The sequence below is a fragment of the Henckelia pumila genome, chromosome 2, assembly GCF_033568475.1.
Source record: "Henckelia pumila isolate YLH828 chromosome 2, ASM3356847v2, whole genome shotgun sequence".
Lineage (NCBI taxonomy): Eukaryota > Viridiplantae > Streptophyta > Magnoliopsida > Lamiales > Gesneriaceae > Henckelia > Henckelia pumila.
In genome coordinates, this window is record NC_133121.1 from 10,860,086 (window position 1) to 10,930,662 (window position 70,577).

General features: G+C 34.1%; 8 protein-coding genes and 1 pseudogene across 12 annotated transcripts; 5 read left to right on the top strand and 4 right to left on the bottom strand.

The window, feature by feature from the left end:
- The first annotated feature begins 3,529 nt into the window (after positions 1-3,529).
- LOC140877203 (xyloglucan O-acetyltransferase 3-like) lies at positions 3,530-5,029 on the top strand (annotated as a pseudogene).
- A 2,517-nt stretch (positions 5,030-7,546) lies between these two features.
- Positions 7,547-12,085, top strand: LOC140881451 (uncharacterized membrane protein At3g27390). The gene is made up of 10 exons (XM_073286778.1): positions 7,547-8,121; positions 8,614-8,722; positions 8,807-8,999; positions 9,088-9,224; positions 9,871-10,159; positions 10,241-10,347; positions 10,454-10,589; positions 10,725-10,923; positions 11,338-11,581; positions 11,705-12,085. The coding sequence occupies exons 1-10, from the start codon at positions 8,028-8,030 to the stop codon at positions 11,946-11,948; spliced, it is 1,752 nt and encodes a 583-aa protein (XP_073142879.1). The 5' UTR covers positions 7,547-8,027; the 3' UTR covers positions 11,949-12,085.
- Positions 12,086-15,056: 2,971 nt separating this feature from the next.
- Positions 15,057-17,330, bottom strand: LOC140883097 (protein NOI4-like). The gene is made up of 3 exons (XM_073289412.1): positions 16,384-17,330; positions 15,715-15,918; positions 15,057-15,313 (listed from the first exon to the last, which is right to left on the bottom strand). The coding sequence occupies exons 1-3, from the start codon at positions 16,390-16,392 to the stop codon at positions 15,281-15,283; spliced, it is 246 nt and encodes an 81-aa protein (XP_073145513.1). The 5' UTR covers positions 16,393-17,330; the 3' UTR covers positions 15,057-15,280.
- A 3,635-nt stretch (positions 17,331-20,965) lies between these two features.
- LOC140884301 (uncharacterized) lies at positions 20,966-23,063 on the bottom strand. Of its 2 annotated transcripts, none has more exons than XM_073291017.1 (5): positions 22,818-23,063; positions 21,976-22,653; positions 21,765-21,820; positions 21,599-21,673; positions 20,966-21,441 (listed from the first exon to the last, which is right to left on the bottom strand). In XM_073291017.1, the coding sequence occupies exons 1-5, from the start codon at positions 22,884-22,886 to the stop codon at positions 21,396-21,398; spliced, it is 924 nt and encodes a 307-aa protein (XP_073147118.1). In that variant the 5' UTR covers positions 22,887-23,063; the 3' UTR covers positions 20,966-21,395. The 2 variants fall into 2 exon arrangements, with proteins under 2 accessions (XP_073147118.1, XP_073147119.1); XM_073291018.1 differs by having other exon boundaries at positions 21,982-22,653; positions 22,818-23,062.
- A 1,356-nt stretch (positions 23,064-24,419) lies between these two features.
- LOC140881161 (probable carboxylesterase 11) lies at positions 24,420-28,082 on the bottom strand. Its single transcript, XM_073286239.1, has 2 exons — positions 26,814-28,082; positions 24,420-25,296 (listed from the first exon to the last, which is right to left on the bottom strand). Exons 1-2 carry the CDS (start codon positions 27,671-27,673, stop codon positions 24,759-24,761), a joined length of 1,398 nt encoding a protein of 465 aa, XP_073142340.1. The 5' UTR covers positions 27,674-28,082; the 3' UTR covers positions 24,420-24,758.
- Positions 28,083-30,329: 2,247 nt separating this feature from the next.
- Positions 30,330-35,360, top strand: LOC140885261 (glucose-6-phosphate 1-dehydrogenase, cytoplasmic isoform-like). Of its 3 annotated transcripts, none has more exons than XM_073292205.1 (16): positions 30,330-30,548; positions 31,041-31,219; positions 31,446-31,531; positions 31,746-31,800; positions 31,902-32,088; positions 32,591-32,748; positions 32,864-32,932; positions 33,015-33,073; positions 33,256-33,292; positions 33,417-33,488; positions 33,721-33,868; positions 33,999-34,094; positions 34,404-34,474; positions 34,601-34,716; positions 34,822-34,867; positions 34,953-35,360. In XM_073292205.1, exons 2-16 carry the CDS (start codon positions 31,046-31,048, stop codon positions 35,103-35,105), a joined length of 1,527 nt encoding a protein of 508 aa, XP_073148306.1. In that variant the 5' UTR covers positions 30,330-30,548; positions 31,041-31,045; the 3' UTR covers positions 35,106-35,360. The 3 variants fall into 3 exon arrangements, with proteins under 3 accessions (XP_073148306.1, XP_073148307.1, XP_073148308.1); XM_073292206.1 differs by having other exon boundaries at positions 31,045-31,219; XM_073292207.1 differs by having other exon boundaries at positions 30,330-30,543.
- Positions 35,361-43,512: 8,152 nt separating this feature from the next.
- On the top strand, positions 43,513-46,405 carry LOC140880375 (glyceraldehyde-3-phosphate dehydrogenase, cytosolic-like). Its single transcript, XM_073284745.1, has 11 exons — positions 43,513-43,644; positions 43,722-43,822; positions 44,374-44,493; positions 44,570-44,662; positions 44,814-44,960; positions 45,064-45,124; positions 45,207-45,304; positions 45,481-45,623; positions 45,702-45,785; positions 45,924-46,013; positions 46,110-46,405. Exons 1-11 carry the CDS (start codon positions 43,617-43,619, stop codon positions 46,153-46,155), a joined length of 1,011 nt encoding a protein of 336 aa, XP_073140846.1. The 5' UTR covers positions 43,513-43,616; the 3' UTR covers positions 46,156-46,405.
- A 5,501-nt stretch (positions 46,406-51,906) lies between these two features.
- Positions 51,907-54,575, top strand: LOC140882148 (uncharacterized). The gene is made up of 3 exons (XM_073287943.1): positions 51,907-52,045; positions 52,256-53,038; positions 53,119-54,575. The coding sequence occupies exons 2-3, from the start codon at positions 52,340-52,342 to the stop codon at positions 54,421-54,423; spliced, it is 2,004 nt and encodes a 667-aa protein (XP_073144044.1). The 5' UTR covers positions 51,907-52,045; positions 52,256-52,339; the 3' UTR covers positions 54,424-54,575.
- Positions 54,576-55,114: 539 nt separating this feature from the next.
- LOC140884723 (SNF2 domain-containing protein CLASSY 3-like) lies at positions 55,115-58,867 on the bottom strand. Of its 2 annotated transcripts, none has more exons than XM_073291569.1 (4): positions 58,514-58,867; positions 57,719-58,381; positions 57,169-57,327; positions 55,115-57,029 (listed from the first exon to the last, which is right to left on the bottom strand). In XM_073291569.1, exons 2-4 carry the CDS (start codon positions 58,379-58,381, stop codon positions 55,152-55,154), a joined length of 2,700 nt encoding a protein of 899 aa, XP_073147670.1. In that variant the 5' UTR covers positions 58,514-58,867; the 3' UTR covers positions 55,115-55,151. The 2 variants fall into 2 exon arrangements, with proteins under 2 accessions (XP_073147670.1, XP_073147669.1); XM_073291568.1 differs by having other exon boundaries at positions 57,719-58,384.
- Positions 58,868-70,577: the final 11,710 nt, after the last annotated feature.

Sequence of the window (70,577 nt, forward strand, 5' to 3'; positions counted from 1 at the left end):
TGAGTCAAATACCATTCACTTCCCAATGTGACGATCGAAGATCTCTCTCCCTTTAGTTTTTTTTTTTATTTTTTATTTTTAATTCTCCATTAAGTTAATTTGCTTACATAAATGCACAAAGTCCCATAATTAATGGTAAATTAATATATGGCAAGATTATTTAAACGCGTAATAATCCCATGTCTACCGGTACATCTTTGCACTGTTAACTTTCTTTGCTTTGTTTTGTTTAATCCCATGTTTTCTTAGCGTAGAATCCAGCCATCTTTATTGTTAGTATGCGTTTCAGTAAATACTTTTGCTTGTTCATACTGTATTGCTGGTTTGGTTGACTTGTCACGCTTCACGGGTTTTGAAATCAAATTGTGGTTGTCTTAGTGATCCTGGTTTTACAATTTCTGGTATGATCAAAATCTGGTTTTCTGTTTCCTGGGTAGTTGGGTGTTTTAGTTCTTTATTCCTAAATTTTCTGTTCTAGGAGTTGTGGAGCAGTTGTTTGATGAAAAGACTGCTGAAGTTCTATGTTAATTTTACAGTGGGGATCTTGCATGATTTTTTATTGGCTAGGTAATTCTTGAGGCTCCCATTTTTTATTGTTGATAATTTCAGGTCTTAATTTCGTTGATCAGGGCATCTCCAGCCCTTCTCCAAAATGGAGAATATCTCTATTTTGGAGAATATAATTTGCTCCAACCCATATGGCGAGTGTATTTGGAGCATCGTCTTAATTACGAAAATGCTATTTCAATTCTTTTTTTAATTTTATTTTTTTGTTTGTTTAAATTTTATTCTTATTAAAACATTTTTTAAAATGTATTCAATATTTTTTAATTTATTATAATTAAATTATATTGAAGACAAATAATAATAATAATAATAATAACAACAACAACAACTAAATAAGATCGTGACTAAAAAAATACCAAAAAAACTAAATAAAATAAAAAGTTCGAGATGCTTTTATTGATCATTTATGGGAGAAATATTTTAATTCAAAATATTAGTGTTTAATTATATTTATATTTTATAATTATATCGATTTATGCATGTAATTTTCTGTTTTGTGAATGTTTGCAATTTGATGTAAAATAAATGTATTGTTTTTTAAATAATCGAGTCGTATTTAATTTACTTTATTTATATAATTATTATTATTTTTATATTAATTAATTTGGAGTTAAAAAATAAAATAGAGCATTTTATTAAAAATATAGAATATGAGTTGAAAATTTTTTTTGAAATAGAGAATTAAATAGTAGTATTTTGGAAAATAGAGTACTCCAAAATGGAGAATAGAGCTGGATACTCTAAATTGGTTTAGTGTGTACTTAAAAATAAATTGTTTTACCTAGCTACCTTTCTTCTGTATATCTCTTTAAATTTAGAACTAAAGTTTTTTCAAAAAAAGATTTCAATTGCTAGCTACAAAGATATTTTGTCTGATTCTTTGGATCCAGATAGTGCGAAGTGATGAGCTGGTTTTTTTAATCCTAACCCTACCAACGAGTCACACACTAAGCATATAGCAATTATATCAAAATGTGAATCGATTTTTATTCAACCCTATAGAATTAAAAATTAGAATTGCGTGTTTTGAATATTGATCAAAACAAGGGGTCTGTCTATGCTAGCACATGGGCAGTGTCCAAGTGCTACATCTAACGGCCCAATTTTTTTTGCATTGAAGATGTTCTACTGTTGGATTTCCATTCGGGCAATGCCCGAATGAGATAGCATAGACAAAACCCAAAAACAGAACGGAGAAGTTTCTCTTTTGTGTTCTATCTCAATTGGAAAAACAAGTAAATCTTATATTAAAAAAAGAAAAACTATTTTATATTTTAATTTAGAGAAAAAATATGTTATTATTTGGAAGTTTTTTAATGAGAATATTTAATATTAATGGATGGAGGATATGATATGAAAATATATATGTAGAGATAACATTTTAAAATAAGATATTTTTCTAAAACAACTTATAAACTGTCAAACAACTTATAAGCTGTTTGGAAAAAAATTTACCAAATTTTTTTTAACAGTTTATAAATTTTTTTTTATAGAGCTTACAAGCTCAGCCAATTGATTTTGATACATACAATAACTTTTGATTTTCGACTATTTTGGTTCATTTGCTAATGTGATATAAAAAAAATTCAGCAAATTTTCGACGTCAAGTCAGCATTTTTCAATGTCATGCTGTTATTATTTTCCTGTACCACATCAGCATTAATTTGACTAAAATATCCCAAAAAATATAATACAATATTATTATTATTATTATTATTATTATTATTATTATTATTTTATTAATCTATGCGCCCAACATGACGAAAATAATCCCCTAAATTCATAGATCCCAACTTAAATTATTTACATGATAACAAGATTGTTTTTATGCTAGTTCTTGTGTTTTTTATGATGTACTTTCGTTTATTCGTGATCTTATAACTAAAGTTTGTAATGACTTTAATCGGTTATAATATTAGTTTTTTTGTTTTGGTTTCAAAAAAAAAAAAAAAAAGACAAACATGTGTGCTTCCTTACTATCCTTGCTATCGTTACTATATTATAATAGCTAAACCCATTAGAGAAACTATTTTTGGTCGATTTAATAGATTTTCAAATTTACCCTTATTATTTTTTTTAAGGAAAAATTGCAAATTTAGTTCTGTATATTTATCACTTGGCGATTTTGGTCCTCTATGTTTTCACATTTCAGTTTTAGTCTGATATCTTTATTTTTTTGACAATTTTAGTCTTTTTTTCCGACGTGGCGCTGACGTGGCACTGATTCAGTGCTGATGTAGAGCTTACGTGTACAGTGTCACGTAAGCATTTTTGAATAAAAAGAGGACCAAAATTGCCAAAAATCAGAACATGCAGGACTAAAACTGAAATGCGAAAACATAGAGGACCAAAATCGCAAAGTGACAAACATACATGACTAAATTTACAATTTTCCTTTTTTTTAACATATTCAATAATTAATAGGCAAAAAAGTAATTTATGATTCAAAAACTTCCCACCACCTCTCCCCACTATCTCATTATCCTAATTTATAATTACCACTATCCTTTTACTCATTATCCTAATTTATAAATTTATAAAATATATTTTGCACACATGCAACACATTTGCTTCGGTGTACTAGTATAAAATATAAAATATTCATGAGCAAAAGACTAGCTAATTAATATTAATGCCTATGGAGAGGCTGAGCACTAATTCTATCTATTAATTATTAATCCAATTCAAAGGGAATCATCATCTCCCTTTAATTTAATTCGCCCATTCACAAAACAAAAGAATACAATGAAACCAACTTCATGTTTTGTAACTTGTAAAGACCACAAACATGAAGACAGACAAATTTTTGAGCTTAACAAATACAGCTTCTTGCTTGATTTATTCCGCATTTTTCACCACCCTCTTCACTCTTTACCTCTTTTTACACCCCATCACATACGCTGGCAATATGATTCAAGAACACAACCAAACTCGCACTAATCCTTTGGCGAAAACACCGACGATGGATTCGTTTCATGATCAAAATTGCGACTTATTCCAAGGGGAATGGGTTCGGGACCGGAGAGCTTCTTTGTACACAAATCACAGCTGCAAAACCATCCCATTTCAAAGAAACTGTTTCATGCATGGAACAAAGTCAAAGGACACAGATTTTCTGCACTGGAAATGGAAACCGTATCAGTGTGAGTTACCTCGTTTAGACCCCGGAATTTTTCTTACTCTTCTGCAAGGGAAGACAATAGCTTTTATTGGAGATTCAGTTGCTCGGAATCAAATGGAATCGCTACTGTGTCTCTTGTCTATGGTAATTAGTACTTGAAATTCAACATTTTCTCTTCATAATTTGCTTTCAGAACATGGGATTTGTTCGACGCGGGGTAATAATAAGTATTTTTGGCTCCTGTAAGCCATTGAGGCAGTGTTTGAAGAGCTTCTGGGAAGCAATTCTCAGCTTTTTATTCACAAAATTTTGAAATTTTGTAAAAGCTGACAAATGTTTTCTAGAAGAAAACACTGCCCGAATCTGCGACCGCGGGTTGCTTTCCACATGATGGTTGGTTGGTTGGTTTATTTATTAATACATTTAAAATCAGGATTCAGATCCAATATTGGACAATTATATATATATATATATATGTTTAAAGAAAAAAACATATTTGTTATTCATCTATAGTGTTGCTCCAATTTCAACTTCAAATATTTCCAAAATATATATATAAAAAATCAATATACAAAGACACAGAAGACAGATTCACAACATGGGAATTCAAGAAACATAATTTCACTCTAATGGTGCTCTGGTCTCAGTTCCTGGTGGCCGCCACCGATAGATTGATCAATGGCTCCGCCACAGGCAGCTACGATTTGCATCTGGATATATAGAGCAGACAGCAACTGGTCCCAAAAGCTACCGGGGATCGATTACGCCGTTTTCTCCGCCGCCCACTGGTTTTCCAGGCAGAACTATTTGTACGAGAATGGCAATCTCCTTGGCTGTGTCTACTGCCAGGCACCCAACGTCACGGTCCTCGGGCCGGCCTTCGCCATCAGAAGGGCTTTCCGGGCCGCATTCAAAGAGATCAACAGCTGCAAGCACAACGTTTTAAGTATATTGAGGACGTATTCTCCTTCTCAATTCGAGAACGGGGACTGGAACAGCGGCGGGGGTTGCAACAGAACCGGGCCTGTGGGGAAGGGGGAGATGGGAAAAATTGGGCCTGATTTGGATTACAGGAAAATCCAAGTGGAGGAAGCTGAAAGTGCGAGAATGTTTGGTGCAGGGAATAATCATGTTAATTTCCAAGTACTGGACGTTACGGAGATTATGGTGATGAGGCCCGACGGGCACCCGGGCCAGCACTGGGGGAATGTGTGGACGAAGGGTTACAGTGATTGTGTCCATTGGTGTTTACCAGGCCCGATCGATACCTGGAACCAGCTTATGCTGGAAATGATTAAGAGACACAATTATTCTAACTCCACTTATACAAGGATAATGTAGCATGAGCGTCAAGAACAAAAGTAAATTTTGATTGGGTAAAAAATATCTATATGCATATATTTACTGTCGAAATAATCGTCGACCCGAAACAATTAATTAACAGTTTCGACACGTGAATCTGATCGACGCATGTTATTATGTCCTAAAATTAAAACGTCTAGGAGCTCTTATTTTCTTTTTTCATTCGATTTTGTGCTAACATTGATTCATTCAATTTGTGGAGGAATTAGGTAAAATCGGAGGATGACATGAAACTAAGGCACCGTTCTCTTCACGGTATTACTAATATATGTATAACTCATCTCATCACATCCCACGTTTTTTTCATCATATTATTTTTTTTTTTGAAAGAGAGATCTTGAATTTATTAATAACGAAGAATATCTTGAATTACAAGATCAATCAACCAAAACGGAAAGCTCTCACGTTCCCAAACAAAAGAAAATGGGGAGGAAATTGCAAAAGCTGCTAGAGAATGAGCCACACCATTCGCTTTCCTACGAATGTGGCTAATAAAAGTGGTGTTGTCTATTAACTATTTATTTTATATCAATCAAATCATTAATTACTTATCTCACATCAATCAAATCATTGAATTCAAATTAATATATGTATAACTCATCTCATCACATCCTACGTTCTTCTCATCATATTATTTATCCATATATTAACTATTTATTTTGCATCAATCAAATCATTAATTACTTATCTCACATCAAATAAATTACTATATTATTTCTTATAAATAATATAATTTTTATTTTATTTATTGTTAAAATGACAAAATAGTCATTTAACATTTTTATATAAAATTTAATCAATCAAATCAAATAAACCATAATCTATCAATCAAATTCAATACAATTTTAACTATCATTTCTTATTTATTTTTTATTACATTATACTACTTATCTATATATTACTTATACCATACCTCAAATCAAACGGTCCCTTAAAAGTTTTAGTCTGAGGCAAATTTAAGTACGTGACGACTTTTTCTCCTCTTTTTTAAGATGAAAATAGATTTTATTAATCATAAATATCAGACATTATAACTTCTTGTTACAAAGAAAGAAATCGAAGGTTAATCTAAGAAACACAACTCGAAGAAGATAAAAAGAAAATTTCTCTTTCTTAAAATTCTAGCTAGGTGTCCTTTAATTATCAGATTTCTTGAATCCTAACATAAATCTAGTTTCCTAATTAATATTTGTTGAAGTCTTCCTTGTCGTCACACTTTGCTTCAATCATCATGTCTCTTTAATTAGTCTTACATCAATTATTGCAATCATGTTTTGGCAAGATGCTCTTTTTCTTTTTTTTGATTGATGATGCCCTTTTTCATTAGAGTTTGTATTTTAATTATAGATAATCACATTAATTACAATATTGCATTTCTAATATTGTTGATTGAAATTTGTAATTTAGCAAGAATATATTTACTGTGGTGAAATTGAAATAACTAAAACGCAGATGAAGTGCACAAAGATGGCGTGTTTTGCGATGTTTTAATTTTCTATATATATTCATTATCGCTAGCCACTTGACGTTACATAAATAATGACGAAAAAAACTATAGAACTTAAAAAATCAATTTTGGTTTATCAAGTAAAACATTTCTAATTACGTCTCTGTTTACGAGATTATGTTGGGTTTAGATGCTTTTTTATGCTTTTCTCAAGTAAATACATATCAAAATGTCATGACTCATAGTGACATAATTTCTTGATTTGGACCAAGACCTAAATTAGGCATGATGAAAGCTTTGGGATAGATGGAGCTTAGCTTTCTTAAATATCTGCTATATAACCTAAACTTGTAAATTCAATTTCCAAACACTACTTTAATCTACTGTATAACTTAAATTATTAAGTAAAAAAAACTAAAAAAAAAAATAAAAATGACTATTAATTACACAAAAATTCATGGAAAATATATAACGTAGATATATATATATATATAGAGTTTTGCTATGCTGCCCATCTTTCGTGCCCACCTCCACCTCATAGGTGGGCAACATAACAAAACTCTATATATATATATATATATATATAACAAATGTTTTCATCGTAAAAATAGATTTTAAAAAAATTTAAACACTGAAAAAGGTGAGAAACTAAGTTGTAATCAATAATAATAATATCGAAGCTCAAGTAAAAACTTGAGAATAATATCTATCCATAAAATTTTGGCAAAGAGTGAGCAATTTTTTTTAAAATTTTTTTACCTGATTATAATTGTTTTTAAAAAATTTCAGTCATAACCAAATAACTTTAATTTCAATAAATATGATACGAATTATTTATTTATGTTTAACTTTTTTTTTTTAGAATTTATGTATAACTTTAAGTATATAAATAAAAGATGCTTTTGAATATTATTATAAACAACATAAATTTATACTTAAAAATGATAGATATCTATTTTATTCCAATATTATATATTTTTCTAACGAATGCATGGTAATCGTTGGGAATCCGATTGCAATGTTTGGGCCCGGTTGATTTTTCAATTACATCTGGCTGTCCTGTCTCTTTTACGACAAATCCAAAATTCAAAATTGTAGTGTGAATTTCACGATTTCGGAAACCAATCTGGTTGAAAATTATTAGATTTGGAAAATGGGAAAAAGAAAAGCGTGCACGTGTATGTTATGTGTGTTTTCTGCAAAAACTACTTTTTTTAAAAAAAAAAATCTTCAAATCGGAGAATTGCCAGCGTAATTTTCAACCGATGTGCATCAGAGTTGAGGAGAACCGCTTATAATATTGCTCCACTAACCATTTCAAACAGCAAGGTCTTAGCGTAAAGAAAAGATAAGGAATCGTGAGACTGCAAACCTTTAGTGGAGTCCTTGTTTAGGTTGGCATCTGGTGCTCGACGTGTGGTTGAGTAAGTAAAAAGCGGGATCTTTTTCTTTCTTTTGGAGCTATTTGCAGAAATCGGATGGATTGCGAGATGGGTTCGTGTTGATTGTGCGAAAGATTCAGGGGGAGAAATGGAACCCCCGAGGGGGTTGTGGGCTTCTTTGGGGAACTTCATTTGTTTTTTGCCTTACTTCATCGGACTTCTCATTCTTGGAGTCATTAAAGGTCTGAACAATTGGCCTTTAGTTTATCGTCCGTTACTTCTTTCTTGTGTTTGATTGAAGCAGATTAACTGTCCTTGTTGAATAATTTGTAGTTAATAAATGGCTTTTGTATCTCCGTTTTAGTATGATCAATAGTTATAGTTGAGAAAGCTAGCCTCTTTCTAACTTTATGATGAGACTTGTAGAATCTGAGATTTGATAACTTGCATCCGGATTGGCCACATAGGATGTTTAATTACTGAATTGAAATCCTTTGAAATGTTGGATTTTGGCGTTTCAGTGATTGTCTATAGTTAAGAAAAGTGGGTTCTTTTTTAGAATGTTTTTCTCTTTTTGGGAATTAATGTCGTCAAGTCGTAGTACTGAAATGAAGGGACTTGAAACTGTAGTTTTTTCGATATCCATCGTGCTAATATCATTCATCCTTGTTATGGTCAAGGAAGTTTTCATAAACTGTAATTGGCTTTCTGATATGTTGCATTTTGCATTTCAGGTATCCTTATGCTTCCGGCAATACTTCTCCTAATGACTGTGGGAATATCTGGGATAGTTCTGGGTCTTTGGCCAATACACTGTTTCTATACGTATTACTGCATTTTTAGGTGCAATTTTGAGTCTTTCTTCTGTTATGCTTACTGCATACATTGTCATGGGGCTGATGTCTTTTTTGTTTTCTTTAATTGCAGAACGAAACAATTTGGGCCATCTTTGAAGCTTGTTCTTTTCATATTTATTCCCGCCATCTTAATAGCATGGCTCCCTGTTGGCATTGCTTGTGGAGTTCTAGGAGGGGCCGCATATGGCCTGCTTGCACCAATGTTTGCCACTTTTCAGGCAGTTGAGGAGGGGAAGAGTGACCAATTATATCACTGTTTTATCGTACGAAAACTGTATCAGAATTAACGTACAATGGTTTCCCCATTTTTTGCTAGTTCATAGTACGGATCATGCTTCACTATGTTTACAGGATGGAACTTGGGATGCTGTCAAAGGAAGCTTCACTATTATTAGGGATGTTAGGGATGTTTGTTACCATTCTTACTTGTCCATTATGTATGATCTAAGGCATCTAGGGCCTCAGGAAGGAAAATATTACGAAATTAGGTTTGTTTATTCCCTCTCATTAATCTGTCTCTTGCTGCTTCGAGGTTTATTCAAGTAAAAGTCGCATGACTGAGTAATGGGATTTTTAGTTGCCACATTGTAAAATTATTATGACATATAAGACATTCTGAATTGCTTGTGCTGAATCATTATTTTATTGTCTTTTTAATATTTGAGTTAATGTTTTTTAAATTTTTATAAGGAGCAAATCCAAGTATAAAAAATGTTATCCTTACGAATTTAGATATTGGTCAATATGAATAATCTGCCTTTTGCTCTTTTGAAAATTTTATTAGATGACAAAAGTTTGGGCGAATGGATTTTTTAAATTCTCTTTTTATAGATTTATTTGTTGCTTTCGAAATCCCCAAATGCTTTTGTGTGCTCCCGGTTTGTTTGAATTTAGCATGGTTAAAGTTTTTATGTCATGGTTTGGCTGGCATTCAGTTTTTATCATGTGATTTGGCTGGTGTTCTTGATTTAACGAAACAAGTTACTCTGGAATGAGCAAATCTGTTTCGCAAGAGGTTTAAGAAGAACAAGATGACTTGATGTCAAAAGTGAAATGTTTGATTAGCTTTCCTTGACAATGGTTTAGTTCTGGTAATGTTCTAATTTAGTTCTGCCAATGATCGCTTTGTCACAGATTGATCTATCTTCCCCAAGCTCTTGTAGCTGGAATTTTGGGTTCAGTGGTTGACTTTCCAGTGATTTCACTCGTTGCCATGTTCAAAAGCGTTTACATGCTTTTCAAGGGTTGGCATCGCTTATTTCATGACTGTATTGGTCGTGAAGGGCCATTCTTGGAGACAATTTGTGTGCCATTTGCTGGTCTCGCAATTTTACTCTGGCCATTAGCTGTTGCAGGGGCGGTATTGGGCTCCATGGTTTCGAGTATCTTCTTGGGTGCCTATGCAGCGGTGATAGTGTATCAGGTTGGATTTTTTCTTGATTCTTTGAACACCTTAATCATCTTTTTCTATTATGAGTGTCTAATTGTTGGATATTTATTGTAGGAGTCCTCAATGTGGTATGGACTTTGTTACATTGTGGCTTCATTGTCTATGTATGATGAATATAGCAATGATGTTCTTGACATGCCCGAGGGATCCTGCTTTCCTAGGTGTTTATTATCTCTGTGAATAATTCTTATATAGTGCACTTTTTCCCCCAAAAAAATTTACAATATGCTGTAATTAATGACTTTTTTGTCTACAATTTTTCTGTAGGCCACAGTATAGAAAGAATCCTCCATCACGAACTACCTCTCGTAACGACTCTATCTCAGGGACTAATTCTTTCAAAAGGCCACCCTCTCGTGCAAGTTCTATCAATTCACCTATGCTAGACCTGAAGCCCATTGAGGTATGCTTTTGGTCCCGAGCATTAGATTGATGGAACATATCAACTTTCAACGGATAGATACTTTATGATGCTTCTAATGATTAATGTGTTATATTCTGCATACATATGCCTTCCTCTGATGTAATTATTATTTAGATAATTGATGGCTGGTTCGAGGAGTGTCAACGCTTTGGGGAAATTATGGTTTCCGAAGGAATCCTAACTCTGCAAGATATTGAGTATGCCAAGAATAACAAAGATAGTGGCAGAGTGATTACCATTGGTTTACCTGCTTATTGCCTCTTTCAATTCCTTATACGCTCGGTGAATGCCAATTCTACTGGTTTATTGCTGAGTACGTAAAATTATACTCTTTTATATTTAGAATCCATTGTATACAGTATGTTCATCTGTTACAATCCCACATCAATTTTTTTTAGAACTTACCTCATGTAATAGGCTAATCTTTTGAGTTTGGCTTTACGGCTTTACCGTTGAGCTTATTGCGTCACATTATCTTTCAGAGGCCTGCTGCCAATGTTGTTGGGGATAATAATCTCACAAAGTCCAGAGCACATCATGTCTTTATATCGTGACTGCTTAGCATGACTTCATATTTTTTTTCTTGCATATGATTTATACAATGTTTTTTACGCCTAAGAAACAGTTGAATCCTCGTCCCTTGATAATATATATCTCTTATTATAAAAAAAAAATCTGTAGAATTTTTTATGTTGAGATGGTGTCAAGAAAATGGTTATGCATACAGGAGATGATGTTACTGAAATAATGCCCTCCAACAGACCAAAAGATGCTTACTTCGATTGGTTTCTTAATCCACTTTTGATCATGAAAGACCAGATTAAAGCTTGTAACCTGACTGAAACTGAGGAGGAATACCTTGGTAAGTTAGTTTTGTTTAAAGGTGATGATTCAAGATTAAAGAACTCAATGACTAGCCCACCACCTGAATCCGAACTTCGACGAGCTGAACTGGATGCACTTGCCCGCAGGTATTATCTGCTGTCTCTTTACTCGATTTCTTCATGGAAAATGAACTGTGCTGACTGCTGCTGATTCTTTTTATGGTTGTCCTGATTTTCACCGTGCTGCTTTTTGCTTGTTTTGGAATCAAGACTTCAAGGGATCACTAAATCAATATCAAGATATCCAACTTGTAGGCGTCGATATGACAGTAGTTTGAAAAAGATCCTAGAAGAGCTTGGTAAGAAGAATGGAGATAGCGGAAAATCAATGTCGAGATCAAAGAGCAAGTTGGTCAAGTTTCCTAGCCTGAAGTCTTTCAAAAGTCGGACGAAGAACCCCGGTATCGATCTAGAGGCTCAAACAACCTCTGAAAGAGACCTTGAAATCAGATGAATAGGTGCTATATATCAGCTGTCATGTGTTGTTGTATTTGTTTCTATTTATTTAACCATACTTTCTGATCTGATCTAGGTAGAGTACTCCTTTCTGTATTTTTTTGCTAAAATAAAGAAAAAATCATTTTTTTTGTATAGCTACCTAATATTTTTTTGCGACAACAATGGCTGATGCTTTTTTGGGACCCATAAATTCGCATCTATTTCTATCTTTCAAGTATTTTTTTATTTTGGAATCATTGGCTGAGATTCAGGGTTTACTGATAAAAGGGAAAATAACATATACCACTCCTGTAAAATACTGAGTTTACTGGTAATTTCTTATGAAAGTTTTTTGAGTTAATTACTCATTCCATATTTATAGCACACACACCCTAACTCAAAATTTAGTTAAATAAAAAATAAAAATGACAAAATTACCCTTACTTAAATAAATAATTATATTAATTTTTTTTATAATTTTATATTTAATTGAATAAAATAAAGAATAATCAACTTTTAATTAAATAACCATGAAAGTCATACATAATTATTATATCTTAATATTAGTTATAAAAGAAATATATTTTAATTGTAACTGTATTATTACATTAGATTATTTAATAGTATTAAGTTTAATTATTTTTTAAATAAAATTTAATATTTAAATTAATCAAAATAATTGTATGAATACATTTAATTGAAAATATAAGTTAATGCATTGATTTTTTAATTAAAATCTTCAATAAGAGTGATAGAAGAGTTCATAATTGTTATTTAAAGGTAGTTTAGACATTTTTATTCAAAAAAACTTGGATATTCGCGATTAATAGCACGTGTAGTACCAAACTTATTCGAAGGGGTGTGTGCTAAAGATCTGGAATCATAGAGGTTATTAGCTCAAAAAACTTTCATAGGGGTTATCAGCAAACCCGAAAATTCACATGTGTGATATATGCAATGTTCTAAAAAACGTTGGGCGGTAGGCAGACAGTCACCCACCGTCTAGCGCCTAGACGCTTAAGCGGTCGCCTAGGCGGAGTCTTGACGATTTTTTATTTTTAGGCTAAATATCTAATTATTCTAGTCCGATCCATCTTAAAATTTCTCCAATAATTCGTCTTTATCGAATTCATCTGCCTAAGTGGTGTTTTTTTAGTCTAAATATCTAATTATTCTTGTTCATCTTAATTAATATTTCTCTAATAAATTCATCTTTATCGCATTCAAACTTGAAATACATGACATTTCACGTTTTCATCCTCTACAAATTGATGGACAAATATGTCAAATAATCTTTTTTAAAAAAAGTTAAATAAAAAAGTTAAATATATGTTAATCTAGGCGAATTTTGAGATATCTAGGTGGTGATTAGGCGGTTTATAGTAGACGCTCAATTAATGTAATAACTCCCAGAAGATTCAACTGTCTAAAAATCGGGACGGTGGACAAACCGTCTAGCGCCTAGGCTAGGCTCCGCCTTTTAGAACACTGAATATATGCAATTTCTCCTTGATAATATTTGCTTAAATATTCATTTATTCAATTTTGTGTATTGAGATTAAATTATGAAAATGTTTTCGTTTATCAAAATCTCAAATATATTTTAGTTGTTGCATTTTTTTGTACCATTTCGGTAATTTGATAGTTCTTAGCATTAATTTGATAGTTCTTAGCATTTTTTTGTACAATTTCACTTTATTTTTTGTGGATAAAGTATTTGTAATTTTGCGTTGAGTTATTGTCATTTAAGTTGGTTATTATTTTAGAATTTTAGTTTTTATATAGTTTTATAATCTTTAATATAATGTCAAGTGAACGTTCATATCATAAATGGATTAAAGTTAACTCTTCATATCATAAATTCCTGCTCTCCTGCAATGAGACGTCCGACAAGGACCAAGTTGAGCCCTTCCCGTGCCAGTTCAAAAGCCACATAGGTCGGGACGGAAACCCATTTGAAACTTGCATGCATACAAAATTATATGGTAATCATAAAATACATTTTGCGATGATCAAGGATTTAAATTTATCAGTGGTCGATGAGCTATAAAAAAAAATATGGCGTCGACAAATCTGCACAAATCAATACATGTTCAAATAGAAAACAATGTCAAACTCCTATAAGACTTGACTCATATACTGTGTTTGGTTTTTCGAGTTCTTTTTTTTTAATTATTATTATCAAATGGTGTAATCACGTAAAAGCATTTATAATATATGCTAATTAGAAGTCATAAATTGAAATAACCTAATTGCAAAATATTTTGTGAAAGATTCTAGCCCAAAACTTTTGTTCTTGCTACCTTTCACATAGGAAAACATGCCACTCCACCTAACTCTTTTGAGTAGCGATTTCTTAATTTTTGAGCTACCTATACGAATTGATCTTTGAGAGTTGAGAGCACAAGAAATTTTGTTTGTTTTAACCATATTTTGTTTAGTGCCAAAATATTGGAGATGAATTAATCATGTAACTCGTGGATATGATAGACTGGAAAAATTTTCTACCAGAATCAACGGCCTTAAATGATGTGCAAATCAATTGATTTGATTTGCAGATCAATCTGGGTCATTGATCTGCCATTGGGTAGCCTACCCTAAGGGTAGCATAAACAGACCCGAAAGACTGGCGATCAAACATTGTTGTAAAATTATGCAATTGTGGCCCGAAAAGGGCGAAGGAAGCATTTCAAAAAAATTATATATTAAAAAAAACACAAAAGAAGTGGACAGGAGAGAAGAGAAAGTGCACTGTAAAAGATGGAGGAAAAAAAATTGGTATTATAGGTAAAATTGTCCACTCAGAAAAAAATTAAAAGAATCGTCGTATCAATACACTCAATCAAACACGTTCATAACGATCACATATCATTTTTTATCTATCAAAACTTTGTGATTTATCATCATTCTATAAATAATCACTATGTGGACCGTGATCCTACCACTCCTGCCAAACGGTGACGGTGTAGTTTATCGTCCAAAATTTTCTGGCATGTTTGGATTACCAAAACAACAAACAGCATAAAAAATGTTGCCAAATTTTGTGGTGCGTCACTTTAACCATCCCATCTTTATGAACTACCTCACTCTTATCATCTTCAATCAAAGGACAAAAACACAGGAAAAATATAAATTGCGGAAACCATTATTAAGAGCAAATTAACTCGCTCGTCAAGATTGTACTAATACAATTTGGAAGAAATATGGTATCAGAAGAACTCAATATAGATCATATGATTCACATATTGATAAAATGAAATTACAATCGATTTCGATTCCCCTAATAAGAAGCAATATTAACCTCTTAGTGTACCCTTCACATTCTTCATTCAATTCCTCCCAAATCCATCAAGGTTTAGAAAAACAGCAAAGCCACTTCCTCTGCATCCATGCAACCATTTTCATTAGCAACACTTCGAACATGTATGTGCCGTCTAAGAGAGATTACCAAAATTATCCCATAAATTTGCCTATTTTTAGATTTTGGTTATTTAAGTAGTCAAAATCGGTCTAGTGCAATAAGTTTTCTTGCTTTCTTTGCACTTTGTTCTTGGTTATTTAAATAGTCAAAATCTTTAGCCGTTTTTTCATCTGAGTATTGATGTAGTGTTGGTCGTGTTGGCATGCCATTAGATATTTCTGATATGATATCATGTACTGTTGACATGACCGATGTCGCGTTAACATCCCAGCAAAAGGAAAAGCAAAAAGGAAAAAACAAGAGGATGGCATTGAGAGGAAACTAAGAAAAATATTCGAGGGTTGGGTAATAAAACAAAAACCTTTTGTTGATACTGGTAATCTTCGTGTTGTTGAGGCATGGTATTTGTTGGCTGCTGCTGAGGAATGGAGGCAGCATGCGCGGCCGTTCCTGTGGCCTTCTTTTCATCCCTGGCCTTGGCAAATATCACTGTAAATCCATCAGCCGAAGCAGGATTATTCACATCCCATTCACCAAATTTTGGCAGTGCCCCTCCTTTTCCATGCTGCAAACATTGATATGTATAATTTATATGCCATAGTTATCATTGTCATCATTCGATTCCATATGAAGGGAGATTCTATGTTAGGATATATATACATGTATGTTTGATCATCAAGGACGACAAATTTCACCACAACAAATGATGGCATATATGCAACCGATAGCAATAGATACAAACATTCAAACAAATTAAATCCGATAAGAAAAATTGAATTTTGATGATGCATTTTCTCAACACACGCGGAGCTTGGATCTATCGGTTGTTCTAGAAAAATGTATGATTTCATAATGATGTTATGTAGGACGACAACATTGATTTACAATAATTTCATTCGCATTAAAATCAAATGGCAAATAGAACATGAGCTAATTCATTCATGCATTTCCATAAAACCCTCATGGAAACATTTGATCATTCTACAAATTAATAAAAATCTTGAAAACCACAGAAAGGACGAAAACTTACGGACGTCATCAGATATTACAGTTTGGCCAAAGCAAATGAATGTTTTAAAGGGAGAAAGAGAAGAGAGAGAGATGGATGGGAATCAGGAACAAGTCTTCAGGAAGGAGAGGGGAAGGAAGAGCTGACCATAAATAGAATACAATTGGTTATGAAAGAGAGAGAAGGTTTTGTATTAGTAGTTGCACCCCATGAATGATCACATTTTCTCCCTTTATTATTTGAGATTAATATTCACGGTTCTAAAATAATATCCTTTTCCTATTTCCCGAACCATATCCCTGTTGTACCTTAGAACAGGTCTGAGGTTTTTAAAATTGTCAACAATAATTTACAAACACAAAATTTTGGTTATGATATAAGTTAGCAAACTTTAAGAAGAAAACCTTGCATTTTTTCTCCTGGAGATGTGCATGACAATGTAAGAATTTATCATATTAAGGGAATTATCATGGTTCGCTTATCCACTAAATGACTAAATGGCCATGTCATCCAGGCTTGGTACGCCATTCCACTCCATCATTAATTTGTCTAGCTAGTCACAATTCACATGTTCTGTTGATCTTTCAAGTTTCAACTAATCCTTTATAAAGGCCAGACGAGGTTGTGTTTCCCAGAGACAGTTCATAAAATTATCATGAAGTGTGCACCCCATACTTTCTGCATGCCAAAGTTCAAAAGTAATTTCTCCAACTCCTTTAGATACCACATGATCAACATGAGCCTTTTTCTTATTCCCGACAGCACAAGTGAAACTCGAAACGCTAATTCTTAAGCATCACATCATACGAATGACAATCGTGGAAGACAGTGGTGGTTCTATATATAAATGGGGACAAATTATTGTTATTGAATCACATCAATGGAGTTGGGATAGCTTCAATTTGTTTAAGACACAAAGTCATATGCAATCTTACCCTATATAAGTGAAGCAATCATGAGTAATCTTCACCAACCCACTACCTAAAATCACAAAGTAAAGAATTCCAAACCTTAATCTTGTACAACAAATGAAGCCATCTGTTCTCAGGCTAATGATCCTCGTGGTTGCAATTCAAATGGGGTGTTATGTCGTCGGGTCCAATGCTCGACTTCCATTTCTTATTCATCCTCAGACTCTCCAATCAACAGAATACATTACTGTAATGGGTAAGATGTTTTCGAAACATCAGCTAATATTCCTCAGTTGATCAATGAGTGGTTCATGATTTATGATTTTGAGGTCTTCTGTTGTAGGTTGCAACAATATCTGTGATATAGCTTGTTGCTATTGTGATATAAGAAAACAGCCACCAGTTTGTGTCAAGTGCTGTGCGGAAGGGCCTTGATATGCAAGTATTCGATACGATAATACTACGAGATCATGCTACATGTTCTACATTATTTGATCAAATATCAATGGGGAAATCTAGAGATTCAAGAAAAACCACAGCACAAAAAAAGAAATCAGGATTTGGCATTATTTGCTGAAGTTTTTCATCATGCATGAAGTTATGAAGAAAATTCAGATTAACTCAAGTATGTAAATTCTCTTGTTTATTTAGAATCCAATGACCATATACTCAGTTAAATTTCGGTTTTCTAAATATCTAATCCGAAAACCAAACTATATTTCGGTTCAGTGGTTTATATTGTTTATGTAATTAACTGAGTCACAGATCAAACTATAATTTGTAAAATAGTAAAATACCAATATGAGTCTCTTGTAAAAATTCGATAACTCTCTCAAAGTTCTCCAAAAATATTAAAGATTTCATAATTAATTAAAAACGGGAAATTCAAAACAAGTATAATCACCCACTATCAATCAACTGAGTTACAGATCAAACTATAATTTTGTAAACAAACGATGCTAGCAACCAATTTATCGATTACTTTATTTAGCCGTTTTAGGCTTCTTTTGGTATAGGCTTTTAGCATACAGTATATAAAACTGATGGCTCGGTTTTAATTGAAAAAATAACATAAAATAAGCATCCAATAATGAAATTTATTTCCTGACACAGAAACTCCTGTGACATCACACGAGCCTTACTAGACATTCAAAAAATATTATTTTTCGCTGCATAATCTCGACCAGTCGTGTGACACCATTTCGTGAGATGGCTTTGTCGATTCAACTTAATGTTAGAATATACTTTTCAATATATAATTGGGTCGAACAGTATCAGGAATAAATAAAAATATTTGAACAGTCTCACACATCCAACCACATACAGCAGAAGAAACTTGAATTTTAAAATCTGCGGAAAAAGCATCCCAAATTCCCAGGAAAAAAAAAGATGTTGCGGAATTCTAACAGAGCATTTGTTTTAGAATCACGAGCAACTTCAGTTGCAACAAGTAAGCCTACCAAAAGCGACGCAAAATCATACCAAATCCAAAAACACAATCAAAGCATCGCAGCTACGAACAAAAATCCAAACAACAGAAATCGTAAAAATAGGGTTACTAGGAAACCTGGAACTCCCCTTTCGCCGCAACCTGTAGAATAGGGTTTCATCGTCCTGCAATGTAGCGCACGGTTCAGCTACTGTCGTCTTCAACTTCTCTAGTGTAGTGATCACCTTTTTGCAGTACAATCGATTTTTTTATTTATATTAAAAAGCTTTTTTTTTAAGGATTATATTAAGTTTTTTTATGATTGAATTTTAGATTTTCCCATAAAAAATTAAGTTATTTGCATCAATCAATTTTTTTCGTTAAATATTGAAAATGCACACTTTTCCCTTGTGAAATTTTAATAGGCATCTTCAACCCTGATCTTTTAAAAAATTAGTACACTCGCCTCTTCAGATGAGTAATTGTTGCGCACGCGCCCCTCATGCGACTGAACAAAAATTTTGATATTTTGTTTGCACCAAATACCCTTATAAACATAAAAAATGCATATTTGACCCCTGTGAAAATAATTTTTAAATCTATTCAACCCATAATACACAATTTTTATTAAAATCTAATTATAAAATATTTAACAAACATTTTTCGTTTTATTAATTTTATTTTAGTTTTAAATTTATTATGATTATATAATTGTTTTCTAAAAAATATTATTATTTTATCTTGTTATCATTATTTTATTAAACTTTCTTTTTGTTTCCAACTTCTCATTCAAAATGCATTCATAAACGAGATTTAAATACCTAAAAGTACCAAAATATTAAATCAAAATGATAAGTGAATGATAAGTACCAAACATTTTTAATTTTATTTATTTTTATTTTAAATTTTAAATTTATAATTTTTAATTAATTTATTTTTAAAAAAATTATTACTTTATCTCGTTATCATTATTTTATCAAATCACTTCTCCATTAAACCTGATTCATAAATAAAGATTTAAATATCTAAAAATACCAAAATATTCAACCAAATGATAAGTTCATGAATGTTACTTTTCGATTTAGAATTATATTATAATGATATTTTTTTATTATTTATTACAAATTGTGCAATGCATATTCTCAAAAAATTTAAATTTTGGTTTAATAATATATAGTCTTAAATCGAAAAAACAATATGTTTGAAATTATCAGTTTAGTTCAATATTTTGATACTTGAAATTATTTAAATATTTGTTTATGAATGCATGTTTAATGGAAAATTTGGAAATACAAAGTGAATTTAATAAAATAATGATAACATGATAAAATAATAATATTTTTTAGAAAATAATTAATTAATGATAATACATTTAAAATAAAAAATAAAAATTAATAAAACAAAAAATGTTTTCTAAATATTTATAATTGGATTTATTAAAAATTGTGTATTATCGGTTGAATAGATTTAAAATTATTTTCATAGGGGAGAAGTATGCATTTTAAATATTTCACAGGGGTATTTGGTGCAAAAAATATCAAAATCTTTGTCCAATCGCATGAGGGGCGCGTGCGCAACAATCACTCATCTGAAGGGGCGAGTGTGCTGATTTTTAAAAAGATCAGAGTTGAATATGCCTATTAAAATTTCACAGGGGAGAAGTGTGCATTTTCAATATTTCACAGGGGTGATTGGTGCAAATAAGTCATAAAAAATTTATAAAAATTTAATTTTATATTTTAAAATATATTAATGTCACGCGTCCGCTTCGAACGATGGAAATGGAATTATTAAATGATTAAAAAATAATTGATAAAAAATATATAATATAATGCTATAAAATAATATTTTTTTAATTTAGCGCGAGTTCGGATAGCAACTTAGAAAAAAACACTTAAATAAGTGATAAGTTCAATTTTCTAGAATAGTTTTATAAAAAAACAAAACACACACACACACAAGTAGTTTTTGTCTTTCGACAATCGGATGATTGTCGAAAATTGATTTTATTTTTATTTTAAACTAGAAATTCTGGCTTATAAAAAAATGGGAAATGCTATGTGTACATGGAGGGTTACACATTGGGTTACACACTAAAATTACAAAAGTATCCTTCCACTTTATATGAAAAAACTCTTTCCAAAATATATTTATGTAATTTCAAGTGCTACGTGTAACCCTTCGTGTACATGTATCATCACCAAAAAAAAAATAAAATACACTATTTAAGTACTTGTTTCAAAAGGGCTTTTTTAACCAAACAAAAAAACGCTAGACCTCTCAAATTTATTTAAAAACACTCTAATATCTCTAACTCGAGGCGTGACAGATAGCCCCCCGGACACATACAAGTAGCCACAGACCACAGTTCAATGATGGAATGCAATAAACTGAATAGAGTCGCACACAGCATATCTAAAGATAACACCTTCCATATATATTTATCATGTTCTAATTATAGTTCATTCGCTCACAAGATAAAGACTCTCTGGTTATGGATTATTTATTTTGGATGCCATCATTAATCCAGGCTTGCAAAAGCTATTGCGAGCGAAGACAAGATATCGACAGTCTTGCTTGAAAATATTCTAGCATCCTAGAACTGATCACATAGACATGATGAAGGCCAGCGGATGGTTGCGCCTGTCGCCCCTTTGCGTTTGTCAACTCCTTTCTTCTGTTCTTGGAACGAATCATTTGGATGAAGTTTGCGACCGATGATTTCTTGATGACTTGGAGCTAATCAAAGACAAGAACCTCTGTAAGAAACTCATGAGGCTCAACAACTCTTCAAGACAGTTGTAAACTTGTAACAAATACCAGATCCAACAACTATTGGCATGTTTAAAAACCAGGGCAAAACATAGCATCATATCTCAAAGCATGTAATGCTTACACTGCTGAGAAGATATGCCATTTACGGCGAGTTGTTTTGGATCCGGGAGCTGAAGGATCGGTTGGCGTTTTCTTTCTGTGCAAAATAGACATGGTGAAACAAACACTTTACATCACTTTTCAAATATGCACCATTGATTTATTGAGAAGAGTTCTATATCTAGCACCTTCTGTTCTTTGAAGTGGTGGCAGCAGGATTTTTTGAGACCCCTTCAATTTCTCCCTGCAGGTTATAAGGGAAAAAAAATTAATGCCTCTGGATGCTAATAAAGTTCTAGTCCACAATCGAAAGACAATCTTGAGATGCATATAATCTATTAATCTACAATCAAAACAGAAAAAATCTTGTGCTATAATCTCCAAGAATGTGAGAATCACCAATACCGGAGTCTTCAGAGGAGCTTCGCCGTGTGATGTTGCGAAAGAACCAGGAGCAACTCCGATAATCCCCGTCTTCACCGTGGCAGAATGCGGCTCTTTGTCGGGTTCTTCGGTAGGAAATAAACCATACAGATTGCAAAAATACTTGGAGAAGAACCTCTTCTTGGGAGGAGGTTTCTTTTTGGGAGCCTCCAGAGAGTATTTAGTCTCCATGACTTGAGCCTGTTTTTTATCTTTGCCATCTTCTGTCACAACAACTAAACTACTCTCCTTACCATTCTCCAGAACATCACTTATCCCATCTGGGATTCTGACCATATCTATGTTCTCATCAACAACCAAATGGGAATCCAATTTCAAGCTAATTCTCTGAGAACTATTATTAGTATTAGTATTAGTATTAGAATTATCTTGGACTTCAGCTACTGTTCCATTGGCATCATCTGCAGCACAGTAGTACTCTTGCTCAACCTGAGCCTTCTGAGCTGCTTTTCTCTTGTAATGAGCCTCAAAGAAAGCCTTTTTCTGCGCAACCGAACCCGGCCTCGAGTAACTCTCTGCCTCCTCCACATACTTCTTGTGTGAAAAGGTGGACCATTTCTCCCAAGACAAGGGCTCGTTCATAAACCTCCCAAATGACACCGAATCTCCAAGAACTTGCAAGTGGCCGTTCATCTGCAAAAAAACACCGTCAGCTCTCACTTTCACACAAAACCAACCACAAATTCCAATTCTTTACAAGAATCAAAAGCCAAAATCAAATCAAATCAATGACTCTAAAATTCAATATACATAAAACTGATAAAAGAAGGGAGATGCTTGAAGGGTTCGATAGGTACCTGTGTGGACTCGTTGGGTATGGAAGAATCATAAGAGTATCCATGCATAACACAAGCTGAATCCCCCATCCTACTGCAAGCTTCTGCAAAGGAGACAACCTCAGCTAGCAAAGATTTCTTTTTTTTTTGGAAAAACTAAGAAACAGAAATGAGATTCATTCAAAGGAAACACGTCGTGGTCTGGTGTATATTTTTTTCCTTTTTTTGTGGCAGAGTTTAAGCTTGGCGACTTTAATTTAAAAATTCAAACGAAAAGGCCAAAGTTGGGAGAAGAAAGTAGGCCACACGTAGAGAAGAGTAGAAGCATAATTTGCCGATTTGTTAAGTAATAAATAAATACTTCTTTGCCAACAAAAAATAAATAAATACTTCATTTTTTTTTTAGTAACTTTGAGGCATTGGTCCCATTTCCACTTGATTTCCCGTGACATATCAACCATTTGTTTACTGTAAAGTTTTCGGAAAAAAAATTACATAATTAATATAATTTATATTAAAAAATAAGCTATTCCATAATTTAAATAAATGTTATTTAGTCTTCTTAGTGAATTTGAGATTAATTTGAAAATTTTATATTTGATATATACTGATTTTTTTTTATTTACGTATGGTAGATAATGATTTCCTAAATGATCTCTTGCATCATTTTTGTTATACCTAAAATCACTGTCATAGGCTAGTATTTTGGAATTAGGGAGATGGAAATTAAATAATTGCTTTTCTTGATTATTCTATATATATATAAAAATTAAATTAAATTAAAGAGTAGCGATGTGTATATAGTAAGGAGAGGCCACCGAAAAGAGCAATTATTATGAGAGGTGGAGATTGGGAAAGAAGAATGTTCGGTTGAAGTTGGAGAGGTTGAAGATGTGATACCCTTAATTAAACGCCTTTATGGCTATTACACATTTATTTCGAGAAATTTGTATTTTCCGTCTACATGTGCTTTATCCCTTTCTGATTTTGATATTTCATATTTCCATTATGTCAAATTTCAATTTATTCAAATATATTCTCGTATCGATTATATAGGCCTTTTCTTATCTCAAATATATAGACATACATTATATTTAATAATAGTTTTTTTACATTTTTTTATCAATATATTTTTATTAACTGCATCTTGAAAATTATGCAATCATTTTTTGAATGTATTAAATAGGAATAAATTAAAAAGTGTAAAGATAATTTGTTTTCCCAATGATTTTTTCTTAATCTGTGTAAAAAAAAAAAAAACTATATAATCGAGTTGAAGAAAGTATATTTTTCCGAGAAATTTAACCATTTTTCCAATCGAGACGTCTCTTCCATTAATATATTGTATATTTTGATTGAACTTGGCTCAAACTATGAAGAAGGAGAAAGCCTTTGTCACGTTGATACAAGTTTCCTCATATTTTTGTTATTTGATAGCTATTCATGGGTCATTTGATAGCATTATAGCTATGAATGGCCAAACATGGTCAATTCCAATCCGACAGGATAAGGTATATTTATCATTAACGTGGTGGATCCTGGCTAAGTTGTTTATCACATCCGCACTGCAGAATTAAACACACACATTTAAAAAAAAAAAAGGCATTGAATCGGATCGAATTACTCGGCGTAATGCCAAATATCTGTTGGCCTTCATATTGATTACAAATTAAATTTGGTGGGTTGTAGGAACCACGAAGCAGTTATGCTAAGAATAACTAGATAATGCAAAAATGCTGGTAAAGGGCATCCACATTAACTGGCTAAGACCACAAATACCGAATAGAAAATTCTCAGGCAAGGTACTATGTTACAAGCAAAAATAGAACAACAAAGACAAAGCCAAGCAACCGAACGCTCCGTCATCTACAAGATCCAGATATAACACAGCACTGCAGAACCCCAAAAGAGGTTATGACTGATTATAGCTTCTGTATTTACCAAATTCACGAGTATAACACATCAATATGAAAACTCGTGGCCTCGAAGTGAAATATGTTTCTTGACCCAGATGGCAATGTCCTCCGCACAAGCCTGAGCCTGGGGAGTCTTGAGAAGCATGTCAAGGGTTGCAAATTCGTGAACCGCATCTTTGTATTCAAGCAAAGGGGCATCCACATTTACCTTCCGGAGCTCCTCTGAGTATGCAATTGCTCGATCTCTCATCCAGTCATGTTCAGCTACCACAGTCAATGTTGGGGGCATCTGCTTCAAAGGAGGTCCTCTTCCAGAAATGAGTGGGTTTGCGGCAGGGTGATCCAGGCTAAACTCCTCCTCGGTTAGGAGAAGTTTCCATGCAAGTACGCACATAGCCTTGTCGTAGAAGTAGGAGTTCGCCAGTTTTATCTCTGAATGTGTGGGTACACTTCCAATGAAGAAGGGATACATCAAAACCTGAGCAACCACCTTCACCGGGTCCAAAAGCTTACCAGCCTCTACTGCTTTCCTCGCAACGTATTCAGCAATATTTCCCCCACAACTCACTCCAAGAAGCACGCATCTGGTTCCATGTAACGCCAGTTCATCAATCAATTCAGACAAGTTGAATTTTTCATTATTATTACTTGGAAAATGTACATAAGAAGATGAAGTGACACATCTCTCAAAAAATGCCACCTAGAATACACAATATGAATAAGCAAACAAGTCGTAGCCTAATCAATTTGATTATCTGAGTGGGGAGGAGAGGAGTCCTGACACCACAGTAATGCACATAGGTATATTTTTTACTGCAGGTTTGCTCTCGCTGAAATTAGTGGCACACCCATGATCCCAGAGTAAGCCTACGTTCGGTTTCCCCCACTCTCTAAAGCTCCCAAACGAAACTATAAACCCCTCTCTCATTTCAATCCCCGTGTAAATAATTTTGACTACTTTGATCTAGATAGGTTGTATCAGCCAACATCATTATGCGACACGCGGTACAAGAAATTCAAAGAATCAGCCTCGAAGTTAAGAGATTAAAAACTGCTTATTAAATTAACAATAACCATAACATAAAAAACAAAACAACAATACGTTGCATCTCATCACCAATCAAGAATTTCAGATGCATCTACTCATTGAGACTAGAATCAATATTGAAGTCAGGCATACCCGGATACTTCTTCCTCCCACAGAATCCAAGCATTATTTACTTATACTAGATAGGTGTCGCATCGCAGTCCTCAGGAAGAAGGTAAATCTAAACTCATCAAAGATGATTTCTAATCGTTCTGTCAAATGTAAGGTAAGACGAAAGTATGGTCTTGGATGCAGACACAATAGTATGAAAAGGAAAAGCAATCCTAGAAATGGGAACTTGTTTATCGACAACATCATACTAAAATAATACATCTATCATCTTCTTAAATGGAGACTGTCACGGATCCAAAACAGTGTATATTTATGGTGATAATTTCTGACTAGGGCAGGATGCCCTAGTTTGATATCACGACTCTATTTTCCACAAAGAAATACGAGAATACAAAAAATACACAGCATTAAGATCTAACTCACAAACTACAAACTACAAGAAGTTTGATGAACAGCCAAAATTTACCACTGACAAGCATGCATAATATTGTAAAAGTTCACAAGACTTGGACGTAAGGAAAAGTAACGTTGAACCAATACTGGTGGCAGAGATGAAAAGCAGCGGATGAACCACACAAAATAGGACAGACGTGTTAGCTAAGCTTGGGAAAAACAAGCCAATCACTCCAATGCAGGTCAGTTAATACCCAAGTAGTAAGTTCTACATTCAAATCTTTCCATTCCTCTAATTATCACCAAGGAGAAATTCCAGCTCCTTTCTTAATTTTCAATTCTATAGCGTTTTACTTAAATCATTCACCTTGTACATCGATTTTTACTTTCAAAAGAACAAAAACAAATCTACACAAGTAATCCATTTCCAGATTCATAGTCAGCACTTAGTTAGAAACCATGTCGAAAAATCGCAAGAAATCTTCACTAAAGCAGATGACAAGACTTGCAAGTGATGAAAATCAATAGATCAGCAAGATCACAACAAACCTCAACGGATCTCCATGTGCAGCCAACCAAGGCTCCACCATTGAGGCGCCGAAGGCATCAGGAACACGCCAATTACCATCTGTCTTCCTCAAGTCAGCCCCACTTCCCTTCAAACTCCCCAAAGACTTGCTACATTCAGCCAAATTAGTCTGCTTTGCCAGCCAATGCAGCACCTTAAACCCATCCTCAAATGCTGCTGGGTACTTATTCTCAGGCGCCAATCTATAACCCACGGCCAGTACAATCACATCACACAATTTCGCAATCCGCCTGCAGAAATAATCATTCCCAACCGAATCGTTGCTCCCACTAACAAATCCGCCGCCGTGGAATTGCAACATCACTGGAAGTCTGCGGCACTTGTTCCCCACCGGATTATACCCTCTGTAAATCCCACTTCCTGATTTTGAATCCAAGTCATCGTTGCTACATCCGTAACTATTTCTTCTGTTACTATCAACATTCTGAGCACGCGTATGAGCATTAGAATTGCTGCTAGAAACACCATTGTTGGGAGACCCGTAGCTGTTGCGGCGGTGAAACGACTGGGCCGCGTCGGATCCAAACCCGGCCCGAGATTTGGTTGAAGTCTCCGGGGAACGGAGGCAAGTATCCGGAAGAAAGATACGGATCGAGAGAGAGGTTAAGGGATCAATATGATAATCCTTAGTGGCAACACCGTCGGTGAAGGAAGGGTTGGCTGCCGCTGCCGTCTCCTCATCCGGCCGTGACGTGACCACCAAGGAGGCTGCGCCACCACCGGATACATCTCCTTCGGGTGTCTGCAATCGGCTCTGCAACCGATGCTTTAGCATAAATTTGAAAAACACACTGTATAATTTCACACCTATGCTTGGCATTTTTTCAAGAAAAAGATTAAACTTTAACAAACAATATCAACAATTTTCAGGTGGTTATCATACGAAACACATAATTATCCTCCCTCCCCTCTCTCTCCCCTTCGATTTTACATGTGTTTATCTATCCACTTGCTCAATACACATCCCTCAATCCATTCACAGAAATTTCGAATACTGGACCTGAAAGACGCAAAAAAATTTAATGGGTTCGAGATGATGGGTTAAAACGCATCGATTTTTCATGACAAAATCAGGGCCTCTCGTCGGTTGGGGGAAAATTTTCTTTTTTTTTCGTTTGAAATTCAATGTTCCTCCTATAGACTGTGGGAAGAGAAAGAGAGGTGGGGCTGGCTGCGCTTCCTATGTGAGAGAGTGGGAGAGAGAATTGATAACATTTAGATATAATAGAAATTTGGATTTCTCGGCAGATTTTAGAGATTGACATGCGGCGGTGTGCTGTCTCTGTTGGATATCGCGGTGGAGCAGTTGAGATCCTGTGTGGTCAGTTCTTGTGTTCCACTGATTGTACTTTGGGATTGGTAGACCAATCGATAGAGTACACCTTGAGGGAAGGTTGAAACTAAGTGAGTGGTTCTGTAGTCCGGATGTAGGAGATTATTCGGGGTCAGCGGAGGAGGATTTCAGGCCCATTTCTGAATTGGGTTGGGCTTTTTGGTTGTCCTCTTATTTAAGATAATCATTAAATTTTGTTTGACCTCGGTGGAGGACTGGTGGATGTGAATTTAGAATATATAATATTGTCTTACACAAAAAAAAAAAAAATGAATTTTGTGAAACATAAATCCAACACTAATACAAAAGTAATATTTTTCAGCATGGACATGAATCGAATTGACCGGTCGCACAAATGATTTCACAAAAAATCTATTTTTCACCTCCGATATTCATATTTCATTTTTAGGGGATTTATGGTTGCAATTTAAAAGCACATAGTGTCCTAATTGGACACTTTTTCTGGCCAAAACGAGCACAGATATTGCGGGGAAAACAAAAATCAACAAATTATGCTTCGCAATAACTTGTTCATGGTGAAAGGTATGCTTATGCTTTTCTTCTTGACATGGGAGGAATGAACATGTAGGCCCTAAAGACAAAGCCACAGATTCTTTGTTTTAATCATTAATTTTTTTTTTTTTTTTGATAAACCATTTTAATATTATTAATAGTTCAAGGGAAATATATCTGCACTGGTTTGTAGCATTTCAAGTAAATACACGATTGAATACACGGAAAATCAGTCTTTCATAAATTTAAATTTAGTGTGGATAACTAATAGCTTATCTGACATCAAAATTCTAAGTTTATGATGAGGTATCGGGTTCAATCCCTAATTGTAACAATCTCCTTCGCTCCCTCCTCTATTTGTTTTAGCAACTACTTAACAAAGCATTCAAGTTTTAAATAAATTTGAATAATAATGACTGACGAAACTTTAAAAGTCTTTTATGCAAGTGATTTTTAAAGAACTTTCGGAAATTCACCAAAAGGTAAGAAATTTATGTTTAAAATGTTTTACTCAAAATAATTTTTAAAAAAACATATATTTTTTGGGGATAATTGCACAAGCTACAAATCTTGAGATGACTGAAAACTCAATATTTTAAAATACAAGTTTTTTGTGATGAAATTGTTTTAATAATTGTAATACTTTTGAAACTTGAATAAAGTAGTGGAACCTATTTTTCCAATATTTGAATACTTTTTTTATATAGTGAGCATTCACTGTGGGCATCAACTGCAATGACGTCCAAGGTCTGACCTTCCGAAATTTGGGGAAAAAAACTATGCAGTATAATATAATTACCTCATGAGCTCATCTATGTATCTGTTTGAAACTCACTCACAAACATTCAGCAAGAAGATAATCAATCCGAAATATCTCTATCGTGAGTTTTCACAAAAAAAAAATAAGTGGCTTTGTCTTTAGGGTAATTTTCCCTATAGACGGGTAATTTTCAAGCTCGCTATATTATGAAGTATAATATAATCAAGCTCGGTATAACTCGATTTATGTGTCTATTAGGTAATTTCCGACACTTGTTGTATAAATTTTGTGATCTATCAAAAGTTGCACCGGTTGAAAATGAGTTTTTTTTTAAGTTGAAGCTGCTTGAAACTTATCTCCAATCAATTATATTACAAGAAAACTTAAATGCCTTGGTTGTATTACCCTGATCAAGAAAAAAGTGGCGGAGATCCCAAATGAGATGTCCGAGTTAATGAAGTAGGCGAGCTCTTAACAAATGGTCATAAGTTCGATTTCTCTTTTCAACACCTTCTCAACCAAGTTTATCGCACATAGCTTGTTTAGTGCGATTTAGGGCCCGTTTGGATTTGATAGATATTTAAAAAAAAAAAAAATTTTAAGCTACAATTTTTAGCTTTTGAAAAAACTCTAATATTGACTTAAAAAATATTTTTTTAAGCACTTAAATGGCTATCCAAATACCATATTAACCAAAAAATTGAAATCAAACTAAACCATACTCGACTAACATAGTTTATAAGCTCTTGCATTATGTGGACGCTTATCCTGTGTGTACTCAGGGGCGGCTGCGGGTTCTTGTGGATACCCCACCCTAAAAAATCTAGATCCGGCACCCTTAATTAGGAGTCCAAATAGGGAAAATTTCACCTCAACCGATGTGCGTGCGTGTGGTCCGTACATTAATGTCCCGATTTGTGCACATATTGCCCCCAAGGCTATCACTCATAATGACGGTAGAAATTTGTTCCCATCTCTCCATTTTCCGCGGCCCACACGCCGCGCCTTATCCTATTGAAACTTAGATTTCATACTTACTGTTGCTTTTCATTTTCATCTACTGGATTTGAGGATGTTTCACTGAGTAAGGTTCGTTTTTGTGCTCTCCTCAATTATCATTTGTGTTGTTTTCTTTGTAGTTTTGGTGAATTCTGCCACTTACTGGATTTATTAGTTTTCGTGAATCAAATGGTTAACCCTGTTGTGCAAGTGACTACAACTACATTCTACGATAAAAAAAAGGTGATGAATTTAATGATTTTAGAGGAGATTTCTGGGGAAAGACCAGAAGGAAACGGGCCTAAGTTTACCTGAATGAATGGGTCTACCAATCTTGCGGATGCCGAGCTTAGAATCGCTATCTATACATCATGAATTTCTTAGTTTCCATAAATGCTAATCATAATGTCATTCAACCGGAATTATTGTTTTATTTTACCATGGACTACCTTTAGGAAGGATTTTCGTCAGATTTCAAGTTTGAGTGCGAGTGGGGTGAGTGTTAATCATAAGTAACTTTTCCATTGCAACCGTGTTCATGTCTGGACAAATAATTTGGCATTTTTAATCTTTATCGAATAGGTAGAATGGCATCGCGTGAATGGCATTGTCAGCACAGGACTTCTCTGAGGAATGAGTCTCATGAAAAAGATAACGAGAATGTGCCCGAAACAGGATGCCTTTCAATCATCGTTCTTGGTGCTTCAGGGGATCTTGCAAAGAAAAAGACGTTCCCTGCACTTTTTAATCTTTACCGGCAGGTATCTGGATTACTGGTTCTGTTTTATGTTCTTTTGACAGTATGCATACATTTTTGTGGTTTGCGAATTGTTTTAGAATGAAGTTTCATCAAATCATATATTTATTAATAGTTATTATTATTTCTACTCATGCATAATTAGAGAACACTGTCCAGAGGCTAATTAAAGTGCCTTTAGCTCAAGGACTTATCTCTTACAGTGGTTTGGGCTTTAATCCTGCAACCAGGGATTTTTTCCATCAAATGAGGTTCATATTTTTGGCTACGCAAGGAGCAAGATGGCTGATGCTGATTTAAGATCTCGAATACGAGGGTACAGTTTCTGTATTTTTCTTCTTATGACCCTCGTGAAAGTAAGTTCAACACTTATAAAATTTGAGAAACGTTTTTCTTGGTTTGTCTAATCTGAAGCTCGAAGCTGTAGGTACTGTACAATCTTGCCCTTGATTTCACCATTCACTGCTTAATTTTATTCATCAATTTCCTTGTTTCGTGTTCAAACTAACACTTTTATTTCTTTTCTGAAGGTATCTTCCCCAAGGGAAAGAAGGCACTGATGATATTTCAAGCTTTCTGCAGTTGGTTAGTAGTTGCTGGCCGAGTATATTTTCTTATGTTTAACCTTAAATGATTCAAGTGTCATTAGACCTATTACCATTTGTAATCTGATTTTGTTGATGTAGATCAAATACGTAAGTGGTGCTTATGATGATCTAAAGGGCTTTCAAGCATTAGATAAGGCGATATCTGAGCATGAAGTATCGAAAAGCACTATGGAAGGATCATCTCGTAGGCTTTTCTACCTTGCACTCCCTCCATCTGTATATCCACAAGTTTGCAAAATGATCAAGAATTATTCCACGAATAGATGTATGTATTCTTTCAAGAATTATTTTCAGGTTGCTAATTCCTTGTTCATTTTCTTAAAAGAATCTTTTTCAGGTTGCCAATTCTTTATTCATTTTCTTTTTTGATAATCAACTAACTTCTTGCGGGGAACTTCAATCACTAGTTTACGTCTCTACGGATAAGTTATATGGTTGAAGATTGGTAATTATCATGTGAATCTCAGCATTTAACATTTTCATCTCCTTTGCATTTTAATAGACACTGTTCTTTTAGTATCGTTTAACTGTAATATTTTTTTATAATAACTGTCAGTGACATGTTTAGCTTGCTGTCCGGTGTCTGGGAAAAGTGTAGCAACCACTTACACCAGAAGAAAACTCTTTTTGTGATTTCATTTAGCTGTCTATAAATTGGTTATGTTGTGAATCCAGAATATTTGCAAACCAGGAATCGATTATTATTTTATGATGGTGTTTACCTTGTTGTGAATCGACTAATGATTCCTTGATACAATATTTTGCAGCTGATCATGGTGGATGGACTCGTATTGTTGTTGAAAAGCCCTTTGGCAAGGATTTGGCTTCATCGGAGGAACTGAGCTCCCAGATAGGAGAATTGTTTGAGGAACCACAGATTTATCGTATTGATCATTATCTGGGAAAGGAATTGGTGCAGAACTTGGTAATACGATTGCATGAGTAATCTGATGCTAACTGTGTCTTGCTACTCAATTCGTATTTTTCACCCAACCATGAATTAAGACATTACCATCTCCATGTATTGTTGATCATCGCAGTTGGTACTTCGTTTTGCAAACCGTTTATTTTTGCCTCTTTGGAATCGTGACCACATTGCTAATGTTCAGGTTGGCGGGTTGTTCTTGAAACATGGTATACTTTTCAAATTATGTCTGTCCTTGACTGACTGAAATTATATTTTTCCTCCAGATTGTGTTTAGAGAAGATTTCGGAACCGATGGTCGTGGTGGGTATTTTGATGAATATGGGTATGCTCGTTGTTTATCTATGATTTTCCATTGAAATAATGAAATTATTCGATTGGGAAGTGTGGGTTCGTTTTGTAAATCTCAATATTTTTGAATTAGTTAATTATTTTATGTTTAGTGGTTAGCTGAGATTGAAAGAATTTGTATTTCAAAACATGCTTGATTATTTTATTCCTTGGCAGAATTATTCGTGACATTATCCAGAATCACCTATTACAGGTTAGACATGTTTATCTCGAATGATTCCCTTTTTTCTATTTTAAATTTGCATCTCACATATGACAGATAACTTTCAATTGGCAACTATTGCATCAAATTTTGAACTGTGGAATAAAATTTGCAGGTGCTTTGCCTTGTTTCCATGGAGAAGCCAGTTTCTCTTAACCCCGAGCATATCAGAGATGAGAAAGTGAAGGTATCTGTACAATTACTCTCTCTAAAAGAGGGCATTCGGAATCACATTATTGTGTTCAATATAGCTAACTGAATTAGCTCGACCAAACAAAGCTCTGTGGAGAATGTGTCTGCCTCTCTATGCAAGAAAAAATCCTTAAAATGTTGCCTCTTTTGAGTTCGATGGTTCAATTGACGTGTTCTTGTCTTGTTCTTCCTGCCTAGTTCTTACCTTTGATTTATTTGCTACTCAGGTTCTCCAATCTGTGCTTCCAATCAAAGACGAAGAGGTGGTTCTTGGACAGTATGATGGGTATAAAGATGATCCAACAGTTCCAGACAACTCAAACACTCCTACTTTTGCAACTGTAGTTCTACGTATACACAACGAAAGATGGGAGGGTAAGATGTAATATGGTATATTCACTGTGCGTGTTGAACGAAGGAAAGCCTTGAATTTCGGAAAACAAATATTTCTTTTACGCCTTCAATGTAATGCTATGGCATGATTGAATATGAATTCATGTTGTAGGCGTTCCTTTCATCCTCAAGGCTGGGAAAGCTCTAAATTCGAAAAAAGCGGAAATACGTGTTCAATTCAAGGATGTTCCTGGAGATATATTTAAATGTATGTTTTGAACTCTGAATATTAAGTTGTTTCAACTGTTTGAAGGATGTTCCTGGAGATATATTTAAATGTATGTTTTGAACTCTGAATATTAAGTTGTTTCAACTGTTTGAAGCGGAAAACGAGGAAGTGTTCACATTTAAAACCAAACAAGTCTTTCATAAGACATGAAATAAACTTTGCACAAACTCTGTTATTTACTCTGGATTTCTCTCCTTTTTTTTTCATGCATCTTCGTCTTAATTTTGCTACTTTGGTTGATGCTTTGGTGGGATTGATTGTGAATCTTATGAAACCTGATCTCTCAAGGTCAAAAGCAAGGAAGAAATGAATTTGTGATACGTTTGCAACCTTCTGAGGCCATGTACATGAAGCTAACAGTGAGTATAACTTTCAGTGTAATTTTCCTAGAGCTCCCCAGTAATCTGGCCATGACGAGATAACGGGGGAGCTAATTTCAACCAATCTCGTATCTCTACTTCCACTGCTTTTCTTTATTCCTGCAGGTCAAGCAGCCTGGGTTGGAAATGTCAACCACACAAAGTGAACTAGATCTCTCTTACAAACAACGTTACAACGAGATTGTCATTCCAGAGGCTTATGAACGTCTTATACTCGACACGTATGATTTTCTAGTCTACTGTTGAACTTTTACGTGTCACACATGCTGCTTTCGTTTATTCTTTCAAAAAGTGCATCCCTCCATTCCCATTTGTTTCATTTACAGCATAAGAGGCGATCAACAGCATTTTGTTAGGAGAGACGAATTGAAGGTAGTAAGACAAATATGAATATCTTCTCTCATGTTGAAGCCCCCACTCTAATAGAGTAAATGATTGGTTTTGGATCAATGTTCAGGTTGCCTGGGAGATATTTACACCCCTACTTCACCGAATAGATGCTGGAGCGTTTAGGCCGATTACGTACGAGCAGGGCAGCAGAGGGCCGGCTGAAGCCGATAAACTGTTGGAAAGGGCAGGTTACGTGCACACTGATGGATACATATGGTGATGCGGCTTCGATAATAGGAACCTTGTTTTCAATGTAATATACATGTTACCGTAAAGGAACAATGAAGGTCAGAGCATGTAGTGTTATATGTGAAGACATTAATTAATAGGGGTCATATACATGTAATAAGTTTTATTTAAGAAGTTGGGGTGTTTTACAAGCCTATGCTACATTTGGAATATCACTTCCAGCAAAGAATTTGCGCTGTATTGAATTTACACTATATTTTTTTTCCCAGTACAATAATGAAAAGTGGAATTAAATTAATAGTATTTCCCATGAAGGGGAAAATAAATTTAATTCTAGATGTATTTGGATTGACCATTTGAGAATTTTTTTTTAAAAAAAATTGATTTTATTTTTTGGATGAACTTGATTTAGATAATTTTAAATTCATTCTCTAATGGCATATATATATGACCATTTGAGAATATATATATATATATATATATTATGAGTTTTTTTTCATATGCACACCTATCATGTCCACCTACCATGCCCACCATGATGTGACACTATTTTATTGGATGTGATAAAGATGTGATAAATTGTAGTTTCAATAAAATAGTGTCACATCATTGGCGGGCATGTTAGGTGGGCATGATAGGTGGACATGTGAAAGAAACTCTATATATATATATATATATATATATATATATAGAGTTCTTTTATGGTATATATATATATATATATATATATATATATATATATATATAGAGTTCTTTTATGGTGCCCAACTCTATATGTCCAACTCTATGCCCACCATGTACAATATGTGATAAGTCAACTCATCAATTGTGTTGGTCAACTCACATATTGTACATGGTGGGCATGGAGTTGGGCATATGAGTTGGGCACCATAAAAGAACTATATATATATATATATATATAAAGAACTCTATATATATATATATATATATATATATATATATATATATATATATAGTTCTTTTATGGTGCCCAACACTATATGCCCACTTCATGCCCACCATGTACAATAGATGAGTTGACCGGTACAATAGATGAGTTGACTTGTACATGGTGGGCATGAAGTGAGCATATAGTGTTGAGCACCATAAAAAAAACTTTATATATATATATATATATATATATATATATAATTGGTGTGGATTTAAAAAATACACTAGTCTAAGTTAAAACTTTACTCAAATAAAAATTTTCACTTGAATGCATATGTAACACTTAATTAATTGAGTAAATTTTTTTGAGAATGGTCGACACTGTTTATATTTTGGAGTGAAAATATTAATTTTGAACATAAAAAATAATAATTTTTATTGATCGAATCGATTAGCAAACTTATCTCAAAAAATTGAATCGTAAAATTATCTCATATTATTTTTGTGTAATTATTGTTATGTCTACCTCTGAGGAAAAAAAAAATTGTTTTTATGTCTCACCATCAGACATGTTGAGTTATAAATATCTAATCTAATATTATTAGCTATGTTTGGTACGAATGGTGGGATTATTGAATGATAATTAAATGAGTGATTAAAATAATGATAAACGAGGATGTGTAATATGTGTGATAAAATATTACTATGTTTAGTTTGATTTTTATATCTAAGATTAAGTGAATAAAGTTTTCTAGTATGACCAAAATATCCCCAACCTGTAAAAAAAACTTAATAAAATATTAAGTTTTAGTTTAATTTCGATTTCATAAACTGTCATTTGATTAAAATTTCTATATTAAATATCAGCAACTCACATTAAAATGTACAAATAAAATTAGATTAAGATTTTAATTTATTAATTATTTTATGCTTTTCAACTTCTCATAGCCATAAAATTTTTTGGTTGTTCCACTGCTTATGCAAAAAATATGGGGGAAATGACAGCAACAAAGCAGTGAACAAAAAAAATTTTCTTACAATTTGTTGAACATTTTGCAAGTTCTTTCACAAGTTAGTTCAATGCTAACTTTCTAGAAATTTTACTAACAATTCCCATATTCAAAACACGATGGATTTAAGCATTCAATCAAAAAGGTTGATTCATTTACAAAACGTGCTGGAAAATGAAACGAAATATAAATTCGATCTATGCCATCCAATTCGAAGCAAAAACTGCATACCATGTCTGCAGAATATAGTTGACGAAAATAATTACATCAACATATTATTAGCCCAAAAGTGCACCATTGTGCCAGAAGCCATTGTGTTACCCTCCTCTAAGCAGCTTGATTCATCGCTAAGCTCAATCTTCCGTCATGACCGTAACACAAGAAAATTGATACTTTTTTTTATGGTTGTCAACCAATAGCTCTGTAACACTCACTTTTTCGTCCTCCGTCAGTTCTGGAATTGTTTCCATGGCATCTAAAACTTTGTCTTGTGCGATAGACATCTTTTCGTCAGATGCTTCTGCATCTAATTGTTTGTTGTGGTCTGTCATTTTATTTTTGGTTATGTCAACAAAATTGTTTATGGCTTCAACTATTGCATCATCATCATCCACTTACTTCCGTTTCTTACCCTTCGATTTCACACTTGTTATTGGTTTGGATAATGGTGCGACATATATGGATATCGACTCAGCAGCTCCTTCGACCAAAGGAAATAGGTTTTCAAGGTTCAGACCTATGCTGTTAGGTACTTCAACATTCATTTTATTAAGGACATCTTGACCTGCAGAAGCGATGTGCTCAGTTTTGTCGCTTGTTGTTCGGTTGTTTTCAAAAATTTCACATCAGTCATTCTAATAGGTTCACCTTTTGTGTCTCATGGCACGTGCAATGTTGTCTACCTATAACGATGAAGAAGTAAATTGTTTTACTGTAGCAGTAAAAAAGTATACAAAGTTTACTTAAATAAACAACCAATAATAAGTAATTCCCATGTCTCATTCGAAGCTTCAATCGTTTTCTCGGTATCATTTCATCCTACTCCACTTTACTTAATATTGTCACCAAATTGCCATATGTTTTCTTCCACATATGCACTTTAGAGTTAATATGTGAGTTGCCACGTAACTTTGTCTCGAGGAATGCTGCCTTCATCCGACGTTCCAAGAAACCCAATTAGTATCATGCCCGAAATCCGTTACCACTTTTCCAACCTTCGGTGATAGCCTCTTTCAATGTTTGTATTCGAACCTCTTCTCACGTTCACTCCAACCACTTCTTGTTTTATCTGTTTTCTTGTCTTTGCCTTTATTATTCTGCGATGTTGCTCTATTTTCCATGTTCATAAAGTTGTTGATGTCCTACTCCTGGTGAAAATACAGCAAAACAGTCAATTATATCGAAATATCTAAAATAATTTAAACAATAAAATAACAAAGTTAAAAGGAAAAAAATATAACGACACTGTTTCAGTTAAATTCATTTATAAAAAAATCATAGAGTGCATCTATGTCACCAAAAAACATCAAAAGTCAAAAGTACATCTCTTGCAAAAATAATATTAACGAAGTACAACAATCGGAATGATTTATGAATGAGTGTTCCACATCGACAATGCAAGATTTTCCTTCCATATATCCCAGTCATCAGGTATCGAAATTGTTGATGAAAATTTTCTTCTATCTCATGGGCCGAACTGAATGTCTCATCATCGACTTTCTCAATGGGATCATCGGGCATTTCAGTTCGGATGAAGTTGTGCAACATACAAGCCATTATGATTCTATTTTGTGTTTTCAGTAGATAGAACGATGGACTTCGAAGTATGGTCGATCTATTTTTCAACAAACCAAAGGCTCTTTAATTTCAATCACGTTACGAGCTTGAGAGTGTCTTCAGTTGAATAACTCTTTATAATTTTGTGGACCGACTGCACGGTTTCCCCTAGCATCTCTATGATATCGTACACGCTTATAAGGAGTCAATAATCCCTCGACATTGGCATATCCATTGCCAATAAAAATAATAATGGCCTGCATACACGAATTTACATTTTTTGTGACCAACATAATTACCAAAAAAATGTACAAACCTGAAACACATATTATATTAACACATACAACTATTTTTACATACAACAATTAAATTAGTATAACAATTAAAAACTGCACTAGGGATGACAATAAGGCGGGAATGGGACGAGAATACCTTTCCCATCCTCGTCCCCGATCCCCATGATTTCTTATCGGAGATTTCCCGTCCCCATATCCACGGGGACCAAGTCCCTATCCCTGTTCCCATACCCGAGAATATATATATATATATATATATATATATATATATATATATATATATATATATATATATGATATTAGTAAATTTTATTATATAAGAATAAAAAATTATTATTCAATTTTATGATAAAATAAATTAAATTTTTTGGGTAAAATTTTTTATTATAATTTTAACTTTTAAAATTAATCAAAATATTTTAAATAACAAATATCGCTATCAATAAAAATTATTATTTTAAATAAAATACTATATATCAAAAATTTATTAAAAATATATATATTTTTCTAAATTTATCAAAATAAATAAAAATATATATACATAGATTAATATTAATTGTTCAAATAATAGTTTTATGTTATAAAAAAAGTATGTTATCATAAGCGTATATATTATATATAATACATTAAAAAAATATAAACTAAAGACTATTAATACTTTTAATTATAATTTTTATAAAATTTTAGATTTAATAAAATTTGATAAATAAAATATTTATACATTTCATTATTATTATTATTATTATTATTATTATTATTATTATTATTATTATTATTATTATTATTATTATTATTATTATTGGGGCGGGTTCGGAGATGGGGATAACATCACCATACCCGTTCTAATAAGTTGCGGGGATTTTTAAAAATCTCCGAACCCGAACCCATACTCTAATATTCACCCCCGAATCCGTCCCGTTTCGGATTTTTTTCGCGGGGAAAATTGTCATCCTTAAACTGCACAAATTCTCATATGTTCTATTTAACTGAAAATTTCAGATTATATTTACCTCTTGGAACTTTGAGTGTATCATCACGAGTCAATGCATCACGTAAAACTCTAGAATCTGCTGCGGATCCTTTCCACCCAGTTAGTTTTGATTTTGGGTTGGGCAAAAGTTATTTTGGGAATAAAAGAGGTGATATTAAAATGTGGATTATTATTCATTGTTTTTTGGTGGGTTTAATTATACAAATTAAATATAATTTTGTCCTTTCTTGAAAGGATTTAATGGGTTTATGAAAAAGCAAACCAAACATGGGTCAAACCTATGAACTTTAAATTTATCACTCACTATCACCCAAACCATACACAACCTCAAATAACCTCTTTTCTCAAAATTATTTGTATCAAACTACAAAAACTTATAACCACTAAAACAATACAAAATATTTTAAAAAATACAAATTAAATCATGTAAAATGTAATAAAATAAAATAAAATAATATTTACGATTATTATTATTTTTCAAACAATTTAATTTTTAACATAATTTTACGTTTTCAGTTATCTGATTAAAAAAAATTATCATAATCGAGCATAAATATTTAGGATTTTTTGGGGACATGAATACATATTTACATCGTGTTTGGTTCCATGGATTTCATGAAATTTGGTAGGATTTGAAATTCCAACCGCCATTTTTGAGTGTGATAATGAAATTTTAATACGTGTAGGATTTACACTGTGTTTGGATCACGGGAATTGAACGAGATTTGGTGGGATTTGGAATTGAAAATACCGTTTTAGTGTTTGGCGACTTGAGATTTCAAAACGGGATTGGTATGGGATTTCATAGGATTTCAATTAGTTAAGTAAAATCTTGACAAAATTGGTCAGATTTCACGGGATTTCACGGGATTTGAGTTTATAAAGCAATAAAATTATTTTTAATAATAAATTCATATACTTTACTAATAAATTTTAAGTTTTTTTATAATTTGTTAGGATCGGGCACGGTGTGTAGAGGGGGGTGAATACACATTTTTAAAACATTTTGAACTACAATAGCTCGGTTCTGAAATATTGAGCACCGATGAATTAAATCGAGTTTGATTTTCAAACCAAGCGGAATACACTCGAAATAATCTTTCGTAGAAACTAATTTAACATTTTGTAAATCATTTAAAAGGATGCAAGTTGATAGATGAAAACAGTTTGGTTGAAGCATTTTATCAAGCACTTTGAATGCAACATTTAAGTATTTTATCAAACACATAAAATGCTTCAACAATGCAATCCAAAACAGTAGCAATAAACAAATGCAAGAAATAAAGAGACAAGGATTTGTTTATGAATGTTCGGAGATTTCAACAACTCCTACGTCACCTCTTCTTCCTCATCGGAAGGATCCACTAGAAGACTTTTATTTATACAAGCAATTTGTACAAACCCAATCCGGTTTAGGGCTTACCCATTGCCTAAACAAGAACTCCTAGCCACCACTCGATTGTAGGCCGCAACCTCACAATTCGCATAATGTTTGTAGTCTTTATGCCAAGACTACAAACACAATTTTTAACGTCTTTGTGTAAAGACTCTCACTCAACTAATCTATGCAATACATCTCTCTTTTATATGTGAGTGAGTTGGGTGTGAAGAACTTGACTTTTCACGCTCAAGAATTTTAATGTGTTCTTCACACCTTGGTCTTTGTTCTCAATCTAGCTTTGTTTCTTCAAGTAGGATGCCCATGCTTTGAATGTCTCTCAAAAGCTTGTGTTTGAACTCCAAGATGTTGTATTTATAGGCTCCAAAAGTGATATAGCCGTTAGACACAAAAATAGAGTCGTTGAGAACTTTTGTACTGTTTACCTTTTCTGGAACGTTAAAATGAGTTCAACTAAACTGCTCTTGGTAAACTGAATTTGGTGTGAAACTGGTACTGTAGCAATTTCGGCATTGTAGCAGTTGAGCGATCTTCAGTTTGAGTGGGTAAACTACTCTTGGTCAACTTCAGTTTAGGTAGTGGTTTAGCAAGCAGAATTGAGTTGCTAAACTGGATGCCGTTTTGCATGATCCGTTGATATCTGTGCAAAGTGACGAATACAAAAGTTGTAGCTATTGATCTTAGCTTTCCACGGAATCAAGAATTACTCAATTCTGAGTTCATATGCGAAAGTTATGCTTAATACACTAGACTGTTCTAGAAATTATGCTTTGCAGAATTTCTGTTCCAAACCAGTAACTTCAACGCAGTTTATCATCTTCTTAGGATCTGATTCAGTCTTTGACTTGTGAATATGATTTGTAGATAATTGTATTAGATTTCCAACTCATGGTAAATCGTTCCATTTGGATAATCGAGCTGCAAGATATGGCCAAAATACCAGAACTGCTCGATGTAAACTGATGGTGTATTTTCTGCTAAACTCATCGGATTCAGTTTGGTATTGAGACGTCTGTTTAACTAAGATAACATCCGTTTTTGCTCAATTGACGTGAAATACAATATGTTTCAAATTGAGATTTCTTTGTAGTTGCTTTGTCAGATAATCATTTTCATCTCTGATCTATGAGATATCATTGAAATAGTAGAGCTCTTTAGAGATTTAGTTTTGCTAACTTTTAGTTTAGGCTTGCATCTTGAGTTTTGCAACTTCACACTTAGAGTAAATATGTTAGAAACACAATAAAAAATTTTGTTATTATCAGGATTGCTTGTGTTCCAAAGCCCAACATAATTTTTTTTTTTATAAAATATCATTTATCCAAAATTTATACTATCAAATTTCAAAATATATTTTTACTTTTTGCCAAACACAAAATGGAATTTCAATTCCATGGATTTTAAAATTCAAATCCAAATCCAATTTCAAATCTAATTCCAAATTCCATTTTTTAGACATCCAAACACACTGTTAAAGTGTAGGGTTTCACAAACTTCACCGATAGACTTTATAAAAATAAAACAATAAAAAAATTAATATCACAGTATAAAAGTAGAACCGTCAAAATGAGTTGAGTCTATCTCTCGACTCTCTCTAGTCTCTTCGCAATAGTCTATTTGAGTTGACAATTTTCATTTTGTTTTGCATAAGAAAGAGAAATACAATGTTAAGTAATGAGAGAGAAAAAAAATAACTGCACACAAAAATAAAATGAATGTGAAAAGTTATTTTTTGAAATGTGGATTTTACCAATAAATATTATTTACTTTCTCATTGTTTTTTTCTGTAAAATAGTTAGGAATTATTTGAAAATTAGAAAAGGTCATACCAAATTAATTACCAAAAAATTAGTATGAGACCCACATTTTTAATATAATAGTAAGATATGATAGTAAGAGATAGTAAGATAGCTAGTGAAGTAAGAGATAAATAAAATAAAATTTGTTTTAAAACATTTTAAAAATACAAAAAATTATTTAATCAAATTAAAAAAAAAAACTCCACATATATATACATACACACGTCTGGTGCTGCCAAATTTCAGCACCCGAAAATTGCGGCCCACGTCTCTATATCTCTCCATTTCCAACCATAAATGCTAAACTTCTTCCACTCCTCACTATATCATACCTTTTTGCTTCCCACTGCTCCATACACCTGTCTCTAACATCACCCATCATGGCCAAAATCAAGATTGGAATCAACGGTTCGTTCTTGTAGATTTTTTTATCCGAAATCGATCTTCTTTTTGTTTTTAAAAGTAGAATGCTGATCTGTTCGTAGGATTTGGGAGGATCGGGCGTCTTGTGGCTAGAGTGGCACTGCACAGTGATGACGTTGAACTTGTCGCTGTCAATGATCCATTTATTACCACAGATTATATGGTCTGCCATCAATATTCCTTTTTTAATTTGTTCGCCATTAAGAAAAATACAAACTTTCTGTTAATAATATATGTATATGTTTGTATACATGTTCTCTGATTTGGTTATGAATGTGGTTACTGGGATCTATGAGCAAATATGTTCTGAATTGTGGTCGAAATGTCATCTAGTGTGGAATATTATATGTTCAATTACTATGTTCTGAAACGCAGTCAGAATGGTGTCATCTGAAAATTCATGTTGACTCTTGTTGTTACATGATAGCGCTGTAAAACGCATTCTGAATTTTTGGGTTTTATTTTGATGATCCATTGGGACATTTTATGCTGCATCTTGATAAATTCTCCCAGTCCTCTCCCCACCATGGATGGAGTGGGGACTGGGGAGGGAACCATACGTATAAAGATAGTGAGTGACTGAGTGTGATGATTGATTTGATTATTATGTGACGAAAAACTAGCATGCGTGTATGATGCTTTTGTTTATCGTCAAATGTTGTTTTATACATATAATCTAGTGTGTTTATAATGATCCTTTTTCTGCATATATAGACCTACATGTTCAAATACGACAGTGTTCATGGTCAATGGAAAAAACATGAACTTAATGTTAAGGATTCAAAGACCCTCCTCTTTGGTGACAAGCCGGTGGCGGTATTTGGCGCGAGGTGCGTGCAGATATCCTTTATTAGTTGGAGTCATAGTTTGTTTGTGTGTTTTTAATGTGAATTTGATTTTGGATGATTAGGAACCCATCCCATGGGCTGAAGCTGGAGCTGATTTTGTGGTGGAGTCCACTGGAGTTTTCACTGACAAAGACAAGGCTGCTGCTCATTTGAAGGTTTTCCTTTCAGTAACCTGAAATTATAAATTTCCCTCGAAAAGTAACAAGCTCGGGAATTAAGCATTCCAATGTTCTTTTTTATCATAGTGTTCTTTTTGAATTTACTGTATTTGTGTAATTGTGTTTTGGCTCTCTGATGTACTATCAGGGAGGTGCGAAGAAGGTTGTGATTTCTGCCCCGAGTAAGGACGCGCCTATGTTTGTTGTGGGTGTGAATGAGAAGGATTACAAGCCAGATATCGATATTGTGTCTAATGCTAGCTGCACTACCAACTGTCTTGCCCCATTGGCTAAGGTTTATATGTTCTCTTCTAAGTTGGTATAATAAGTTCCATCCATATACATTAAAAGACTTGGCACTAATCTTCTACTGCCTTATGGTTTAAAAAAATTTACAGGTTCTCGATGACAGATTTGGTATCGTTGAGGGGTTGATGACCACGGTCCACTCCATTACAGGTATGTATAGCTCTGTATTTCTCTGAGTTTTCTATCTTTTAGTTTGTGTGGATGGCACTTGATGTGTTTCATTTTCGTTCAGCGACACAGAAGACTGTTGATGGTCCATCGATGAAGGACTGGAGAGGTGGAAGAGCTGCTTCATTCAACATCATTCCTAGCAGCACAGGGGCTGCAAAGGTACGTAGGTACCACAAATTATAGAAGCTTACATTATAATGTACGATTATTTTGGGGCATGATTGTTCAATTCCAATTTGATTACTATATTTTATTATTCACTTCTCCTTTTCAGTGCTCCTAAATGTTAGTGAAGATAAATGTAACATTTTGTTTTGGGTAATGGATATGTATAGGCTGTGGGAAAAGTGCTTCCTGCTCTGAATGGAAAGCTCACTGGCATGGCTTTTCGTGTTCCAACCGTCGATGTTTCAGTTGTTGATCTCACTGCAAGGATCGAGAAGGCTGCTTCATATGATGAAATCAAAGCTGCTATCAAGTAAAATACCACAACAATCCCTACTCGAATTCAGACTCATTTTGCTGAATGGTGTCTGATTTGTTTACTGTTTTATAGGGAGGAATCTGAGGGTAAGTTGAAGGGTATCCTAGGATACACAGAAGATGATGTAGTCTCCACCGACTTTATCGGTGACTGCAGGTGAGGTCTACTCCGGCTGTTTGCCACACTCTTTTTCGACCCACCGATTTCCTCTGTGTTGCTTTTGATCTATTAATCCACTAGAAATTAAGGCTTGAGCAATGGAACTTACTAGCTTTATCCATGGCATCATTGCAGGTCAAGCATCTTTGACGCCAAGGCAGGAATTGCTCTAAACGGGAACTTCGTCAAGGTTGTCTCTTGGTACGACAATGAATGGGGTTACAGGTAACACATATGTACATTAAAGTGGTATTTTCATAGCCAACTTTGGGATCAGTACGTAAGTGCATTCATTGCTAATGTAAATCTAACTTGTGACAGCAACCGCGTGATCGACCTGATTCGTCACATGGCGACGTCGGCTTGAGCTGTACGTTTGAAGGAGAAGTTTCATTTCATTCATCTCGATCCCCTTTTTTGTTGTTTTAGAATAACCGAGCCACTGGAGGATTCCCGAGGATTTTTTTAGTTTTTCTAGCTGAGAATAGTATTAGCTCCTGAGTACATGTCGAACAGAGTTCATTAATTCGCTCTTCTGTTTGAATTTTTGCATTTTATATATGAGTGTGGTTTCGCAAGTTACCTAATCTTTGCAATGAAATCGGTTAAATGAAAATTTGAGATTGATATAAAATATTATCATTGTACATTAAAATCTCCGATAATAAACAGCGCAAAAACCACAGAATCATTTGATTACTTATCCCTTTTCCCTCTTATCTAATTATGCATTTATACTTGCATATATAGCATAGTTATTGTGCAAAATGACTAGCCAAGATTCGCATCTTGGAGACATTGTGCAATGTGAATGATAAGATCGACTCGATGTAGCTAAATCTCGTGTTTGACTAATTGCATGATGATTCGAACGCTATAATTAAACAAAAAAACAAGAAAAAGAGAAACTTTCCATTACATATACACGTGAATTAATTGAAAAAAATTAAAAATGTTCCAAGATTTTTTCTTTTTAACCAAAAAATGTTCCAAGATTTAAAACCAGAAAAAAGGAAAAATATAGATTTCGTGCATCTCTATTATCCATATTTAGATAATATCCTTATATATACTCTAAACCCTATATATTATAATTAGTATTCACACGCCATCCATTTTATCGGCACGTTTGGGAACCTATGTAAGTTCGATCCATTTTTTTAAAGTCTCAAATCCTCAAATTTAATCCATTTTTTTCCATTTTTTTTCTGGGATTGATTGATTGATTGTTTGTTAGTTTTCAATGTATGACAACTAAACTAAATGTATGTCCATGCAGTTTGCAAATGGATCCTCAAGGAAATTTGGTAATCAGAGCATGTTAAATTAATTTCTCACATCTCTTTTAAGAATTATTTATCATTTAATTAATAAATATTTTTTGACATAGTGTTTCTATATGTTACAGTGTTGTGTTTTGAAGGTTCATGCCCAGTGTGATGCATGTAAATACAAGGCCTTGGAAGTGTTATCTTCCGTCGTAGGTGAATAATTCATAATTTTACTCGTTATCGCGTATAAATTCGATTCGATTAAAACTAGAAAAACTCTAGAATCATCGAATCCAAAGGTATGAATATGATGACACTTTAAAACTAATTTCACCAACCATGCATGGCAAGGTGTGTACGATGTGACGATCGATGCGGAGACGAAGACGTTGCAAATCATGGGCGAAGTGAATCCGAATAGATGCATAAAGGCCTTGGCAAGATGCGGGCAGCATGCAGAACTTGTATGGGCTAGGATGAAACACCCAAGATTGAATAAAATAATGGGTGGTCCATATGATTATTATAATGGTTATGATAATTACAATGATCATTATGGATACCAACCTTATTACAATGGCCACCGGAGATCGTTGCCGGAAGGGATGTGGCACGAGGGAAGCCTCCGGTATCCGGTGAGGAACGTCATGCCCCTGCCGGAATATTCCTGCAACAATAACTACCATTACGATTACGGGCAGAGGTACCACGGGCAGCCGCTCGAGTATAATCCATATCTTGATCATGGATCTATGAATTATTGCAATATAATGTGACCATTTATATATGTTTCTATCTTTTTTTAGCTGAATATATATACTTGGTACGTTGATTCTGGTACATGCTTGAATAATTGAGACAATATATAGTTTGGATTTTTTTTTAATATTTTGTTGACTTGAAGGTCATGAAAGTTGGTTCGTGTGTGATTTTCACCATATACCAGTGTCGAGATACATGTTTTGCGCCGTATGTAACATAGTACATAAGCATTATGAAATTTATATGTGAGATAAATATTTATTTTTAAAATGTTTAGTTTAGTTAAGTTATTTTATAAAATCATCGAGACATACTGAAATCATGAGAGAAATGTGTAAAGGAAGTTAAATGATATATATGGAAAATGAGATAAATATATAGTTTGGATTTTTTTTTAAATATTTTGTTGGTTGTGTGATTTTCACCATATACAAGTGTCGAGATACACGTTTTGCGTGTATGTAACATAGTATATAAGCATTATGAAATTTATATGTGAGATAAATATTTATAATTTTAAAGTGTTTAGTTTAGTTAAGTTATTTTATAAAATCATCGAGATATATATAATTGAAATCGAGAGAGAAATGTGCAAAGGAAAGTTAATTAAATGATATATATGGAAAAAATATTTAAAAAATGAAGGTTCTTTTCTACATGTTTCTAACTATATATATATTTCTTTTATATTTGAAATTGATTTGGAGATATATATTGAATATTAGTAATACATTGATAGAGAAATGCAAGAAAGTTAAAAAGGATCGAGAGAGATATTTATCGATGAATCAGTGATATTTATCTACAACTGAAACTTCATTTTTATTAATTTCCAGAAAATATAATTTTAACTAAAAAGTAGAGAAGCACTAATAATGAATCCATTTTAATGAAAGGCAAAATTTGTTAAATATGAAAAAATGATGATTCAATCAATCATGGACAATAATTAAATCAGATGGGAAAGACGACCGCATATTGGACAAAGTTGTCTCCACTACTTAATTTTTTGTTTGGACAAGTGGATCGATCACATTTATGGGAGTAATGGGACTCATAGAGCAAGATAAAGAAAGAAAATAATCTTTTTAGATGTATAGATCATATAGATAATGTTATGTTATGTGAGCAGACACGAGCTTATCACAATCCAATGGTTGATAATATATCGAGAGAAATTCATTTTATAATATAGAATTTATCATATTTAATTTGTGTGACAGTGAGTTTAGGTCGGGGTACAATTATGAATATGTAAGATTTTATTTTATTTTTTTGAATAGAGATATAGAAAATATTTGATTGTATTTGATATTATATTAAGGAAAAATTGCTTTTTTGGTCCTGTATGTTTGTCACTTTGCGATTTCAGTCATTTATATTTTCAGATTTCAGTTTTAGTCCGCTATCTTTATTTTTTTTTTGACAATTTTAGTCTTTTTCTGACGTGGCGCTGACGTGGCACCAATTCAGTGCTGATATGGAGCTGACGTGTACAGTGTCACGTAAGCATTTTCGAATAAAAAAAATCGAAATTGTAAAAAATCAGAACATGCGGGACTAAAACTAAAATATGAAAACATAGATAACCAAAATCGCAAAGTGGCAAACATACAGAACCAAATTTACAGTTTTACTTATATTTATATAACCTTATAGAAATGGATTGAATGCTTGGATTCAGCAACAATATATGATTTTATAAAAAGTGAAGTAACAGTAAAGTCACGGCATTATATTTAACTTTTTATTTCCTGAGCACTTTAATTATTTCCTTGAAAATAATCGCTATTTTTTTTATTTTCTGTTGGAAAAACAAATTAATAGAAAACACTTTTTGTAAAGCGCTTCTAGTTTGTAACACGAAGAACCACATGGTTAAATAATTAACTTTTACTGTACCAATTGAATATTAAAAAGTGTATCCATTGGACTGTATTATGCCAGTAAAACAAAAGGTTACGTACAGTGCAAAAAGGTTATATATATCTCAGACTGAAAGTTTAACCTGGTACACAAAACAAAAGGCCAAAGCAAAAACAGGTATGTAATGTGGCTAAAATAATATCCTAGAGGTTGAATGGCGATAAGTTTTTAATGAGAGTTCAAAGGGAAAAAAAACATTTTTTAAAAAACTTAGTCAATTAAAGTAATATTAAAGTTAATAATAATATCTTAACGATTAATTGATCTAACAGAAAAATTTATTCTAGTTTTTGGCCTTCTAATTTTAGATTCTAGTTACACAGTCTGAGTTTGTCGAAAGAGAAAATTACAAATTTAGTTTGGTAATTTGTTGATTTTTCATATGTTTTCCTCTAATTTTTAAGTACTTTGTAAGTTGTAGTTTTATTCCAAATTTTCATCGAGTAATTGTAAGTTGCAGTTTAGGTACTTATTTTCACTTTTAGTTATTTTTCATCTGAATGTTGTCATGATGTCAGTTACATCAACAATGTCTAATATTACTTTATCAATTTCTAATATCTTATTATAAACTGTACATGTCATCATCTTCCGATGTCAGTCAGCAACTCTGAGGCAAAAAACAATAAACGTTCAAGTAATAGGACCAAAAATTCGGATAAACTTGACAATCAATTGACGCCATATAGATATATTTGCATAGTGAAGAGATAATGTGAGTTTAAAACTTGGGCGGCCAAGATTCACTTTAGAGTGGAAATTAATGTGCGTGGCCTGCCTTTATACATCTGCCATCTCCTTGCATGTGAAGTGTTTGTGAAATATTGTGAACCAAAGGCAACACTTGGTGGGCACGCTTGCTTTTACATGAAAGAAGACCTTATTTTCAAGCACTTGCAAAGTTATAAAGGAAAGCTGCTTTTGATCACATCTCGGGCACATGCAATCACAGCTAGGACTTCTATCTATTCATCATGCAAGTCGATAGTATCGGGATTAGACGTATTTCCGTCTCAGGCGAGACTAATAGGAGAGACGAGATCACTTCAATCTATACATGCAATTTTTTTAACTTAATGTGTGATGCAAACCTCGGGAGAGGTGTGTATGTGTAGTTTCTTAAGTTAAATGGATTTTTTGTGGGTATTATAAATCTCGGGTGATTAATTGTAATTAACGGATAAATAAAAGTAGTTGTCGTGAAATGATGAGTAAATTAATGAGTTGGTAGCCTAAAAAACAGTGTGACTAACCCAACCTTCTTTGGCCTGCTTAATTAAGACTTTTGATGTGTCCTTTTTTTCCTAAAAAAACAAAGAAAAAAACTAAAAAGTCTCACGCAAATACCATTGAGAAGGTTGTAAAGACCGACAAATTAATTATTAGTTCTTGGACTGCATCAAATTTCCATTTATGTTTTTATATATGGTGGTGACAAAATTTAACGAAACTCTTGTACTTCAAAAGAGATCATCTTATTACAAATCTTCATTAAAATTTTTGCTTTGTCGGATGTTTGATGAAATATATCAAATAAATTTTAAAGTTACATGACTTAACAATTTATACGCCTTATATGTCTAATACTCAAATTTTATGGGTTATATTCTGTTTTTAACTTTTAAGACTAACAAGTACTCAAAAAAAACTTTTAAGACTAATACGTTTTCGCAAATGAGAAGATCGTGAGTAAAGGAAAATTAAAGAAGATTATAAGGCATAAACATTAACTGATGGAATGATATAAAATTATAAATACACCGGTCGTTTATAGAAACAAAATTCGTGCACAATTCATCTGCCATATTTTGTCGGCATCTAGTTTTGCTGTCCAAATTAGAGTTGGATTAGATTAATCCTTCATATTTAATGAATCACCTTCTCAAATTTCAAAAACCACACAAGATACAAAAATTAATGAAGAATCAAATTACGCCGTTTCCGACTAAACTTGCATTTACAAATAGTTTTTTTTTTTCATGAGTTAGGAGAAATTGTTATAATTGAGTATGAACTCTAAACTCATCCCAAATTTTAGATTTTGATGTCAGATAAACTACAGGTCATCGACTGCATTACCAAATAGTTAATGTAAAATATAATGTCAATGCTCACACCACACTTCGTTAAAAAAAAAAAAAACCCGTTATTTCGAAGCAATTTCATTAAATTTATCTTAGTGTTTCAAGAATTTACCTATATAAAGAGCCACCACTCCATTCTCAAAATAGTGTGGTGCACCCCACGAAGTACTCCATGTACTGGTACTTTCGCAGTTACTCAGTGCACGTCCGAAAGGTATTAACGAATCCATGGATCTCGGTTCATCAATTTATGGCGTTTCTATTCTAAAATTCTACTTAAAATTGATGGGTTCAATCTTCTTGTCTAGCTAAAGTTGATATGTTAATCATGGTGCCATGTGTTGCTTTTACTGGTTTCTACTGATTGTTGCTCAAGTAAAACTCTTTTTTAACTTTTCATGATGATCATCTTTTCTCCTTGCAGATGTTGAATTTTCATGGAGGAGTTGAGATATTTTAGCCCGGGAAAAGAGCAGTGCTCTTGGTTGCAGAGACTTTGATAACAAAGATGCCGGCACCACCGACGTATTTCCCTCTTCGTTGGGAGAGCACCGGAGATCAATGGTGGTATGCTTCGCCGATCGACTTTGCAGCAGCCAATGGACACTACGACTTAGTACGTGAGCTCCTCCGCCTCGACGGCAATCACCTCATAAAACTAGCCTCCCTGCGCAGAATCCGCCGCCTGGAAACCGTGTGGGACGACGAAGAGCAGTTTCATGATGTGGCCAAGTGTCGATCCCAAGTCGCAAGGAAGCTGCTAATGGAGTGTGAGATCAAGAAAGGCAAGAACTCACTCATTGGGGATGGTTATGGAGGATGGCTTCTGTACACGGCTGCCTCCGCAGGGGACTTGAGTTTTGTGCAGGAATTGCTCGAGAGGGACCCCCTTCTGGTGTTCGGGGAAGGAGAATATGGAGTCACTGATATTCTGTACGCGGCTGCGAGGTGCAAGAATTCCGAGGTTTTCAGGGTGATTCTTGCTTTTGCTGCCACGCCGAGGATTACTGCGAGTGATTGGACAGGGGAGGTCCCTTCGGCGTATAGCTTCGAGATAATGAATAGAGCTCTTCATGCTGCAGCTAGAGGAGGTAATTTGAAGGTACTGAAGGAGCTTCTCCGTGACTGCTCCGACGATGCGTCGTCATATAGAGATAACAAAGGCTCAACTATCTTACATGCAGCAGCTGCCAAGGGTCAGGTTGAGGTCAGAACTCGAATCTCATCTCTTCACACTCTTTGTTTCTTGATCTTGTCATCGTTTGCCCCCAAACTCGTGTGTTTCAGATTGTCAAAGATAGCACCATAACATGTGGACTTATCGACTCTGCGGACAATGGAGGCAATACGGCGTTGCACGTAGCTGCTCACAGAGGTCAGCTAGCTGTTGTCGAGGCTTTGATTCTTGCATCAAAGGCATCAATCCACATCAGAAACAGTAATGGAGAGACATTCCTGCATGCTGTTGTTACCGGTTTTCAAACACCTAGTTTCCAGAGATTGGATCGCCAGATAGAGCTCATGGAACATTTGTTGAGTGGGAAGATTTTCGACATTGAAGAAGTCATCAATGCGAAAAACAACGATGGCAGAACCGCGCTTCATTTAGCCATCATAGGGAACATTCATCCTGATATAGTGAAACTACTCATGTCTGTCAGCTGCGTGGATAAGCACATCCGTGATGTAAACGTGATGACTCCGTTAAATATTCTCAAGAAACGGGCTCGTTCTGCATCGTCTGAACAGGTAACCAGGCAAGTGATATCAGGTGGTGGGATTTTTGAATCTCAGGACTGTTCGGCTAGAAAAGTTATCGCGTCCCACATTAAGAAGCAAAGCATCGGAAATAGTCCGGGTACATCATTCAGGATCAATGACACTGAAATTTTCTTGTGCACGGGAGCAGTGAGTACATCAGAAGCCACACGTTCCGCAGCAGGATTGACTATTTTATCTACTGATCATAGCCAACATGACTCAAGCATGGAAACTCATGGTTCTCCCAAAATCCACAAGTCCGGTTCTGTGAATTTTGCTTCAAGACGGATCAAGCGCCTACTTCATTGGCCAAAGATAAGAAACAGAACCTCAGAAACCTCCCCGAAGAAACTGGTGGATGGAACAGTTTCTGTAAGCACTTCAGAAGGAATTCCGGTTCCTTTGAGGCAGAGATTTTCAAAACCATCACCACTTCCTAACAACAAACGAGCACTTTCGGTGAGGAGCAATCAGCCAAGTCCAACCGCGAAGAAGAAACTAGCTTCAGGGATGATCCATGGTGCAATGCAGGCCATTCCACATTATATAGCTTCTCGAAGATCACGTTCTAGCTCTTTCTCGAAATTATCCATGTCCTCGCAAAGCTCTTTGGATGCACAACAGGGTGCTCATATTGAGAATGAGATTGCAAGACACGTCGGCTCTAACGTCCTGAACGAAAATTCGATTCCCAGGCATACAGGTTTGGTGAACAAAAGGTTTCTAAACCAATACTTGTGTTTCGGTGGCGCAGGCCAACCTGTGGAGGCTCCTGCTTCTGGTTTACAACCGTATGAAGATTACGAGCGCTCTGTGCTATCAACAGCTTGATCAAAATAGCCCAAATGAGATATTTGTCAAACTGGGGAGAGTAACAAGTCTGTTCTTTCTGTCGGTTAAAATATATATCATATTTGAGGCAACTCAGAATGTACCCTTGAATGTTTTGGGCTCTTGAAAATGAAAACTCTATGTTCCTCTTATGTTTTCAATCCTCTCAATTTCATTGTTTAATAATAAGTATCGAATAAAATCTTTATTCGAGCCGATCATCGAGCTCATCCCATAGTAGCGAGCTCATTTATTTTCCAGGTAATTAACATGAGAACTTTTTAAAATGCCTAATAACAGAGATCATTTTAAATTGTGAGGATTGTACCTTGAGATCTCCAATAATGAACTTTTTCCTCTTATATCTAGTCATACTTTCACAGCATATCTATATGTACAGAATGAACAGCCCACGAATTCATCCGCTAGACACTACATTGAGTGGCGGTCGAACTCCAAGAACTGATGAAGAACTGGGGATGATGGGAGGGGGATTTAAGCACAGGAAGAACAGGAAATAGTGTCATTTGGTTAGCATATGTTACATGAAGAAAGCATGTTTTTATCAGGTAAACAAAGTTACAATCAATCAATCTCAAGTTAACAAAAAGGGAATGACAAAAATTTTCATTCATCTCCAGAAATTACAAGTTTAAAATTTCTGCCTACTTTGCGTTTCAACGCTTTAATCAACAATAATGCATAACAAAACAAAAAATCTGTACTTGTCAAAAAGTTTGCTGAAGATGAATAAAATCAAAACTATCAACCAAATCAGATTCTTTGGGCTGGTGAACGATCCTCTCAATAATGCGGCTAAAGCTTTCACGACTGACCATGGTATCCAGCACTTTATCTTCCATAACAGTATCCCGAGACGATGCTTCCCCTGCATTCCCCGACGAGAAAATCATCTCAGAAATGCGGTCTTTGGTCACCTGCCTTGCATATTTCTTCATCTCCACTGAAGTCACTAAATGATAAACATAAACTATTTTTTCCTGCCCCAGCCTGTAAGCTCTGCTTATGGCCTGCCTTTCAAAGGATGGGTTCCACACAACATCCAACAGCACAACCCTTGATGCACCAACCAGGCTTATTCCTTCAGCGCAAGCCCTTTGTGATGCTAACATTACTTTGGCTGAGCTACATTTTTCGTTGAAGCGATTGATGGAAACTTGTCGCTGCATTTCGTCGAGTTTTCCATCCATGTAAATCACTTCCCTCCCTTCGATCCAGGATAAATGAGTCTCTAGAAGTTGTTGGATGTGGAGTAAAGGGTCAATATATTGGCTGAAAATCAAAACCTTTTCTTTGAGTACAGCTGCGAGCCGGATAAGTTCGATGACAAACTGGGTTTTTGCTCCAGCATTGGGGTTTGTTTTTAGGCGTTCTATCTTTCTTCTGAAGTTGGAGAATTCAGGATACTTGGAGACAAGTGAAGGGTGAACTGAGATCAAGGATACCATGTAATCTTGCTCTAGAAACTTGTGGATCCGCGTGACGTTTTGAAGTAGGTTAGCTTGCAAGTCTGTAGGCTTCAAAAGAATTAAAGAGTGCCTCAAGCCTGGGAGAGTCTTTTGAAGTATACAGCCTTTGTGAACGTGGACAAACGGGTGGATCATCGATTGAAGCTTCTTTAATCCATCTTCACCACTGCTTTTCTTGCTGAGAGAACTAGTTAGATATTCCCATTCCCCTTTTGCTGCATCCCCTCTTCGCGTTTTCCGAGTCAGTTTTCCCCTTCTGCACATGATCTGACTTGAAAATCTTGGATTCACCAGACACAGTGTGTTGTAAAGTTCAGAGAAATTGTTCTGAAAAGGTGTCCCTGATAGAATTATACGCCTTTGGGTGGTTACTTTTGTTAAGGCCTTCCACATCAAGCTTTGGCTGTTCCTAGGGGTATGCCCTTCGTCCAGAACTAAGAGACCTGGCATTTCCAGGAGTATTTTCCTGAATTGCTCATTTCCTCTTTTATTCTCATGTTCTCCAGCAAGTTTCTCGAACAACTGGTAGCTAATTCCTAACACGCTTCCACCCTTTTTCCAGGAGAAAAGCTTCACTAAACGAATAAAATCCTTGCTTATTTTATGGTCTACCGTATGACCAATAACATTAGCAGCCATCGATGTTTCTAGGGTAGATAACTTGGTTTCATTCATGTTGTGGAATGCCAAGTCAACCTTCCATTTTTTGAATTCTTCTTCCCAGGTGATGAGCATGCCTCGTGGAGCTATGATCACGGGACAACATGTCGGGTATAGCTTCAAAAATGTTTGGATGAATACTATGGTGAGTCGTGTCTTGCCCGTTCCCGGGGCGTGTGAGATTATGCAGCCTCTACCACTTTCAGCAGGCAGACTCTCCAGTCTCTTGATGTCGGTATCTCCAGCAATGTTCCGCCACATGACCTTAAACCCTTCAATTTGATGTGGATACATTTCTTCTGTGCCTTGAGGAATTAATTCCATGACTGTGCTTTTGAGCTGAATACCACTATCCAGATTTCCACTAGATGTTCCCTGAAGCTCAATATCATTAATGACAGAATCATCCTTCGATTCGTTGCCTTTCTTTCCCCGTTTCTCTGTATGTCCCATATACTGCAGGAGAGAATTGCACATTTAAACACCCAAAAAAATTATTCAAGGAAGATAAATACTTACTATATAACATGTATTCAAATGCAGCATGCTCCTATAAAATAGACAAGTGACACAAGGGGTAAGTTGATAAACTTACAAAAGGCGGTAAGACATATTTTATTTCCAGTATAACATCTGAACAGTATTTGCACCTGATGCCTATTTCATCATCAAGATAAACATCATGATTCCCTCGACGGCACTGCGCTGCTGGAGTTTCATCAATCTCTGGGCAGATACTATCATCTTTATGAGCCTGTAAACAAGTTGTGCAATAAGCTTCTATTCATGGACATCAATTGTATGACAGAAACAACAGATAAAATTACATCGCAACCAAGAAGGAAAGCAGGTCAAGGCCGGCGAGTATGGCCACCCCCCCATCCTCAACTTTTGGCAGTTTTTCACGTTGATACACAAGTCTATGATCAGCCAAAATTCCTATAGTTGCTCGTGCATTAATGACCGGTGCCATGTTTCTAAACGAGCACACATCATTTAATTTTTTCATATAAGCCACGGAGTATATTTGTAGCACAAGTTACTAAAAGTCTAAAACACAGATTATTATCGCCGCAATCCAATCTAGATATGGAGAAAAACAAACACAAGCCGAAGTTAAGAATTTGTGAGATTTCAATCTGCACCTTTGAAATATTTGTGCTCCCATCACCAGATTCCCATAATCCCATCTCCAAATCACAAAAAAGAGAATCAATTTCCTTCTCCCAGTCCGATTTCTTCCGTAAACAAGGCTCATCATCCTCGAACCTGAACTTCAACGGCAATGTTTCTTTACTCGAATCATTCTCTACAACAGAATCTGGTTTCTCTTCATGGGAATCCCTTTCATCCCATATGCATCCCACCAACTTCTCCATCAAGTCCGTTTCACTAGGCAAACGAGCCTTTTTCTTGGCTGGTCTCCCCAACTTTTTTGTGCCACTTGATGCCTTTTTTGTCATACTTGCACTCTGAAAACAACTGCCAACTTTATACTCCATGTCAAGATTATCATCGTCCTCATCGCTGCTGGACTCGGATTTCGACTCCTCCGAATCAACACAAACAACCTCTGAATCCTTCTGGATTCCATTGTCAACAAATGTCTCATCCTCCGATGAACCCACATACACGTTATCTTGATCGCTGGTTTCGTGTTTCACATCAGTTGCTACAACATTGTCGATAGCGCCATTCCTTTCACCTTCCTTCTTTTTAATCTCATCGTAAGTATTTTTGTAAAAGGCGTCCCAAGCACTTCTGGTTCGCCTAGACACACAACTCAGACTAGGAGTGACGGGTGCCATCTTCTGCCCGTAAAGAGACATCCAGTAAACATCACTACATCATTAAAAATCACAAAAAAACCAAAACCAAAACCAAAAAAAATATGTTCTTTTATTGCATATGATCAAACGGAACAGAGAATATAGGCTTACTTCACGAAGAATACATAAACTTTAATATACGGATGATGGGTGCCGATGATAATGTAGATATTTATAATGTTGGAATCAATCCCACTATTAAAAACTGATCATAATCAAGAAAATTTTACGTTTGCGTGAGGGTTTGATTTTATGGGCGTAAGGAAAAGGAAGAGGAAGAAGAAGGGTTTAGCGACAAAACACGGGAGGCGCAAAGGAAGACGAATCGGCGTGGAATTCTGAAAAAGATTTTTGACGTGATAAAGGCAAGTAATGATATTGGGCCAGTTTGGATACAGGAGCTTTTGACTTAAAAAGTGTGTGTGTTTTTTTAAAAAAATTATATAAAAACAGTTTTGTTATTTGGTCAGTTTGGATACGAAAACTTTTGACTTAAAAAGTGTTTTTTTTATTTAAAAATATAAAAACAGCTTTGTTGTTTGGATAAAAATTTTAAAAGTACTTTTATTTAAAATTTTATAAGTAAAATCAGAATTCGGAGCAAAAAGCTCAAAACTAAAGTAGTGTTTGAGACAGCTTTTACTTACAAAATTTCACAAAAAAATTAATAAATAATTTTTAAAAGCTCTTCTAAACACTCCTAATAGGATTTTAATAAGTACTTCTTTGAGTGTTTTTTAAAAACTGCTTTTTAAAAACAAACACATTCATTGTCTCTCACTATTATGCGATTATTATGGGAATATATAACATATGGGTTCGTGTACATCTAGTTATTATTTACTTTATCGATTTTAATTTAATGATTGTATTTATAATTAATTTGATCAACTCTTATCATCATTGGTGGGGAAAACTGTGTTTTTGTCACGAAAATTTTGTTATTTTGCGATTTTGATTTTTTCTGTTTCGGTCCTATAACATTTATATTTGGCAACTTTGGTATTTTTAAATTGGAGAGCTGACGTGACACTATACGCTTCAGCATCCCATCATCAGTGCATTATTGTTCATTGTCAAAGTCAAGTTGGAAAAATGATTAAAATTACCAAATAGACTGAAACTAAGATTTGATAAAATGGATGACCAAAATCACAAATAAACAAATATTTAGAGAAAAACAATTTTTTATTGGTTAATAAAAGATATAGATATTGAAGATTTGAAACAATAAAAAAAGACGGATATTAATAGATGATGTTAGGGAACATTGCTTTTTTTGTCGTGTATGTTTGTAACTTTGCGATTTCGATCTTCTATAATTTCAGATTTCAGTTTTAGTCTGTTATATTTTTTTGGCAATTTTAGTTTTTTTTTTCGATGTGGCACCAATGAAGTGCTGATGTGAAATTAACGTGTACACTGTACAGTGTCACGTAAATTGTTTTTTAAAAAAAGACTAAAATTGCCAAAAATCAGAATATGCAGAACGAAAATTAAAATATAAAAAAGTAAAAGACTAAAATTGTAAAGTGATAGACATACATGACCAAAATTGCAGTTTTCCCACGATGTTATAGGAAGAGTTAAAAATAAGGGCACTATAATAAGCAGGGTGTTTGATTGGACAGTGCGGTTAGACTTAATTTGATTTTATAATATTTCGGTTTGTTTTAATAAAGAATGAAATATATTTTTGGTTTTATAATTGTCGTTGTGCGAATTTTGACATCTGTATCATCAAATTCATTTTAGCCTTGTAATTTTTTATTTCTGCAATTTTAGTGCTTTTTCATTGAGATTGCTTGTATGACATTACATGCATCAACACTAAGTTGTTTTCATGTCAGCGTCAAGTAAAAAAAATAAAAATGAATCCTCACCAAAAAAAAAAAAAAAACAGATTCCTAAAAATGAGTCCAAAAAAATGAATGAATCCCCACCCAAAAAAAAAAACAGATTACTTAAAATGAAATTTGGCAACATTGATTACATGCCATGATTGGACAATTTTTATGTGGAGCCCACAATTTTCATGTTAGTTCCATGTGAAAATTGTACGTGGCCCAATCATCCCAATCATAGCCATGAAATATGCGAAGGTGACATTTTGGAACAAGGAGGGAAAATAAAACACAGTTTTTCAAACAAAACGTTGCACATACCTTTTCTTTTCTTTTCTTTCTCCCTTTTTGTTATGGGGAAACATTATAAATTGTAAAAAAAAAAAAATAGTCCTCGATGTTGATTTTATGGTTAAATATAATGACAAGGAATTAAAATGTGTAAATTATAATCGAGGAAGTTAAAATGAACAAGTGTTAGGGTGCAATAATTATTTTTGTTGAGTAGAGCGATCGAAACATGACGCTTGAACTGCTATGCGGTTGAAAAGATTCTAGTTGCATCGTTAACACCAGCTACAAGTTGGTAAAAGTGGCAAGTGCTTAATCCTCTAATTGGTATCAAAGTCAAGGTCATGGATGTAATTCTCATTAATTGCAAGAAATGCAATTATTGAGATGAAGATTGTTGGAGATCAATAATTGTCCATGCTGGGTAGAGCAATCGAAACATGGTGCTTGAGCTTCTATGCGGTTGAAAAGATTTGAGTTGCACCGTCAAATACTCGATCCTAAAACAAAAAAATTATAGTAAATACTAAAATAATATTGGTAAAGTAAAAGAAAAATTAAATAACGTGGATATGAATATATTCTATTATATAAAAGACTAGCATACTATATTGGCTAACTTAGAAAATACCAAAATACATTATTCCATAATTACCCTTTTTTATCCACTAACTGTTAAACCTCTCACTCACTCCATGTTTTGCTTTCAGAAAAAATATATATATATATATATATATAATTATTTTGCGTGTGTATTTTTTCACTAGTATATATTATTATATTTTATCCCAAATATAAACAAAATGTTATAATAATTTTTTATATAAAGATTAAAAAAATAAAAATTGATTAAAATTCGTAGTTAAAAACTTATATGAAAAATCGTTTGAAAATTATAAAACTTATAAATACTGGATCATTTTTGTATCAAAAAATTGTCATAATTATAGATCATTTTATATTTCTATCAGTTGGCGTAGTATATTTTATATTTTTAGTTTATAAATATAAATTAAATTTTTATTAAAATAATGTAATTTATATATTTTTTGAAGACAATAGTATCAAAAATTCCGAAAATATTAAAATTAAGAAATGGTGTTAGCATTTTATTAGTTTTTAATTAAGTAGTTAAGTTTATTTTTTAATATTATATATTTATTGGAATCACGGCATATTTGTGTAATTTCTGAAATAATCCTGAAATTTCATTTAAAATCTTATTCTTGACTAGTGTGCAACATGTTTTCAACTTTCAAGCATATTTTTTGTAAGTACAGTGCGTACGTATTTCAGTATTATCACTTGTCCTATAGTGAAATAAAACTCTCAATTAGGGGTAAACATTATTTCGATTAAACCGAATTAAGCGATCGAACCGAATGAATTTGGAAATTCGGTTCGGTTAATTCAAAAATTCGATTTTAGTGTTAAGAAATTTCGGTTAAATCGGTTAATTCGGTTCGGTTGTCGGTTTTCATCATCGGTTAAATCGGTTAATTCGGTTAACTGAATTATAAATACTTAAATTTTGAATTTTTTTATTAGACTTTATATATAATTTATAATATTTTTAATGGGTTTATATTTAATATTGTACTTAATTTTTTAAGCTTAATGTGTTTTATTATGATAAAAATATCATATTTCAATCATTAAGTTTATAAATTTTTTTTAATTTTCTTTATAAAAATTTTGGTTAATTCGGTGACCGACCGAATTAATCGATTTTAATTCAGTTCGATTAAATCGGTTTTAGCATAAATTCGGTTCGGTTCGGTTAGCCTAAAAAAAATTCGGTTAATTCGATTTCGGTTAATTCGGATCGATTTTTGGCCGAATTAACCGAATGCTCACCCCTACTCTCAACCCCAATGGTATCCTAATGCATAATCTGAACCCAGCTGATATGATGGTGAGGCCAATAGATATAGAATAATGTTAAATATACAATAAATATCGTGTATAACGATATTTACAATAATTATTTATATCGCAAGATTTTATATTCAGTTTACGTATTATGAGATTTTGATAAATGAAATTTTTGTATTGAAATTTTTTTGTTGTACAAACTTTGTTGTGCATGTTGCATTAGTACTATTTACTCTTATATTTAACCACATGACCACTTTCATTTGAATAACAATCTAAAATCAAAGAAGTACATCTGAAACGATGCAAAGCTAAGAAAATAGCTAGTGAGGGGAAAATTTCACAACACTTGCGATATATATATATGTAGTTGGAGTTCTTATCTAAAAAAAAAATGTAGTTGGAGTTCTGGATATAAAAGATGGGAGCCGTATATGGTAAATCGAGGCAAGAGTAATTAAATCAACAGTGTTTAATGATAGTGACACTCGTTTCTAAGATACAACGACGTATATCAAGAGATATGATCAAATTTTGAGTTATTATTATTTTGATGATTTGGACTAATTGGATTAATGTTTGATTAAATTTAAAAACTTTCTTCCAGTTGGATTTATTTGTAGTTCTGTTAGTAGTCTAAACATGCTTTTCATTTCTTTGTTATTTTGAAGGGGAACTTACTAGTTGAATTTCTGAAATGGTGAATGATATATTTAAATTTGCATCGAAATATTGAGATTTCAATTTTCTAATCTCAAGCACGTTCAACGAACCGAGGATATGCAAGCCCTAACCCCTTATGATTGGCTGCAACCTTCAGTGACGTAGAGCTATGGAATGCAAGAGGAAAACTCATTTTCCATCTAAAAGTCATGGGATTCTAAGCACCGAATTTGTAAAAGTTTCTTTGCAATTTAGGTTAAATATCGAGTATTCATTTTTTTTTTATTAGAGTTTATGTCCCATATGTTTAATTTCATAGTAAATACATATTTGTTTTTGCTACACACGCAATGCGTGTGCCAAGTTGCTAGTTTTTATTAAGTCTAAGCACCTTTTAAAAACCACCATGGTGTCTTGGTATGTTTTTCACTCTACCTAAAATACCCTTTGTGAGGACCTCGGGTTGCTAATCTCATCTTAGGGCAATTAATGAACAATTAACATTCATTAAACATCAATTAAAAAACCAAGAGCCAAGTAAAAAAAAATTTTTTTTTAAAAAAAATTCAGTGTCTCGCTCGATCGGGGAAAAACACCCGATCGAGCGAGCACAATTGCTCAGCTCTCGGATGGAATTATAATTTGGCCTCGCTCGATCTGTCAAATTCTGCGGATCGAGCGAGCCAAAAACTCAAATCCTTTGTCCGCAAATTACAGGGCTCGCTCGATCCGTCAACTTCTGCGGATCGAGCGGCCTCCAAATTTCAGAAATTCTGCAGCACTAGTTTTGCTGTCATGGCTTGCATCTTGGCACAATTCAACATCAATCAAAGATACTAACATGCTATAACTTCTATAAACATACATATACTCATAAATCAAGTCTTGAGCATAATAAACTAGTTTTTACAACTTCAACTAGATCACAAACTACTCAAAACATAAGATTACACAACTTGTTTCAAAGTTCTTCCAACATATCATGTTAAGTGTTCTATCATGCTTGCCATACTTCTAAGTGCATCTACAACCCGAGTCCTCACGTGCTAGACTCTCTCCCAGCTGTCAATGACATCGATGACTAGCTCCTGCCCCTTCTGTTGTCATGCACACATACAAAACAAGACAACAGCCGGATAAACTCCGGTGAGATACAATTCTCAGTATAACCAACATATAGAAAGCGTTAAATAAATCGTATCGACTCTATTTAAAACTCGACTCAACAAATAGAGTAAATTAACGCTTCGAATAAGAATTGATTCATATAACTTCGTTCCATCAAGATTCGTAAACGATCTTGACATGGATATCCATCTAACGAGTTCGTAACCGACTCGCAATAAGGTTAACAGCAACCTTGGCATAGAATCAATTCAATATAACATCATATCAACTCGAATATAAAGATCCACTACCTGAGATGGATCGAAAACATTACAATCAAATCAAAAACATAAACAAGTATGTGGTTTCTGCGGGCCAACTCAAGATTAGTCGTTCTTGAGTTTCAAAGTCCCTACTTCACGATATCGTCATTATACCTTCGTTTATCGAGGTTCTGAACTCTTCAAATCTGAAAGATACAATCATAACACATATATCAAACTTTATTTCAATCTATCGTATCAAAAACGAGTCGAAAACATCATAAGATCGTCAATCAATCGCATTTCAAACCTCAACTATTTCTTCGTTAGTTCAAGTCGGCGTCTTGTGTCGTTTAGCCTTCAAACTCAACTGAAACTGAATAAGAAAAATACTATAACAATCAAAACATCTCAACAACAACTTCAACTCAAAAATCGGCTATCAAAACAGTTCCAAAACTCGATTAAACGGCGTAGCGATTCAAAATCGGTAACCGACGTAATCCCGACTTCGAAACTTGTAACTCAAATTCATATATCAACATATATCTTATAAAACTCAGTCACATAACATCATATCAGCAGCTTAACTCATCGATATACATGCTAGAAGTCATAGCCAATCCATTCAATCATCCAACTTTGATCCGGTTTCGAAAATAGAAGCGATACAATTCAAGAACATAATCAATAACTCAAAATATGATATCTGCTCCATACTGATTTTGAAATCCAAATAACACAACATAAAACTTACACGACATCGAAGCCCTCGTCATAAGGATTCCAGAACAATTTACGGAATCAAAATCGGATAATCGGTTCAAAAGTTATGAGACTTTGAAGATTGCAAATCCAAAAGAAAAGAAAGAATCTCGGCTTCTCTGTTCTTAGTTTTTTGAATTGAACTTAAAGTTACATGTGCACATGCTGAGTCTTACAATACAAATCTGATAACTTTCAATCAAAATTGCACTTTAATCCCTCAACTCTTCAATAATTGCAATTTGGTCCTCTGCCCTTATTTTAATTCAATTTCAATCCTAAATAATTTAAGAATATTAGAATTTAAATCGAAACTCTAAATATTTCCAAATTAAATATATGCGGATTAAAATTAAATAAATTCGGATTAATATTAATTAATCTCGGGCCTTACATTTCTCCCCCACTAAGACATGAGTTCGTCATCGAATTCATAAACAGTATAGATATACAGACTGCATGCTCATAAGAATAAAGAATAACTGAAAACTGAATAAGAACTCACATCAGTGGAATAGATAAGGAAATCGTTGCTTCATATCTTCTTCGACTTCCCACGTCGCTTCTTCAACTCCGTGTCGATTCCATTGAATCTTCACCAATGGAATGGTCTTTGTTCGGAGTTGTTTTGTCTTCCTATCAAGAACATGAATAGGTCGTTCGAAGTATCAAAGAGTATCATCCAACTCAGCTTCATCAGATCGAATCACATGAGACGCATCAGATATATACTTCCTCAACATCGATACATTAAAGACATCATGTATTCCAGATAAAGACATAGGAAGAGCGATTCGATATGCAAGATTGCCTATCTTCTCGAGAATCTCATACGGCCCAATATACCTCGGAGATAATTTTTCTCGTTTGCCAAATCGAACTGTGCCCCTGAACGGTGAAATCTTCAAAAACACTCTATCTCCCTGATCAAAAGATAACGGCCGTCGTCGTACATTTGCATATCTCGTCTGTCTATGCTGCGCTGTTCTCATTCTTTGCTGTATCAATTTCACTTTTTCAGTCATCTGTCTGATCATATCTGGCCCTAACTCAGGTACCTCAGAAACATCATCCCAATACAAAGACGATCGACACTTCTTTCCATATAATGCTTCAAATGGTGTCATCTCTATACTCGTCTGATAACTGTTGTTATAAGAAAATTCCACAAGTGGTATAGAATTTTGCCATGTAATGCCAAAATCAAGTACTACAGCTCTGAGCATATTCTTAAGCGTCTGAATAGTTCGTTTAGATTGACCGTCCGTTTGAGGATGATAAGCGGTACTCAAATGTAAGCGCGTACCTAGAGCTTCCTGTAGGCTATGCCAAAAGTGCAAAGTAAACCTCGGATCTCGGTCAGAAACAATCGAATTTGGCACACCGTGTAGTCTTACCACTTCTCGAATATAGAGATCCGCCATTTGATCATGACAATAAGTCATTCGGTAAGGAATAAAGCACGCAGATTTTGTCAATATGTTGATGATCACCCAAACAGCATCACATCCTCGAGATGATAGTGGCAACTTCGTTACAAAGTCCATGGAAATGTGCTCCCATTTCCATTCAGGAATTGATAAACTCTGTAATAAGCCACCCGGTTTCTTTCTTTTAGCTTTTACCTGTTGGTAAATCAAACATTTAGATACAAATTCAGTCACATCAGACTTTATTTGTTTCCACAAGTACTGACTCTTCAAGTCGTTGTACATATTTTTGCCTCCAGGGTGAACACTATAGCGACCGCAATGGGCTTCTTTCAAAATATTCTGTCTCAAGTCTGCAATATTGGGAACAACTATTCGGTCATTTACATACAAGATATCTGAAAGAGTGGGTGCCCGGTTAGCCAACTTGTGGCTAAGGGCTTTTATGACTCTATGTAAAACAATCTTTTGTTTAATATAATTTACACTTTTATAATGACATTGACTTTATCTTTCTTCATATTGTTATATTATGATATACTATTGTTGTTTTGACAAAGACCTTGAATATACTATAGTGTATGTAAGATGTGGTAGCACATGGGGATGGCTATCATGAAACACATCTTATAATCACTGTATATTCTAAACTGTTCCTAGTCAATTGAGCCGTCCGCAAATAAGGATAAGGATCGCTCGAGATTGAGACTAGCATTTGCGATGCCGAGTACCACGTTTCATTGGTATGGAACATAGAGATGTTCAAAGCATGCAAATGGATATTCATATGATGAATGATCGAACTACCCTATTCGGACTTTTCAAGTGGTTATCACTTATCGAGTGGATAAAGTCCGCGATTTTGGTTGTACACCATTAGTCCTTATTACTTGAGATATCATTGAGACTCTATATGCTAGTACTGTATTTTGACTCGTTTACCGACTCTATTGGGATCATCAGGTGTCGGGATTGGGTATAGTTACGACACATATAGGAGTCGATGATTTGTTGTCAAGGATTCACCACATACTTGCGAGTGTGGATATCCTATGCGATCTGAGGAGATATTAGTGTGACGAATCTCTGGCCAGAGTACATGATGTGTTTTAGGTTAATGGGTTTTCCTAGTAACACATGCGATGTCACTATTTGATCTCCAAGATGTAATGCATAGTTATCGAATCTCGAACGACTCTCGATATACCAATGGTTGTTGATTCGATCGGGATATATGGATGAAGGGACCGTACTGTACGCTAACCAAAATCTACTGGTTTTTGCAGGCACTATCAGTAATACCTAGGGAATCATGGGGCGATGTTGCTAGGCGCTCTTACCATGATTCGATGGGTAAGTCGGAAATTGTTGTTCCGAGTCACAAGGAGTTGTGAGCCCACGGCTAGCTGTATTCCTGAACCATTGAGGGTTACACAAGTAATGGATTACTAAAACCCCGTAGAGATAGTTAAATTTAAAGAGTTAAATTTAATGAAAGAGAAGTTGAACTTCTTAATTAAAAGGGAGTGGGATTTCCTAAAACGACATAGGGATGAGCATTTTGGAAATCACTGAATTTTGATTCAGAAAAATTATCTTGACTTTAAAAGATGCAGAAATGGTTTCTGTGCACATTGGTAAAATCATTTTATCAATCGGAGTCACGATGAATTTTATATTAATTTCTATAACAACAGGCTTGACTTGTTGGGCTTAAGTTATGGATTGTGGGCTTTAAGGAGTTAGAGTCCTGATGCAATTATAACTAGAAATTATCTATAAATAGAGGTGTTGGGTTCGAAAATTACACACATTGAATACTGCAATTTTCGAAATTCACTCTATACTATTCAAGAGGATTTTTCAAAAATTCCTCTGTCCCTTTGGAGAAAATTCGGCTTGTGATTTTTGTGAAAAATTACAAATCGAATTAACAGATCATATCTATTTATTCTCTACGTAAAACTTCTGATTGATTTCTAGTGCAGTCAATAAGAGGGTTTCTGTTTTTCATTCGTGGACCTAATTCCGGAGTTAGATCGTGACTGTCATCGGTTTCCGGGATTTACAAGAAGAACAGATTAAATTCTGTTGGAGTCCACGATCAAGCCTTTGCTTGACGAGGTAAAAATTTAACTGTGTTTTATTTTTACTTGAACAAATTTAATCGTAAAAGTTTTGATACCCATATATGGAATCGTTCCATATAATAAAATAAAAATTTTAAACTTCCGCTGCACCGGGTATCAATTCTTAATTGATCTAAACACCGTTTTCTAACAGTGGTATCAGAGCCAGGTTTCTCAGATCAAACGATTAAATTAATCGATTGTACAAAATTTTTAAGCCTCAGTTTATGAAACAAAACAAAAAATTTAAAATTGAATTTTAATGGGCAAATCGGGCAGCGATCGTCGCTGCCCAAGGGGCAGCGACGGGCTGCCCAGCCCGGGCCCCCTTTTGGGGCGCGGGCTGCCCGTGATTGTCCCGGGCAGCCCGGAAAAATTATTTTTAATTTTTAATTAAAATTTTAATTTTTGAAATTCTAGTTTTTGTTCCGATCAAAAATTATTTTTGATTGGTTCACGAGGCATCGGATCGAATTGTTCGAGTCCGAAAATTTTAAAATTGATTTTTGGATAAATTTGAATTTTTGGAAAATTTATAAATTTTATCCGTTAAATTAAATTTTATAAAATTAATTATTTTGGTACAATTGATGATAAGATATGATCTTATGGATGGATAAGATAAAATATGATTTTATCTTTTAAATTATGATGTCTTTGCATGTTTATTCAATTATTTAATTATTGAATTAATTAATGGATAAAGGATGATCGATTGCCATGACCAATGTTTTAGGTGTATGTTAGGTGATTTACATTTGTCTTATTGTTGTTGGTGTTTATTTATGGGCTTGGTTTATAGGCAAATATGATTGTCATATGTAATAAAGTGGGCCTGGTTTATGGCCCGTTCCCACCCCTAAAAATGTATCCCATATTTGTCATCGAAATTTATTGTAAATTTATTAGACTTAGTGGGAGACAAAGATTTGAAGAAATGGTGGGCCCAGCAGACAATGAAGACCGAAAAAATGTAAATTGGAAGTTCAATATAATAGGATTGCATTGCATACTTGCATATCACCTAGGATTGGACTTAGACTCGTGATTGGCAACCACGGGTCGATTAGTTAATGGGATCGATCATCCTTAAATAATATATGATATTATTGATGTATGCATGTTTAGACTAATTTGTATGAATCCCGCAAGCATACATAAATTGCACGATGAGACAAATTTTCAAAATTAAAAATCCCTCATTTTAAATATGATTTAAAATTGATATCAAGATTAATAAAAAGGGAATTTAAATATTGTTTAAATATTTCTACCTTCCATCAACGATCAATGTATGAGATGCTACCCGCGGATACGGTCCGGCTCATATTATTGGGGGGGCCCGTTCGTCGAAAAGCTGTACATTGGATCGACACATGTTGTAAGTTGGGTGGAACTTCCATGGGATTGGCTCATATTATTGGGGATCCACATAGCGACCGTCCATCACAACTTAATATTGATGGGTTATCTTGACATGTCACAATAAACGGCGTCATATTATTGGGCCCTTATTGGACATGAGGTAAAAACATGGGGGTTACTTTGGAAGTAATTGGGCTCTACCTTTTGAAAATTATGGTTGGCTTATATTATTCGGGATCATGATTTGTCAATTGGACTCCATGTTCTCACTAAGAAAAACAGTTTTCCGTTTTCACTAGAGGGTAGTGAAATCGTTAAAATAGTGGGAGTGTAATTCATAAAATTAAAATTCGCCATATTTTATGTCTTAGTAAATTAATTAAACAATCATTGATTATTGTCTGTTTCCTTTTCAGTATACTATTACAATGACTTCTCGCAAT

Excerpts from the sequence above, each read along its gene's own strand:
- LOC140883097 (XM_073289412.1), bottom strand. Across the intron at positions 15,314-15,714 it reads ATTACCAGTATCAACAAAAG|AGGAAGTGGCTTTGCTGTTT; the intron begins GTTTTTGTTTTA and ends GCATGGATGCAG.
- LOC140882148 (XM_073287943.1), top strand. The coding sequence starts at position 52,340 with ATGCCGGCACCACCGACGTATTTCCCTCTTCGTTGGGAGAGCACCGGA. Across the intron at positions 53,039-53,118 it reads CTGCCAAGGGTCAGGTTGAG|ATTGTCAAAGATAGCACCAT; the intron begins GTCAGAACTCGA and ends CGTGTGTTTCAG.
- LOC140881161 (XM_073286239.1), bottom strand. The coding sequence starts at position 27,673 with ATGCCAAGCATAGGTGTGAAATTATACAGTGTGTTTTTCAAATTTATG. Across the intron at positions 25,297-26,813 it reads GCACATGGAGATCCGTTGAG|ATGCGTGCTTCTTGGAGTGA; the intron begins GTTTGTTGTGAT and ends ACATGGAACCAG.
- LOC140884301 (XM_073291017.1), bottom strand. The coding sequence starts at position 22,886 with ATGGGGGATTCAGCTTGTGTTATGCATGGATACTCTTATGATTCTTCC. Across the intron at positions 21,674-21,764 it reads ACCACTTCAAAGAACAGAAG|AAAGAAAACGCCAACCGATC; the intron begins GTGCTAGATATA and ends TATTTTGCACAG. Across the intron at positions 21,442-21,598 it reads TGGCATATCTTCTCAGCAGT|CTCCAAGTCATCAAGAAATC; the intron begins GTAAGCATTACA and ends GTCTTTGATTAG.
- LOC140880375 (XM_073284745.1), top strand. The coding sequence starts at position 43,617 with ATGGCCAAAATCAAGATTGGAATCAACG. Across the intron at positions 45,305-45,480 it reads GCAGCACAGGGGCTGCAAAG|GCTGTGGGAAAAGTGCTTCC; the intron begins GTACGTAGGTAC and ends GGATATGTATAG. Across the intron at positions 45,786-45,923 it reads GACTTTATCGGTGACTGCAG|GTCAAGCATCTTTGACGCCA; the intron begins GTGAGGTCTACT and ends GCATCATTGCAG.
- LOC140884723 (XM_073291569.1), bottom strand. The coding sequence starts at position 58,381 with ATGGCACCCGTCACTCCTAGTCTGAGTTGTGTGTCTAGGCGAACCAGA. Across the intron at positions 57,328-57,718 it reads GGAGCACAAATATTTCAAAG|GCTCATAAAGATGATAGTAT; the intron begins GTGCAGATTGAA and ends ACTTGTTTACAG. Across the intron at positions 57,030-57,168 it reads AATATGTCTTACCGCCTTTT|TATATGGGACATACAGAGAA; the intron begins GTAAGTTTATCA and ends TCTCTCCTGCAG.
- LOC140881451 (XM_073286778.1), top strand. The coding sequence starts at position 8,028 with ATGGAACCCCCGAGGGGGTTGTGGGCTTCTTTGGGGAACTTCATTTGT. Across the intron at positions 10,348-10,453 it reads GAGGGATCCTGCTTTCCTAG|GCCACAGTATAGAAAGAATC; the intron begins GTGTTTATTATC and ends ATTTTTCTGTAG. Across the intron at positions 10,924-11,337 it reads TTCTACTGGTTTATTGCTGA|GAGATGATGTTACTGAAATA; the intron begins GTACGTAAAATT and ends TTATGCATACAG.
- LOC140885261 (XM_073292205.1), top strand. The coding sequence starts at position 31,046 with ATGGCATCGCGTGAATGGCATTGTCAGCACAGGACTTCTCTGAGGAAT. Across the intron at positions 33,489-33,720 it reads TCAGAGATGAGAAAGTGAAG|GTTCTCCAATCTGTGCTTCC; the intron begins GTATCTGTACAA and ends TTTGCTACTCAG. Across the intron at positions 34,868-34,952 it reads TTAGGAGAGACGAATTGAAG|GTTGCCTGGGAGATATTTAC; the intron begins GTAGTAAGACAA and ends ATCAATGTTCAG.